We start from the raw sequence: 72,089 nt of genomic DNA on the forward strand, positions 1-72,089 counted from the left end.
CAGTCCTTTATTAGATACGTTTTTTCAAACATTTTCTTCAAGTCTGTGTATTGTCCTTTCATTCTCTTGACAGTGTCTTTTGCAAAACAAAAAATGTCAATTTTAATGAAATCTTGCTGACCAATTCTTTCATTCATGGGTTGTGCCTTTGATGTCATGTCTATAAGTTACTGCCAAAATCAGGGTCATCCAGGTTTTGTCCAATGTTATCTCCTGGGATTTTTATAGTTTTGCATTTTACATTCAGGTCTGCAATCAATTTTGAGTTAACTTTCGTCAGGGGTTTAAGTTCTGTGTTTACATTTTTTTTTTTTTTGCTTATGGATATACTGTTTTTTTCCAGCACTATTTATTGAAAAGACTATGTTTGCTTCACTGCATCACGTTTGTTTCTTTGTCAAAGAACAGTTGACCATATACATGTAACCACTAGGCATGTTAGCTGTAAATTTCATGTAGATATCCTTTATCAAGTTGATGAGTTCTCTTTTATTTGCAATATACTGATTTTATCATAAATGAGTGTTAGATTTTGTCAAATGCTTTCTTGTGTCTATTGACATGATCATGTGATTTAGCTTCTTTAAGCTATTGATGTGAAAGGTTATATTAATTTTCTAATGTTAAACCAGCTTTGCACACCTGAGATAAATTTTACTCATAGTATATACTGCTTTTTTATACATTGTTGAATTCTGTTTGCTAATAATTTGTTGAGGATTTGGCATGTATATTCATTAGAGATAGTGGTCTGTAGTGTTATTTTATTGTAATACCTTTGTCTTTGTCTCTTTTGGTATCAGGGTGATGCTGGCCTAATATAATGAGTTAGGAAGTATTAACACTGCTTCTGTCTTCTCAGAGATTGTAGAGCACTGATAGATTTTCTTCGTGAAATGTTTGGTGGAATTCACCATTGAGCATGTGGGGTCCTGTTGCTTTCCATTTTGAAAGGTTATTAATTATTGATTCAATTTCTTTAATAGATGTAGGCCTATTCATATTGCCTATTTCCTTTTGTCTGAATTTTGGCACACTGTGTCATTCAAGAACTCTTTCCATTTTATCTAGGTTATCAAATTTCTGGGCACAGAGTAGCTCATAATATTCCTTTATTATCCATTTAACATCCATGGGATCCGTAGTAATGACCCATTTCACTTTTCATTTTTTATACTAGTAATGTGTGTCTTCTCTCTCCTTTTCCTAGTTAGCCTCATTAGAGTCTTATTGATTTTACTGACATTCAAATAATCAGCTTTGGTTTTATTTATTTTCTCTATTGATTTCCTGTTTTCAATTTGATTGATTTCTGATGTACTATTAATTATTTCTTTCCTTCTGCATACTTTGAATTTAATTTGTTCTTCTTTTTCTGGTTTCCTAACACGGAAGCTTAAATTATTTATTTTACATCTTTCTTCTTTTGTAATATAAGTGTTCGATGCTATAAACTTCCCTCTGATTGCTGCTTTTGCTACATTCCACAATTTTTGGTAAGTTATACTTTCACTTGTATTAGTTAAAAATATTTTTAACTAATAAAATATTTTAAAATTTCTCTTGATACAAACTTTGGTCCTGGTCCTTTTTGGAGTCACAGATTAGATTCTTGAGAATCTGACAAACCCAGAGAATTCAATAATCCTTAAAAAAGGCCACAGCAGCAACAAGACCACAGCAGCAAAACACACTTAATATAGTTTCAGGGGGTTCATCGGTTATAGCTTTAAACATCCTCCTCTAGAGTTTATTGACCATTAAACACTTCCATATATGTCTGAGATAACATACTTTTACCAGAGTATATTATGGACAAAAATATGGATTATCTGGGTATTTAGAAACTTTCTTCACACCCTTTTATTGTGGTTATTACATTGCTCTCCCTTCTTTAATTCTTAGATCTTGTAGAGTTTTTTTTTTCTTCTTCTTTTTAGATGGAGTCTTGCTCCACGCCATTCTCCTGCCTTAGCCTCCAGAGTAGCTGGGACTACAGGCGCCCACCACCACATCCAGCTAATTTTTTTGTATTTTTAGTAGAAACGGGGTTTCCCTGGTTTGGCCAGGATGGTCTTGATCTCCTGACCTCGTGATCCTCCTGTCTCGGCCTCCCAAAGTGCTGGGATTACAGGCATGAGCCACCGCACCCGGCCTAGAGGTCCTTTTAAGTTGAGCCTAGTAACTTATATTTTCCTCAACAAAAATCAAAGGCCACATTTGTTGGAATCACTGCTATCTGTAGAAATATGCTCCACAGGAAGTGGAACCCAAAGGGAAAAGAAAAAGAGACATTTTGTTGTTTTAATTTTGTTGATTGATTGATTGATTGGAGACAGAGTCTCATTCTCTCACCCAGGCTGGAGTGTAGCGGCATGACCACAGCTTACTGCAACCTCCGCCTCTCGGGTTCAAGCAATTCTTGTGCCTCAGCCTCCTGAGTAGCTGGGATTACAAGCATGCGCCACCATGCCCAGCTAATTTTTGTATTTTTAGTAGGAATTGGATTTTACCATGTTGGTCAGGTTGGTCTTGAACTCTTGACCTCTAATGATCCACCCGCCTCGGCTTCCCAAAGTGCTGGGATTACAGGCGTGAGACACCGTGCCTGGCCCGAAGAGACATTTTAAAACTCCAACATATACTAGCTAACAAAATCTACTTCAACACCATAACATTGGAGCACAGATAAGGTTGAAAAACCACTAGTTTCTAAGTCTTCCTTATTTTGAGACCTACCTTATTCTTTGCTTATAATAACAGACGGCCTGTTTACTTACAACAACAAGAATAATAAAACAAATTCATAATGTTGATCTGAAGAGCACCCTGTCTGAAAGGTGATTCCTACCGGAGCTCCACATTTTTGTTGTTTAAATTTTACACTGCATCCATTCCATATGGAGGAAAATACACTGGAATTCTCTTATTTATCTTTGCTTTGTAAGCTGAAGATAACAGAAGCCTAAAGACACTTATCAACCAGGTAACTTTTTAAAAGTCCTAATGCTAAGGATGAAGTTTTGAGTTGTTTTATTCAATGACTATATATAATATATAGTCAGGTCTTGTTTCACTTGGAGAAAGTTTGTAATATTGAAAAGAATATCTAAGGACACAGATATACCTATGTAAAACTTCTCAGTTCAATTGCCCCATGTGCTTAAAAAATAGGAGATTAAGTTGCTAGGTTTTTATTGAATAAAAAATGCATTTTTCCTTCTTCATCTTCTTCCACTAAAAACAGGATTTCTCTAAGCAATGGTTATCATAATATGGGTGAACACATCTGTGCTTCATAGCTTATGACACCCCAGAGTGTGTTTATCTCCACTCTGCTTTTATGGCTCATAGCACTCCAGGGTGCAGCAAGCTCTTAATGGCTCCAGAAAGCACCGACAGTAATTTTTTGCCACTTAAGACAGTTACTATAACAGGTGGTGATTACAAGTTGGATAGCATTTTGTTCTTTCTCTACATTGCTTACCCCAGATCATTTAATAATTGTATGTAGTATCTCAGTCTTAGGAGATGTACTTTCTGACCAGAATGATGATTATTTTTATAAAAGTGAATATACCTAAATGTTCATAATTCACATTCAAATGTCATCATTCACTAAATGCAGGTCAGATACCAAGAGCTAATGACAAAGTCATGAAAAGCAATACTTCTTTCAAGATCTCAGTGGAAATGATAAAGGTGAATAATATGTAAAAGAACCAAAAAGCATTCTTAAAATAAAAACACCCACTCAAATTAGTATTTGAGATTGACAGCAAGACAGATTATTTCTTTCATGTTTTAATTTTATTGTACAACTCTGTAAGACAACTTTAACGGACCACCTTGTGAGAATCTGTTATATAAAATTATATTTTACTATGTTATAGACTTAAGCAGGTATAATTATTATCTAAGCAGCAGTTCTAATACAACAGTAATGGAGCAGTAGTCTAATATAATAGCATCTTATATAATAGAAAGAATAATTATATATGGTATTGATTTAGGTTGGATTGTCAAATTCTTTCTGTGAAAATGTGGGTGTTTCTAAGGCACTGGAGATAACCAACTTGAAATCTTGAAACCTTAGTAATTCAATCTTCAAGTTATTTTTTAAAAAATGTTTTTCTAACTTCTAACTTAAAAGATATCCAACTTTTCCAGAATCTCTGTTTCTTCTTTTATAGTAATTAAACTAAGTTTTTAAAACTTTACATTACTTAAGCTAAAAAACATTTATTTCAACAAATGTGCAGCCTGCATGTTTGCTATCATTTATAAGCACATATTGATGAATAATAAACATAAATTCGATTATAATGGGAATATTTTGAACATATTAAAACCTTGAAACTTAAACAGCGATTGAGCCCAAATGCTCAGTTTTTCAGTCACTTTCTTATTTCTCATAGTGCATACTTTAAGAATGTGAACAGCTCTAATAGTGGTGAATTTCCAATATGATAGGCAGGATTTGCAGAGTCAGCTCATTGGCCAGGTAAGAGCTGATTACGGTAAAGAGTCATCAAAAACCAGGGTACTGTTATACTTTTCTAATTCACTATAGCACCAAGTATAGTACTGGACATGTATTCATAGTAAATATGTAATTATTAGTCTGATTGGTGTAGGGATTAGTTGAATGATGGAAACTGGTTGAGAAGATGTTGCAAATAAATGCATATCTACAAATGAAGAGTAAATTTTACCATTTTAAATCATCATATTCAGATGCCTGGGAGGAAAAAATTGTCCTTGGAATTTATGCCATCTCTAGAGGTTTAAATGACAAAGAAGTAAAAGTAGCAAAATAGGGAAACAGTGAGCAGTCAGAGAGCAGAGTGTGATTAACTCATATTTAGAAACAATTTTATGGAAGGATCCCAGAATAATAATACATTTTTTTATATTGACCAACCTATGTTCTTTATCTAATTCAGAGGTTAAGCAAGAATTAAGAATGTGAACATCTTTACAAAAAGAAACAAAAAGAGCATTGTTGCCAATCAACTAAAGTAGGAATTTCTTGGCAGCTTTAGAGTACTTTAGAATTGAAACAATGTTGAGGCGGCCTATGCAAATCCTTTGCATAGGTAACTATTTCTCATATTTAATTTTTATGTAGTTTAGCCTAGTGTGGTGGTACACACCTGTAGTCTCAGCTTCTCAGGAGGCTGAGACAGGGGTATTGCTTGAGACTAGGAGTTTGAGGTTGCAGTGACCTATGATTGCACCACCGCACTTCAGCCTGAGCGACAGAGCAAGACCCCATCTCTCTCTCAAAATAAATAATAAATAAATAAATAAATAAATAACATAGTTATCTTTCTCCATGAGCTTTAACTCTTCCCACCCCAATCTTTTTCATCTTTCCTGGACGTGGATGCAAATGCTCCCTTATTTGATATGTATTACATTTCAAAAGTAAGTCAGCAGCAAAGGAAGAAACAAGTGAACTGAACAAATGCGCAATGCTTGGACCCACAGACTACTCCTATAAGGAGAAAAGTAGAAAGTTGGTGTTAGAAAGAAAGGGAAAAATGCAAACTGATTCAGAAGGCTGAAAGGAATGATAGGTTTTCCACTTTGCTGACCTAGAATCTGAGTGGTGGTTAGAGTGATCACTGACCTGTGACTCTGACCCAGCAGGTACACAACCTGGATGTGAGCGGGGGCTTGTGGCCAGGATTTCATGCAGGCTTACAATAGCATAGGCATTCCGAGACCTCAGGCACAATCTTTTCCTTTCCCCAAGAATTTAATATCTGAGCACACTGTCAAGTGGTTATCTGCAAGTGATATAAGAATGGAATAAAGTTCTCATTACGAATTTGTCTGAACTGATTTTTCCCGAAAAATGCACCAGAGAGTTTCTCAATAGTACCAAGTCATATACATGCTATGTATAAATACAGCGCGAGTCGCTTAGTGGCACTTTTGCTACAGCATTTCCCCTTTATGATCAATAAATTTCATAGAACTGGGTATTTATACTTAAGGGACTTTTTCCAGTGAGAAAAAATCTATTCTTATCAGCCTCTTTATGTATGTACATAAAGAGAGATGTTTGTGAGTCTATAAAAAGTACCCTTGATCTTGTTTGATAGACTGCGCCTTCCTCATTGTGAATAGGCTTTCGAGTGGGTGACTTTGTATTTGCAAATGAATGGCAATATGTGCCAAATCCCCTCCCCAGCTACAAATGTAACACGATGAGAATTTCATTTCTGGAAGATTTCAAAACAGGTCAGTTCTAATTTACTCCTCAGCAGGTGCTGCTGAAAAACTAGAAAAAAAAGGAAGACGTGGCCATTAAACACAGGAGACAAAACAATATGTACATCAATCAATGCTTAGAAATAGGCTTTGAATGTTATTTATTACCCGTTTTCATCAAATATGCATCACTGTAATGATCGGCATATTATGAAGACAGGCATTTTAGAGACAAATTATATGATGAACTAAAAAAGACTGCCATTTTCTTGGCAAGGAAGGGTAGTTTAATTTTTAAAAATCATATAATTGTTATGGAAAGAATCAGTATAAATCAAACAGAGAGACAAGATTTTTATCAGTCATGGCAACCTTCTCCAACTTGCCACACAAAACCATATAAAGACACATAATAAAGTTAAATTTTAGACGATTACAGTCAAAAGCATGCTTTATGACTGAAGCTTTGCTCTATTTACTTGGTTGATATTGGTGTGAATGGATGAAAAACACCCATAGGGAAGAAGCTCTCTACCATGTTTTCTGATGTTTTTATAGGATGGCACCTGGAGGGCTGCAGTATTTCTTGAAAAGTCAATACAGAAACCTAGTGCAGGTTTGTCTCTTCCTTTATTAGATAAATTGACAGGTGAGAGGAACCCTCTGGTTGTCTGACACCAGTACAAGTCATTTTAACAAAGAATTCTCACTAGAGGCAGCCACAGGCAGCATCGCCTGAAATTCTCAGTGCCACTTACCAGTGATGCTACGCCTCTGTCCATTTAAGTTTTTAAATGAAAACCTCACAATTTGTTCAGTATCTTGTGTTCTCCAGGCATCCTTTTCTGAGCTCAATGTTTTATATGGCAAATTACATCCCTCTGCATGGGCCAAGTGTGTGATCCTGTTCAGAGTACTGTTATTGATGTGCAGTTTGTTCTATTAGCTAACGGCTAGAACTGATTGTTAAGAATTAATGGATTCTGTGCTCTGGATTTGGGACTTTATACTTTTGCTCAATAATGGGGTGTCTGACCTTTGAGTGTGCAGACAGTATTCAGACGGAAGACAGGAAGTCGCCTGCATCTGGAATACACTGGAACAGCTATCACAAGTTCAAATGGGTCGCTTTTGGGGGAGGAGGGGAACAAATGGAAGAAATTACAGGACTGACCTATAACCAAAAAAAGCCAAATAGAAAATCAGCACTGGAACATCGAGTGCTACAAAGGAAGTGTTACAAAGGGACCAGAGAATAGGAGAGAAATAAGAACCAAGGACTCATTCAGGAGATGTCAGGCTTTTAAAAATGTCATAGTGTACATATGTGAAATAAGCATAGGACTCTAGGCAAATACAAAGTAAGTTGTCCTTTTTGGTTATTTTTATTTAGTAGACATACTTTTTTATTATTTTGTAATTCTAGATATTTTGATTCCTTAAGTGTCTTATGCTTCTAGTAAGGATTATTTGTCAATGAATGACCCATGGACTCCTCCAGGACCTATTTGCTCATCCTGTGATGCCCTCACTGTCTATTCTCATCAAAACTTTCTTGTTACTTAATTCAGCCTTCTATGAAGCCCAAAGTCAACTGGAAAGATTGCTCAAATGGGGCCATTTAGGTAACTTCCATGTAGAGGCAGTCTGCCAGAATATGAGAGAATAAGCCAAAATACAAGACCTTAAAAAAGGAGAAGAAACATGATTCTTGGTTTTGGGGGAAAGGAGAGTCTCTTCTCCTTAAAGAAAAAAAGAGAGAAAGATGGTGAAAGTGAGAGAAAGGAAAAGACACTGAACTGCTCAGAAGGTTGAAGGGAGATCAATATAAAATGAACAGACCCTATTCATAAATTGGCCATAGGGCTCAGAGGGTTTGTAGCAATTCTCTTAATACGCATACATTTCAAGTACTCCTGAGACATGGATTATTGAGCACGCATCTAAGAAATGACATGGGTAAGTATATATTGTGAATTACAGGTACAGGGAAGTCACTGCGGAGTTATATATGAGGCAACTAGAATAGTCAGGACCCCTAATTTACTCTCTACCCCAAAAAAGTCAAATGCAGAGTACACACAGCCCGCCTTTTCTTCCCAGGTAAAACTCTAAAGGCTATTTTCTAAAGGAATTATAATCAAGGCCGGGCGCAGTGGCTCATGCCTGTAATCCCAGCTCTCAGGGAGGCAGAGGCGGGAGGATAGCTTGAGCCCAGGAGTTCGAGACCTGCTCTGGGTAATATAGCGAGACCCCGTTCTCCACAAAAAGGAAAAAAAAAAAAAAAAAAAAAGACAGGAATTATAATCAATGTTGGGGGCAAAGGATTCCTGTGGCAAGTGTCCTCTCCGCTTCATCTCCCCTCTCCTGCTAAAAACCAAAATGCTATTGATGCTGGCATTGAGTTGGGGAATGGGGTCTGCAGCCACCCGCTGGATCCTGTAACTCTACCTGGCAAAGCGGCCATACACAGAGCTCCTTAGAGAAAATGTCTAGGAAAGTGTTTTACAGCAGCATAGAAAAGCCACATCTTTCTTAAGTATGAATAAAGAAATAGAAAATGCCAGGTAGGTGAAAAGAACCAACAGCATATAAAAGAAAGCAAAATAGACAAACATTTAAATGGCCTTAGGAAAAGTTCAGAAAACAGACAGGAACTTTGAAAACTACAAGTGTGTTTGGAATGATCAGAAAACAAAAACAAAGTTATGAACAAGAAACACTGAAGGAGGGAATAAAAAGTCTGAGAGGCTACAGATGTCACTGTATAATTAAAGAGAGACTGAAAAATAAGGTTGAGGACAATCAAGGGTGGATACTACAATCATAACAGAAAAGAATTGCCCAGAGCTGAAGGACTCATGTTCTGACTGAATGTCACTCAAAACAGAGCCAGTGAAGTCCAAGGAGTCAACCCATACATTTTGCAGTAGAAGGATATAAAAATCCATGGCTGGAAGTCTCCATGAACAAAAAAAGGAACTCAATAGAAGATGTGAGAGAGAGAGAGCAGAAGGAGGGTATTTGAAAGATAAATAATACAGAGTAGGGGAACCTTCAATGAAAACTTAAATGTTGGAGCTGGGAACGGTGGCTCACACCTGTAATCTCAGCACTTTGGGAGGCCGAGGTGGGCGGTCACCTGAGGTCAGGAGTTCGAGACCAGCCTGTCCAACATGGTGAAACCCCTTCTCTACTAAAAATATGAACAAATTAGCCAGGCATGGTGGCACTCGGCTACTCGGGAGGCTAAGGCAGGAGAATCACTTGAACCTGGGAGGTGGAGGTTGCAGTAAGCCAAGATCGTGCCACTGCACCACAGCCTGGATGACAAGAGTGAAAGTTCACCTCAAAAAAAAAAAAAAAAAAATGTTGAGCAAATATCCAGAGAGGGTCTGTTCTCTGTATGAATTTGGTGACAGCTAATTGTTTAATATTCTCATTTATTCTCTAAAAATCTTTTAAGGTACTTAAAAAACAGTGGATTTCCAGACAGGAAAGATGCAAACCTGGGAAGAAACATGCTTCAAGGTCTAGTTTGTCCAGGACAATGTTAGTGGGGCTGGCAGAAAGTGGCAGAGGGCAACAAAAAGAAAGTGGCAGGGGCTCAGAAGATGTAGTGCTCTGAAATCATCTGCAAAATATAATTTCTAAAAGACAAAAGAAAGACACCTGAGAAGCCCAGGCCTCAACTATGGGAGGGTCTGACAGTGGAGAAAGAGTGGCTGTGCAGAGTTTCCGTATTTGATTTTTTCACTGTAGCAGTGAGGAGGAGCCTTTGAGCTGTGAGGATAAAAAGCCACCCTGTCCAATGTCCACTCTTCTCCCACAGTTCAATAAAATCTAGGATACAATTAATAGAACAGAATATATTTTGTCTCCATACAAAAAATGTAAAAAAGTGGAGACAGTATGATGGAAGGATAATAAAAACATGCCTGAAAAAAGGTTGCCACAACATAGATAAAAATTACAACTTAATATCTTTAAGGAACTAAAGTGAATATAATACAATAGCAATATGAAGGAAGAAACACAAAGAGAAACTAAAGAATTATGAGAAGAGCTGATCGGACAATAGAGGAATTGAGAAACTTAGGGAAAGAAATAAAAAATACAAAAAGAGAAAAATATTTTAGGAATAAGAACCAAATTTTGAAAGAATAGAAACACAGAAACTGTGGAAGTGGAATACGGCATATAAGGAAGGAAATGAGAAACTCAAATAAAGTAAGGTATGAAAAGGGACAAAAGGGATAACAAAGAGATACAAAAGATACGTGTGTGTGTGTGTGTGTGTGTGTGTGTGTCTATATATATATAGACAGAGAGAGAGAGAGAAACAGAGAGAGAGAGAGAGACAGAGAGAGAGAGAGAGGATTCCCCAGAGAATAAAAAAACATTTAAAGTAATAATTAATAAAACTCTTACTGAAGTTAAAAGAAGATTTGAATCCACATAATGAAAGGGTTTCCTCTGGGAAAATTTATTCAGACTAGTTACCACCAAGAAGGATTCTAAAATAATTTTTTTCATTTTTTTAGATTTTTAAAAAATTTCAATAGCAGAATGTTTTTTGTTTACACAGATGAATTGTTTTGTGGTGAAGTCTGGGATTTTAGTGTAACCATCACCCAAATAGTGTACATTGTACCCAATAGGTCATTTTTCATCCCTCAGTCCCCTCTGCCCCTCCCTGCTTCTGAGTCCCCAGTGTCTACTATACCACTCTGTTTGCCTTTGCATACTCATTGCTTAGCTCCCGTAAGTGAGAACATGTGGTATTTGGTTTTCTGATCCTGAGTTACTTCACTTAGGCCAATGGCTTCCAGTTCTACCCAAGTTGCTGCCAATGATATGATTTCATTCTTTTTATAGCTGAGTAATATTCCATGGTGTATATCTACCACATTTTCTTTATCCACTCATCAGTTGATGGGCACTTAGGTTGATTCCCTATCTTTCAATTATAAATTGTGCTGTAGTAAACTTACATATGCAGGTGTCTTTGTTATAACATAATTATTTTCCTTTGGGTAGATACACAATGCTGAATTGAATGGTAGATCTACTTTTAGTTCTTGAGAACTCTCCATACAGTTTTCCATAGAGGTTGTACTAATTAACATTCCCCCCAGCACTATATAAATGTTCCCTTTTCACCACACTTGTACCAACATCTTTTTAAAAATTTTTTAATAATGGCCATACTGACTGGGGTAAGGAGATACCACACTGTGGTTTTAATTTGCATTTTCCTGATGATTAGAGATGTTGAGCACTTTGTCATATGTTTGTGGGCCATTTCTATGCCTTCTTTTGAGAAAAATACATATCCTAGAAAATTATTGGACTTTTGAATGAAGAAGCTTTGGTTCTCTGGGCAAATAAAAAACAAAATGCCCCAGTTAACCTGGCGTTATCTTGGTTTAGACTTCTTCCTCAAGCTAATTACTAATATTATTCCTTTTCATACGCAAAAGTATCAGTTAGATTGACTGCCAACCTGCTTCTAAGAGAAAGAGCATTAAGTTGGTCTCAAACACCTTGACAAAAACAGAAGACAGAATCCAGTTCAGGAACATTTACAGTATATTCTGAGGAGAAAATGAGCCAAAGATTTTCTATCCAGACAAGATGCCCTTCAACTATAAAGGTTACAGTACTTTGTTTTAAATATGAAGCAGTTCAGGTAGCAATTTTTTCATGTGGACTTTTCTTTAGAGAACTAATAAAGAATTAGTTTTAGCCAATGCATAAATAATTAGAGAATATCTAGCAAAAGGATCAGCTCTAGGCACTGAATATGTTTACTTGTACATCTGAGACAAAAATATATTTAGCAACAGATCTAAGACACAAATAAAGGTGAGGATAAAGAAGACAGAATAGGAGCTAAATGTTCTGTGCTGTGACAGTGAAAAGTAATACAACCACGAGACATTGGAGGAAAGGAGGGACATAATATAGAAGGTGGAGTAAAGTTAGAGGTTGTGTCATATGCAACACCAGGGATATAAAGGAAACAAATAAGGATGATGAGGCAAGGTCTAGAAGCATAAGCATATGGAAAAGTCAAGAAAGATAGTGCTATCTATGTATGTATGTATTCAGCCATAAAAAGAATGAAATAATGTCTTTGGCAGCAACTTGGGTAGGACTGGAAGCCAATGGCCTAAATGAAGTAACTCAGGATCAGAAAACCAAATACCACATGTTCTCACTTATGGGAGCTAAGCAATGAGTATGCAAAGGCAAACAGAGTGGTATAGTAGACACTGGGGACTCAGAAGCAGGGAGGGGCAGAGGGGGCTGAGGGATGAAAAATGACCTATTGGGTACAATGTACACTATTTGGGTGATTATTACACTAAAATCCCAGACTTCACCACAAAATAATCAATGTAAACAAAAAACATAAACATAAAGCTGAGTCATTAGGAAATGGAAGGGAAAGGAGAAGAAATAGGATGTAAGCTGTGATGGTTAATATTAAGTGTCAGCTTGACTGGATTGAAGGATGCAAAGTATTGTTTCTGGCTGTGTCTATGAGTGTGTTGCCAGAGGAGATTAACATTTGAGTCAGTGGACTGTGAGAGGCAGAGTCACCTTCAATCTGGGTGGGCACCATCCAACTGGCTGCCAGAGTGGCTAGAAAAATCAGGTAGAAGGTGGAATTAGCTGACTTTCTAAGTCCTACAGCCTTAATCTTTCTCCCATGGTGGATTTTCCTGCCCCCAAATACCAGACTCCAGGCTCTCTGGCTTTTGGAGTCTTGGACTTACACCAGTGATTTGCCAGGGATTCCTGGGCCTTTGGCCACAGACTGAAGACTTCACTGTTGGCATCCCTATTTTTGAGGTTTTGGGACGCTGAGCCACTACTGGCTTCCTTGCTCCTCAGCTTGCAGATGGCCTGTCAAGGGACTTCTCCTTGTGACTGCATGAGTCAATTCCCCTTAATAACCTCCCTTTCATACATACATATATATATCGTATTAGTTCTGTCCCTCTAGAGAACCCTAATACATAAGCTAATTTTATTATTGCTCATAAGAGAAAAGGATAAGATACTGGTGCTGGTGATGATGATGATGATGATGATGATGATGATGATGATAAAGAGGTGATACATGGACAGATAGACAGACAGACATAAAAGGTATCAAAAAAGGATTTCAATATAAAGGGTATTATAAAGGTAGTAATGAAAACAAGTATAACTTTTCCATATATCAAAAAGGCTAACTTTTCAAGAAAGAAGAGATAAAATAGTACAAATGTTTAAATATATCTACAGTTGTACATAAACACGTGTACAGGCATATCTAGGGAATACTACAGGTTCCATTCCAGACTACAGCAATAAAGTGAATATCACAATAAAGTGAGTTACACAGATTTTTTTGGTTTCACAGTATATTTCAAAGTTGTGATTATACTATCTTGTTACCTATTAATTGTGCAATAGCATCATGTCTAAACAATGTACATGCCTTAATTTAAAAATACTTTCTTGCCCAAAAAAATTCTTAGAATCATCTGAGCCCTTCAGCAATTATAATCTTTTTGGGGTAGAGAGTCTTGCCTCTGTGTTCATGGCTGCTGACTGATCAGGGTGGTGGTAATTTTTAAAAATAAGACCACCGTGAAGTTTGCTGCATCAATTGCCTCTTCCTTTCACAAAAGATTTCTCTGTAGCATATAGTGCTGTTTAAGAGCAGTTTATCCACAGTAGAACTTCATTCGGAACTGGAGTCAATCCTCTCAAAACTTGTTACTGCTTTATCAACTAAGTTTATATAATAGTCTAAATCTTTTGCCGTCATTTCGACAATGTTCACAACACCTTCACCAGGAGTAGATTCCATCTCAAGAAACCACTTTCTTTGCTCATTCATAAGAAGCAATTCCTTATCCATTCAAGGTTTATTATGAGATTATAGTAATTAATTCACATCTTCAGAGTCCATTTCTAATTCTAGTTCTCTTGCTATTTTCACCACATCTGCAGTTACTTTCTTCACTGAGCTCCTGGATTCTTCAAAGTCATCTATGAAGGTTGGAATCAACTACAAATGTGGATATTTTGACCTCCTCCCATGAATCATGAATGTTCTTGACAGTATCTAGAATGGTGAATCCTTTCGGGAAGGTTTTCAATGTATTTTGCCCAGATCCACTAGAGAAACTACTATTTATGGCAGCTTTGGCCTTCTAAAATGAATGTTTTAAATAATAAGACTTGAAAATCAAAATTACTACTCAATCTATGAACTAAAAAATGGATGTTGTGTTAGCAGATACGAAAACAACATTAATCTCCTTGTGTATCTCCATCAGAGCTCTTGGGCGACCAGGTGTTTTGTCATTGAACAGTAATATTTTGAAAGGATTTTTTTTCTTAGCAATAGGTCTCATCAATGTTTACTGAAATAGTTTACTCAAAATATTCAGTAAACTATGCTATAAACAGATGTGCTATCATCTAGGCTTTGTTGTTCCATTCATAGAACACAGGTAGAGTAGATTTAGCATCATTCTCAAGGGCCCTAAGATTTTCAAAAAGGTAAATGAACACTGCGTTAACTTAAAGTCATCAGCCACATTAGTGTCTGTTTAAAAGCCATCCTGTCCTTTGAAGCTCTGAAGCCAGGCATTAACTTATTCTTTCTGCCTATGACAGCCTAGATGACATTTTCTTCCAATATAAGGCATTTTGTCTACATCGAAAACCTGCTGTTCACCTCCATCAATGATCTTAGCTAGACCCTCTGAATAATTTGTTGCAGCTTCTCCATGAGCACTTGCTGCTCTACCTTGTACTTTCATGTTATGGAGATGGCTTCTTTTTTCAAAATGCATGAACCAACCTCTGGAAGCTTCAAACTCTTCCTCTACAGTCTCCTCATCTCTCTGGCCTTCACAGAATTGAAGAGAGTTGGGGTCTTGCTCTGGATTAGGCTGTGGCTTAAGGGAATGTTGTGGCTGGTTTTATCTTCTATCCAGATAACTAAAATTTTATTCATATCAGCAATCAGGCTGTTTAGCTTTCTTATCATTTGTATTTTTACTGGAGTAACACTTTTAATTTCCTTCAGGAACTTTTCTTTTGCAGTCACAACTTGGCTAAGTGGCGCAAGAGACCTAGCTTTCCGCCCATTTCAGCTTTCGACATGCTTTCTTCACGAAGCTTGTTTATTCCCAGCTTTTGATTTAAAATGAGAGACATGTGACTCTTCTTTCCACTTGAACACCTAGAGGCCAGTGTAGGTTTATCAACTGGCCTAATTTCAACATTGTTGTGTCTCCGGGAATTGTGAGGTTTGAGGAGAGAGAGACAGGAACAGCTGGTCAATGGAGCAATCAGAACATAAACATTTATTGATGAAGCTTGCCATCTTATATGGGCACAGTTCACGGCCCTCTGAACAAATACATTAGTAACATCAAAGATCACTGATCACAGATCACCATAACAGATCTAGTAAGAATAAAAAAGTTTGAAATATTGTGAGAATTACCAGAATGTGATACAGAGACACAAAGTGGGCACACATTATTGGAAAATGTTGCCAACAGACTTGCTTCATGCAGGATTGCTGCAGACCTTCAACTTGTAAAGCATGCAATATCTGTGAAGTGAAATCAAATGAGGTGTGCCTATATGTTAAACAGAAAACATAACAAAACATTATAACAGAAATAAAATATGAATATCATCTTGACCAATATAAGGGAGCTTACCTCACAGATAAATATTAAAAATCTTTCTCTTTATCACAAAGCTGAAGACAAGTCTATGCTTATTACAGGAAACATGTGTAAAACAAAATTATTTAGAAAGTTTAAAAATGCAAATATGGGCAAAAGTAGACCAGAACATACAACCAAAAAGAAAGCAGAGACTGCAAACTTAGTATCAGACGAAGCAGTATTCAGGGTTCAAAAGCATTAATGGAGACAAATAAGGGCACTTCAAAATGCCAAGGGAGGCAAATAATAATGAAATCATAAAAATTTTATTATCAAACACCAAATATCAGTAGCAAATTTCATCAAAGAGCAGTTAGTTGATACTGTGAGAATTAGAAATACCTTTTTAAAAGAACACTTTACTTCTCTAATCAAGACAGATCAAGAAGACAAAAATATATATATACACACACATATAAAAGATTTAAACAACATATGTTATAATCAAGCAGATGATTTTTATATACCAAACTTTATGCTTTCAAATCGTAGAAAACACTTCTTTTCAAGTGTCCATAGAAAAGAAGAAAATTGACAATACATTAAGCCAGAAAAGGAAAAGGAAACCACAAACAAACAAAAACTAACAACTATATATATATTTTAAAAAGCAAACCTTTTAAAAGTCAGGAGAAAAATACCAACTGAAGTTACAGAAACAACTGCAATAAAAGCAGTATATATCAGAACTTATAAAATATAACTAAAGCAAGTCCTACAGGAAACATTTTTAAACAAGAAATGAAAATAAATGCAGTAAGCATCTGGCTCAGAGTCAGAAAATTAAAAAAATAATAATACAAACATGCCAAAAAAAAAAAAAAAGACAAATGAAGAAATTAGGATACATTCATAAATTGATGACATAGCAAAAATGAATGACTGAATGAATGGTGTTTTTGAAAATGATCCATAGATTTGTCACTAGCTAATTTATTCAAGAGAAAAAATAAAAGAGCAAGAGAAAGTTATCGTAAGAACAGAAACATTTAAAATTACAAGACCACTTCAGATGACTCTAGGCAACTTACTGTAAAGACCTATATAAAATGAATAGTTTTCTAGGAAAACACGATTCAGTGAAACTTAGTATGCTATACTTTCGTTAGCACAGAAGAAATTAAGAGCTAACAGTAACAAAGCACCAAGCTGGGAGATCTCACTGGGTAGTTTCAATAGAAATTAGACAGTAAATAATTCCAGTGCTATATAACTGGGTTCAGGACTCAGAAAGAAAGAAAACATCCCAATTGTTTTATAAAATGAATATAATATTGATAATAAAAGCCAACAAATATTTCATTTAAAAAGACAACTATAGATTAACCTCACTTACAAATATTAACATTAAAAAAAATCCTGATTATATCAAGCCAAAGTCAACATCAACTTAAAAGGTAACAACTGACTGGAGTTTATTCTAAAAATATATGAATAAACTTGGTATCAGGCATCTAAAGTTAATTATATTAATAGATCAGAGAAATGTTCCTGAGGGGAAAATTCTCATGATCATCTCTCTCTAGATACAAAAAAAAAAAAAAAAAAAAGACATTTAACAAAATTCAGTGGATAATTTACTAAATACACATATCACTCTTTCATCACAACTATTTAACATTCCACTGGAGATTTTGCCAATGCTTTTAACAAGAAAATTAATTTTACTCAAGAATTTTTCTCCTTCCCCAACCCTTCCAATACACAATCAATCCTATCATCTTTGTAGAAAGATGAAATCCCACACAGTGAGTAAAAGTAGTAAGATAGATAATAAAGTACAAAATTAATTTAAAGAACTAAATAAGATATAATTAAAAAGGAAGATAAAATAGAAGATAGCATTACAATAAAAATTTTAACTCCAGTAAATATACTTAAGGAAGATTCAAGACGATAGTTTTGAAAATAGCTCAAATTCTCATGATGGATATGGAAGTGAAATTAAACAACAAGAAGTAAAATTACTATTTATTTAAGACTCAGTATCTTAAATAAGTCAATTGAAGTTCAACGTGAACCCAGTGAAAATACCAAAAGGTTTCTTTCCACTTGTGACCACATAATACAACTCAAAGTTTATATGGACCACCTAAAAAGCAAGAATAGCCAGAAAATCTTTTTAAAAAAATAAGAGATATAAGAGTCACTGGCATTGCCAGATGTTAAAATACACATTTTGATAGTAAAAACTATCTTACTGTTACATGAATGGACAGACCAATGGAAAAGAATGAAAAGTCAAGAAATAAACCGAAATATATTTATATAACTTAATTATCAAATCAGTACATAAGAATATATATGTTTAAAAATTATGTTGACAAAACTGGGTGGCCATCTGGAAACACACAAACTTGAAACCACACTTCATACCACAATAAACCAAGATCAAAGATTTCAGTGTTAATGTAATACTACAGAAGTATTAGAAAAAAAATCTAGAGTCATTATTTCATGATCTTGAAGAAAGAAGACCACCTAACTGTTATTTAAAATGTAGAGCTATGAAGGAAAAGATAGAAAATTTTAGATATATGGAAATCAAAAAGTTCTGTGGTTAAAAAAAATTTAAGGAGTAAATTAAAAAGCAAATGTCAAACATTGAAAGATGATTAACAAGCTGGGAAAATATTTGCAACTCCTATCAGATATGAGATTAGAATTTTTTAATAACTACAAACCTCATAAAAAATTAACAAGAAAAAAATCCAGAAACCTAATAGAAAAAGTATTCAAGGATATGAATAGAGCTCACCCACCAAACAGAAGTTAAAATGGTCTGTAAAGTATGAAAGGATACTCAACATCACTCACAGTAATAGAAATGTAAATCATAACTAATAGTAGATCCTATTTTTTCATCTTTCAAATTGGCAAAACTCCAAAGTTGAACAAGCAAATATTAGCAAATCTAAGAAAAAACGGATTCCTTCATCAACTGCTCATAATAACACAAATATACCAGGTTTATGTAGAAAATTTTGGCAATATTTATCAAAATTAAATATCTGGAAATATAAAAACAGCAATTTTATATTAGGTTGTTATATATATTACCAATATTCCATCACTTTTATCCAAAACTGATAATATTTCAACCTTATAAGAGCAAAAGACTGTAAACAATGTAAATGTTTATGTATAGGGCATTCGTTATAATATATCCTTTCAATAGAATACTTTACAGTTGTAATTAAGAATCAGAAAGCTATTTAGTGTATATTTTTTTTCCACAAAAAGCAAAGAAAACATGGCACAATTTTAAACATTTGAGTGTAGAGAAGGTATAATTCATTTTATGTTGGTATGAGATATAAATGAAGAAAGAAGAAAGAGTAATTCCTCCAATTGCAAAATAGGAAGATATTTCTAAAATTTCATGTAACAAAAAATAGGTTTTAGTCTCTTATTTTAAGTTACAAAAGTAACTAAGAGAAAGACTAAAAATTGTATAAATCTGTAACAGTGATAAGGGGTAAAGAAAGCATTAGTACAATTGATCTACATCTGAACTTTTCATTTTAGAGGTGTTTAGATCTTATCTAGTGTTTCTAAGTCTTAAAAAAGAGAAGAATAAGAATGACTTCTTCAACCATGGGAATAAGCACCAAAAGAATGTGCCCCTGAGCAAGGAGTGCTGAGGAAAACAGTACTTCCATATTACTTGATTTACAGGCTATTTTGATAAAAAATATTTTTAACAAAAGTTAATGAGTACAGGCAAAAGATTAAAAGATTATAAGATTCAGAAGGCAGAAGCTATATGTGATTTTGTTTACCACAGTTTCTATCATCCAATGTCTGCTATGTAGTACGTGTCAGTAAATAAGACATAAAGAGTTCTTAGAAGTCACTAAGGAGGGGTCTCAACTAGAAAAGTTGGTAAAGCACATAAATAGTTCAGAAAATAATTATGGGTGGTCAATAAATATATTTAGTGTTCAACCTCACTGGTAATGCAGGTTAAACCTGCAGTGAGCTATCCCTTTCCCCAAATGAAATTGGAAGTATTTTACAATAGCACATGTACATATAGAAGCTGTGGTGAGGCATAACTCATACACAAGCAATTTAAGTGTAAACTGGTTAACAAAAACAACAACAAAAAAAAGAAAAAAGAGAAAGCTTTCTGATAAACAATCAGAATTAGCAGGAATCTTTACATCTTAATGCTTTGATGTAATGCCCTTATTTATGGAAATCAATCCTAATGAAATAATCTGACATACAACAAAAGATTAATATATAGGGAGTGTTTCACAGCCTTATTTAACACAATGAAAACTGGCATCAATCTAAGTAGTTAACAATAATATTTAGATAAATTATGTATATCCAAATGAGAGCATATTATTTCATTTTCAAAACTTTTGTTCCAAAATATACCCAATTAAATTGAGATGTTTATGATATGACAAATGAAAAAAACTGAAATACAAAACAATATATATATACCAACTTTGTGTATATCAGCATACAGGTATTACAAGATGGGAGAAAAAAACATTGTAATAATGTATAATGTATTTCAAGATGTTAATAATGGCTATTTCTGGGTCATTGGATTACAAATTCTTTTCCTTTTTTTTTCTAAATTGTCCAACTTTTCTACAAGGAAACTCTATTTCTAGAATTAATAACAAGTTTTATTTCCTTAAAAGTGAAGTTCTTCTAGTAATGGCAGAGCAGCTTGTAATGGACTAACACAACATACTACAGATAAAATTACAAACTCTGAACAAAACAGAGAAATAAGTAGTCAGAGCAGAAAGAACCTGGAAGAGAGTCAACTCTAACTCTGTGGGTTAGAATTTATGCAACTTTTCACCTGGGAAGGGTCCACCTCCACACAAGGTGGGATGTCTGGACCTTCAGCAGAAATCTGTCTTCCAGGCATGGATTCAGGAATGTCAGAGTATCCAGAAGATGTGGAAAAAACCCCAGGAGAAAACAGCACAGTGTGGGGAAGTTCAAAAATCCGCATTTAAAATCTGTCCAAACTCTTAACTGATCCCTGATCTAGAAATACTTAAGCCTTCCAGGTGTTCAGCAGAAAGTAAAAGTTTGAATGCAACTCTTTTTAAGCTTAAAAAAGTCTTAAAGACAGATTTGAGCTACTACCAACTGTAAGGGAGATGGTATCGAGAGTTTGAGTTGAGCCAGATTACTCGTGATAGAACAATTATAAACATTCTTTAGAGAAAGACAGCAGAACTTTGTCTCCAGAATGTTTTATAAACAATATTTTATTTATAAACAAAATTCTTAAACAAGCGAAACAGAAAAAAATATGATCCACAGTCAAGTGAGATGTCAATCATCAGGAACCAATTGAAAAATACAAATACATCAAGATATAGATCAGCTATTTTATTATAATTATGTTCAGAAACAAAATAAAATATAGAATGAAAAGATGGGGAATTTCAACAGAAAAATAAAAACTATAAAAATGGAGATTTTAGACATCAATGGTACGATATATGAAAATTTAAACTTCAGTGGATGGGATTAGAAGAGGATTGGAGATGGAAGACACAGATCAGTAAAAACTATCTAATCTGAAGAACAGAGAAAAAGAATGGAGCCTCAGTGACATGTGGGACAATAGAGCAGCCTAACAAAGAACAGTCGAAGTCACAGAAGGAGAAGAGAGAGAATGAGGTAGAAAAAATATTTGAGGAAATAAGGCTGGAAAATGTTTCAAATATATAATAAGAGTGGAAAATGCTTCAAATGTATTGAAAACTAAAACTTAAATTTGAAGATCAATGAAGAAAAACATACTCAAGCATATCACAGTCAAACTGCAAGCAGCCAGAAAAAACAAAGACACATTACATACAGAGGAATGACATGAATGGCAGCTGACCTATCTTCAGAAAAAGAGGAATCCAGAAGACAATGAATATCCTTACAGTGCTAAAAGAAATACATAAATTGCCACCTAAAATTCTATGTCCAGCAAAGATCTTCTTCAAAAATGAGAGTGAAATCATGACATTCCAGAAATATAAAAGCAAAAAGAATTTCTTACTTGCAAAGATGCAAAGAGAAAAATAAATTATTCAGGCTAAAGAGGAGTACCACTAGATGAAAAGAATAAAAAATATGCAGTAAATATAAAACATTATATTTTTCTTACCTTAATTTAAATATATATTATATATTCACCCACATAGTTACAACACTCTATGTTGATAAATATAACCATAGCATTACACATTTCTTAAAGCTTACAGCTTACATGAAGAAGTACAATCTTAACTCTAGGTATACTGTGATAAATTTAGGATATATATTATAATCCCTAGAGCAAACAACTACAAAATAATGTCAAATTTTATAATCAAAAAGTGTAGTAGAATAATTGAAATGGACCACTAAAAATACATTCAAATAACAACTACTCCCTAATAAAAAACCACACAGAAAAAGAGAAGACAAAAAAAAAAAAAAAAATAAGAAAACATGGTAAACATCAATCCAACAATAGCAATAACATTAAATATTAATTCCATTCAAAAATAGGTTAAAACCTACAGATTGCCAGGCTGGATTTAAAGCATGGCTTCACTATAAAGATAGAAGAAGATGTACTACAAAAATAGTAAGCCTAAGAAAGCTGGAACAGCTGTATTAATATAAAACAAGTAAGATTCAATTATTTTTTTAAAAAGGACACGGACATTTCAAAATAATAAAAGGATAAATTAAAAACAGACATAGCAATCCTAAATATTTATGCACCAAATAACAGATCCTATAATATAAGAATCAAAACATTGTTTAAAGTTAGGAGAAATAGATACATCCACAATTAAAGACTAACTTCTCACTCAATAACTGATCAAAATAAATGGTTAAAAAATAAATAAGGCTCCTGGTTTCCAACAAGCGATGTAAAAACCTAGAGAGACCCTCTTCACACTAAATTCCTTCATTACCACACTTACACCAGGAAATAAGACATACCTACTAACAGTTTATAACTTCTCTTGAACCCATCAAAGAGCTGAGGTCACCAAGCAAGCTACTAACCCCAAATCTCAGGATGTGGAGGAGTCTGCTGGGAAAGAAGTACATTAACATTGACCCGAAGCAATGCTACCAAACATCAATGAAGGAATTCAGCTGTGACAGCTGATGAATTGGTAAAGACAGACATAGTACAGACATTGTGAAGCACCTGAAGGCTAGAGGTATAAGGAAGGTTATAGCCTCCTTCAGACTTTTATCTTATAGCAGGCAATTTTATAGATTCCAATATGAGTATTGAAAAGAAAATGAACTTGAATAGCCAAAACAATTTTGAAAAAAGCAAACAAAGTCCGAGCATTAATACTACCTAATTTCAAGAATTTCCATAAAGCTACATTAATTGAAACAGCATGGTATCAGTTAAAGGACAGATGCGTAGATCAACAGAACAGTCTGGAAGCAGACACACAGAAATAAAGCCAACTAATTGTTGGCAAAGAGTTCCTTCGAATATGCATAGTATATAAGGCTATAAATTATCCAACACTACCTCACCAATATAACAAGTATGGAGATTATTTTAATCTTCTGCTAACGCCTCTGGTAATTATAAATTATTGACAAGCTAATTCAGATGGCAATTTATATGAATACAATCTGAAAATCAAATTTTAAACATGTTATTATATATATATATCCATTATATATAGACACACACACAGATACACACATATATGTATTTTGTTTACTTTTATCTCCAGTAGAATAACAAATTATATTATTCTTCAAAGGAGGTACACTGTCTACTATTTGCAATATAATTGTAGTACATATTAAAATGCAAAAGAATTAGTAAAGAAGTAGAAGAGATGAATCACATTATTGGGACAACACAAAAGATTTGAATTGTCAAATCAGATTCACATGAATCGGAGATCTTATCTGATATGAAGCTTTACAAAAAATGTCAAGAATACAAATGGTTTCCAGGCATAGGTAAAGCAGGAAAAGGTACATAAAAGTCAATACATCACGCAAATCCTTTATCATACATTGGATATGCTTCAGCACAGGATAACATTAGAAGTCTGTAATACATTACTTACTCAGAAAAGAGTTAACACAACACTGAAATGAACCCAGTTTCTACCAAAATAGTTACATAGCTAATGCAACATTTTTTCAGGCAGCCATGACCTATAAATACAGAGTCTAGGCTACTTTATCATAAAAAATACTAGACCAGAAATATTCTGTTAAAGGCTCTTCATAGACAGATACTATCTCACTTTAAATATCATTAATCTGCTAGCCAGAGGATCTATCATTAACACCAAGACACCTGACATTGTTTTTTCAAGGATGGATCCTTCAGTAATAAGAATGAATGAATGCATGATCTACTGCTTAACCATTTTCCTCCTATAAACCATGAAGACATTATACCAACATATTCTACCGCTTGATCGAGCAATGCCATTACTGGGTATCTACCCAGAGGAAAAGAATTTATTATACGAAAAAGATACTTGCACATGCATGTTTATAGCAGCACAATTTGCAATTGCAAAAATATGGAACCAGCCCAAATGGCCATCAATCAACGAGTGGATAAAGTAAATGTGGTGTATATATATACACACACACATATATATATACACACACACATACATATATTTCAAATGTTTAAGATTATATTATACATACACATATGCATATACATATATGTATACACATGCATATGTACATACATATATATGTGTATATATGTGTATGTGTATACATGCACATATATTTTTTAGTCAGATGTTTGAAATTATATAAATTATATTCACATGTGTGGGCTTGCGCATCTGTATGTGACTTTAAAAATCTAAGGACAGATTTTTCATCCTAAAAATGTGAGCCTTAATGTTAAAATTATATGTATTTATATACATATATGTATGTGTACACATATATGTATGTGTATATATGTGTACATATATATATGCATGTGTGTGTGTATATATATAATGTAGTATGGCTTTGTAGTATTCCATGCTATATATATGGTATATATGGCTGAGTAGTATTCCATGGTGTGTATGTGTATACATATATATATATAAATGTGGTATGAATATAAATACATGGAATACTACTCAGCCATTAAAGGGAATGAAATAATGGTATTCACAGCAACCTAGATGAAATTGGAGATTATTCTAAGTGAAGTAACTGAGGAGTGGAAAACCAAACATCCATATGTTCTCACTCATATGTGGGAGTTAAGCTATGAGGATGCAAAGGCATAAGAATGATACACTGGACTTTGGGGACTCAGGGAAAAGGGTTAGGGGTGGCAAGGGATAAAAGACTACACATTGGGTACAGTGTACACCAGTCAGAAATCACCGCTAAAGAACTTACTCATGTAGCCAAACACTACCTGTTCCCCCAAAATCTATTGACATAAAAAAAGTAAAAATTGGAGTAAATAGGTACAATGTCTCCAATTTACCCTCAAATGGTTCAGAAAAAGATATGAATGCATAAATATATGAGCTAAATGCATATCCAGCTAGTCCTCATTATTCAAGGATTCCATATTTTTGAATTTGCCTATTCACTAAAATTTATTTGTAGCTCAAAATCAATGCTCCCAGAGCTTCAGTGATCATTTGTGGACTGAGGCAGAGCAGTCAGAAATTTGAGTCAACTGCCTTGCTCGTTTTCAGCTGGGGTCCAACAAGAATATGCTCTGCCTTCTTGTTTCAGCTCTTATAATATAAGGAAGTGTCCTTTTGGGGGTCTGTTTAGTAACACATTATTCACATTTTTGTGATTTTTCTTGGTGATTTTGCTGTTTAAAATGACCTCCAATTGCAGTGCTCTCCAGTGTTAGAAGTGCTATCCAGTGTTAGAAGTGCAAGGAGGCTGTGATGTACCCTAAGAAGAAAATGCATCTGTTAAACAAGCTTCTTTCAGACATGAGGGATAGTGCTGTTGATCACAGTTCAGTTTTAATGAACCATCATTATATATTAAATTAGGAGTCTTACAAACACATAGAAAACAAGGTTCAGTCCTGATCAGTTGATAAAAACAAGGTTGTGATCAGAGACTCATGTAAACTAGTATTCACTTATTCAAAGTCCATGGCAACTTTATAGAACAAAACTACCATGAATAAAGAATGAGAATCGATTGTGTGGTGTGCTTACACACATACATGGCAAATGGAACAAAAATTAACAATTGTTGCTGGATCTGGGCAGAGGGTGTTTGAAAATTCCTTTTACTACTTTTAAAACTTTTCTGCAAGTTAGAAATATTATCAAGATAAAAATTCAACAAAATAGATCATAGATAAATTATTACAAAATAACTTTGCTAACAAGAGTCACAAATTGTTTTCTTATCCTCTGGAAATCTGATATATATGGGAATCTAGTTATTTGTCTGGTATTCCGAGAGAGAGAGAGAGAGAGAGAGAGAGAGAGAGAGAGAGAGAGAGACTAGCTTGTAAAATTCAGGCTCTAGAAGAAATAGGCTGATCATGCAGTAAAGATAAAGTAACCAAAAGAGCAACAATAATTTTTTTTTGGAAGCTACTGGGGCTCAGGGAATATGCAGCCGGAACAGCAGACAGTAAGTAGCAGCATAGAACATATTTCTGTTGGAGATATTCTTACTAGAGACAGGAGTGAAAGATGTGAAGAGTGTTAGGTACCTGAAGATAGTCATTGGAAAAATGCGTAGGTCCTTGGGTGATGAAGACAACCAGCCTGGGATTCTCTTTACAGTACACATAAAGATAGCTTAGCCCTGTTAAAGAAAGCAGGTTTAGATTGGAGAAGTCCTATTTTGTTGAAAGAGGTTTTCGCTCATTCCCCCTATTGTTCCTGGGTGGCAACCATTAAAGAGTTGAATGCATGAAGGCTGTGGACTTTACTATTAATTAGAATATATTCTTATATTATGGAGCCATTAGTTCCTGACATTAGATTCTACCAGTCATTTCTAGTATTAATGAATCTGGGCTTGCAGACAGTTTTAGTTATAATTTTAACATTAAGACTCACATTTTCAAGATGAAAAATCTGTCCTTAGAAAGACTTATTTTTAAAGTCATGTACAGATGTGCAAGCCCACACACATGTGAATATAATTTATATAATTTCAAACATCTGACATTTCAAAAAGAATACGAATACTGCTGTTTTCAAATGTTTTCATTTTTTAAATATTTTAGTAAATATGGCTCAGATATTTTCACACATAGTGATTTTTTTCATCCAATTCTTGTAGAAAAAAATGATAAAAATAAACTAATAAAGTAAGTCATTTAACTTATCTATTTAAATGCAAAGATGATCATTTTCTTGAGACCATGGTGTTAACACTGCTGTTAAATAAAAGACATAGGACTTGGGATTTGATTGAATTCAACAACTGTTTATTAATATTTAATATGTGCTAAACAGTCCCTATCTTCAAGGAGCACACACAATATACACAAAAATACACACAATCACACACACACTATTGTGATCAATGATATCATAGCTGTCAGAGGTTGCAGTGGAGATGGAGAAAAATAACTGACATTTATTGATACCTGTAATATGCTTACCAGTGCATTAACTCATTTCAGCTTTACAAAAACCTCATGATGTTATATTTTACGTTTATGTTTTGAGGCTCATAGAAGTGAAATAACATGCCCATGGTTACACAGTCAGTGGCAGAGCTGAGATTCAAACACCTATGTCCAATACTTACTTATATGTTTGTTTTACTAAAAATTTGCCATAAAAGTACAAATGAAGGAGTTGATGATTCTACTTAAGTGACTTGAGGAAGGCTTTCAGAAGGAAGTGGCACAGGGGATTGCCTTTAAACAAAAACATTGTGATTTCAGCAGACAGTGAAAGAGGAGGACAGCATCCCAGTCCTGGCAGCAGTGTGTACACAGTCGCTGGGATGCGTAGGAGCACTGAGGGTTCAGAGACTACTGAGCACTGAGTCCTGTGGTGGGTGGGTGAAGATAGGTGTGGTGGGAGGGGAATGGGTAGCAAGAATAATAATAATAGTAAAGGGACATAAATCTGTAATGGTTAGTGTGGATGATATTGCTTCTACTGGGAATTTGGCCAAGCATCTTCTCAGTTTAAAGGAGCCACCAATACTTTAAAAAATGAGGCAGTTTATGATTTGCCAGTTCTGTCTTCCATGGATAGTTGAGCAGACAAAGGATCAATGAGGCAACAGCCCAGGCAAGTAATAATTAGGCTCTTGGTAAGACAATGGCTTTGGAGACACTGGATATGTATACTTGAGGTAGAATCAATGTGCCAGTGTGGATTTGGTGGACAACAGATAATTCCAAGTTGATTCTGAGGTTTCTGGTTTCAGTGATATCATTCATTAAAGTAGGAAGCACAAAATGGAAAACAAGTTTGTGGAACAAGATGAAGCACTGAAATGACAAATTTACCTCCAATTATTATATCAAGACATCATCTTTACCGGATTTTAATGGTAAAAAGAGAAGATAATTGGACACAAGAGAAAGATAAGAAAATTGTGCTTTTGAAGGCTTTGATATGTGTACACTCTTGAAAATCTTTGAAAACTCTATAATGAAATGCCTTACACGTAAAGGTGAAGACAACACAATTATTCATCCAAAATGGTTATAGTTTTTGTTTGTTCCTTTTTCTCACTGCATGCTGGCGAAACTGTTAGCAATTAATTAATGTCTCTTGAAATCAGAGTCTCTCTGAACTCCAAGAAAACACTGCAAGAAATATGTTAAGCCAATACATTAATGCGCCATGGGTTTGAATCATTTAATGATTCTTTTAAGATGCCTTAAGTTGTCACACTTGGGGGTTTAAACTTTTGAAGATTCTCCCCAAACCATGCCTTCTGACCCTGAATAGACTGTTGATCTTTTAGGTTGGTTCTTGCCAGAGAGTGTGTGGCAGGGAACAGAGGCTCGCAGTCAGGGTTGATAGAACAGAATCTCCTAGGCAGTGACCCTCCATACTTACAGGTGTTCTTGTGATAACCCCCCTTTGGAATAGCATTTAACCAAGGGAGAAAAAGTCTTAAAAAATGAATTTAATAAGGCAAAAATAATATAAAATTACCATTCTGAGTTAGTTTCATATTTTATTCAAAGTGCCATTCGTTAACCGAGAGAGGTACCAACAATCGTTAGAGGGTTATATGATTGCCCTGCCCCCAAAAGAACAAGCTTCTGAAGTCAGATTAGGGTTGGATCCTAAACATTTCTATTCTGTCTTCCTGACGTCTCAAGAAGCCTCTAGAGCTTTTTAAACAAATATTTTGTAATTGGCAAAGGAAAACTGTATGTATGTATCATGAACAACATGACATTTTGAAATGAGTATACATTGTGAAGTTCCATTGAGCTCATTAACATATTTGCTCCTCGCATATTTATTTTCTCATGAGAACGCTTAAAATCTACTCTCTCAGCAATTTTCAAAATACAATAGATTATTATGAACCACAGTCACTATGTTGTACAATAGCTCTCTTGAATTTATCCCTCCTAAGTAAAATTTTGAATCCTTTGACCAACATCTTTCCAATTACCTGCACCCTTCACCCCTGGTAACCACCTTGCTACTCTCTACTTCTATGACATCAATTGTTTTGGATTCCACAAATAAGCGAGATCATGTGATATTTGTCCCTCTGTGCCTAGTTTATCTCACTTAACATGTCCTCCAGCTCCATCAGGTTGTCACAAATGACTGGGTTTCCTTCTTTCTTAAAGCTGAATTATACTTCATTGTATACACAATAGATGCCATATTTTCTTCATCCATTCATCTGTGGGTGGACACAGGTTGATTCCATACCTTGACTATTCGAGAAACCTCTGTAGCTTTTTGAGGCAATAAATTCTGTGGCATTTCTACCCACAGTGTAAAGCAGTACTTTCTTGTCATTCTCTAAAATTCACATTTCTAGGACACAAGAGATACCTGATAGATTAAATATCCAGAAACTATCAAAACCTGCATTCACCTGAAACATGAACTTCATGAATTTTCAACCAACATCTATTCAGGGTTCACTCCTAATTATTGTGCTTTCAGGAGAGGCTCTGCCATTTACCAGTCCTGTGACCTGGGGTTGCTGCAATAGTTTCTCTGTGTCTCAGTTCTTTCTTCTTTAAGTACGTTTTAATAGTATCTATCTCAGAAGGATATTACAAAAATTAAATTATGTAATAATCAGAAAGACTTTAGAATAGTGTCTATATAGTAAGTGTTCGATAATTCTTAAGTATTATTCTCATCATAGACATAGACAATGTCTAGATTTTAACTTACTGAACAGTTAATGGTGCCCACGTCCGGTGCAAAAAAAAAAGTAGAAAAATTGGGAGAGGATCTGAAAAGAGTAAACTTGATATGCTATCTGGCCAATAATAATAATGCCATCCTATATTTAAATAGCATTTACCACTTATTGGGTACTGTTTAAACTTTTACATATATTAAATCATTTAGTTTTATAATTCTACAGAGTATACACTTCTATTTCTGTCACATTTTACAGATGAGGAAACTGAGGAAGAGGTAACTTAAATAACCTGTCCAATGTCACACAGCTAATAAGAGGCAGAGTGTGATTAACCCAGAAGGTCCAAAGATGCATTCTGTGCCCTTTACCGTTACATAGTTTTCTCTCTTGTGGTAGTTACTGAATAAATGTTAGCTGTTATTTTGTCAACTAGAAATGTTGCTGCTTCTGTTAATGACCCTCATCCTTTTAGAAAAATCCAGCTCAGGAGAAAAATAGTGAAAGCTTGAAGCAGAGTAAAGCCACATCCACACCCATTGCACCTTTCAATAGCATGGCAGGTGTTAGAGTGAAAGAGGCCTTGGAAGCAGGTCTTCTTCCTCAACAGCATCGCTGAAATCAGGAATCAACTTGGACAAGAAATCAAGCTAAGTTTAGCACTGACTTTGAGTGTGTATTCACAGGCTCAGTGGCAAGACGGTTTTTGACAATCCTTCTAATTTTAACTTTTGAATAAACTGCTCTGAACCCTCAACTAAAACTGTGGATAAAGATGTGCCTGGGAGAAAATGCAAAGAAAATACAGACCTGGATGGGAGACATCAACGGAAAAAAAAATGACACTTTTGTGAACCCAAAAAAAGATCTAAACTTTTTTTCAGGTAGTGCACAAAATGAAAAGTACTATTTAGGTTGGATAAGGAGGTGGTGTACTGCAGGGGTTGGCAAACTATGGTCCAATTGATGCTTATTTTTGTATGGCCTATGGAGCTAAGAATGATCTTTGCTTTTCTGAATGGTTGAAAATAAAACCAAAGAATAGTATAAGAATATATTAAATTACACAGGAAAATTATATAAAATTCAAATTTGAGTTTCCATAAATAACATTTATCAGAACACAGGCATGCCCATTTTTAAATACATTGCCTATGTTTACTTTTTCACTACAACAGCAGAGTTGAGTGGTCCCAACAGAGGCCATATGGCTCACAGAGCCTAAGATGTCCTATCTGGCCATTTACAGAAAAAGTTCATTGACCCCTAGTATAGTAAGTACAATGGAAAAGAGCTTGGGTTCTGCAAACTTTTTTAAATTGGTGTGACTTAGAAAAAAAATGCTACATTTCTCTTGCCTTGGTTTTCATCTGTAAAATGAGAGAGCTGGCTTTGGTCACAGTGGTTTTCTAACTCCTCAGTGACTCGGAGGCTGGCTGGGAGCAGAGGAGGGGCAGAAGAAAGAAGTGAGCAGAGAAGATCTGTGCCCTTCTGACAATCTGCCTTCCTCAACGAGAACCATGGCTGTTATAACTGACTCTAAAGAACATTTCGAAGAATAGACTGTAGTATCCAAAATAAAAACAGGATTTGAACACCACTGGAAGAGCCTCTATAAATCTGGGTAGGCCCAGGTCTACCCTCCAGCTTCTCTACCTTGTCCTCATTTCTATGCTGGGTGCAGTTCTCTGGGTTTTCACTGGTCAAGGCCTTTCCTAGATCAAAGAAGGCAGGTTCACTTTCTCTATCATAAAGTCTATTTTCATATATTTATGAGTGGAAATGTTTAAGCCTTTTTATTCAAAGCATTGGGTCCATACACTAATAGTAGAACTTCTTTTCTTTGAAAATAGTAGTAATGGCCGGGCGCGGTGGCTCAAGCCTGTAATCCCAGCACTTTGGGAGGCCGAGACGGGCGGATCACGAGGTCAGGAGATCGAGACCATCCTGGCTAACACGGTGAAACCCTGTCTCTACTAAAAAATACAAAAAACTAGCCGGGCGAGGTGGCGGGCGCCTGTAGTCCCAGCTACTCGGGAGGCTGAGGCAGGAGAATGGCGTAAACCTGGGAGGCAGAGCTTGCAGTGAGCTGAGATCCGGCCACTGCACTCCAGCCTGGGCGACAGAGCGAGACTCCTTCTCAAAAAAAAAAAAAAAAGAAAAGAAAATAGTAGTAATAGCCCTTGTCTAAGTTACCTTGGGCTTTAAAATTTCTAAATGCATTAGCAAGAAACAGTGGATAATTTGTTGCATAAAAGAGGATAGGAGACTAAAAAATTGAGTTAGCCTCTGCATTTCAATTCCTTCATGCAAGAAAGACAGGGTACTGACTAAGCTACCTCAATAGTGGAAGATTTCATCTACAAAGTTGGTTTGGGGAGAGGAATATATGCATGATCATGAATAACCATTTAAGCTGTTTTTTGTTCGTTTGTTTCTTAACATCACACTGACCTTTTGATTGAGCCATCAGGTGACTGGTTTTTGCTTTAATGCTATGAGAGCCTTACACAAATTCTATTTGTTTCTGAAGGATATTAAAAAATGAAACATAATTCATCCTTTGGCTTTTTGTAGATGGATAGCCTCTTAATTATAGAAGATTTTGAGATAGTTTTTTTTTTCCTGTTAGTGAATTCGCATTTAGGAACTCTACTCTTGTTATTTTTTGTCTGATTTTCACTTAGAGATGGCAAAAATACAACTTTATGGTTCAAAGAGAAACACTTAACATGGCTTATGAAAAATGTATAGAACTTCTCCAACATCAAATAACTCTTAGAATACTGCAGCTTGGTAGGCTAAGTGTAAATGAAATGGAAGCACACTCGAAACATATCTGAATTTAAAAATTAAAAGAGGAAAAGACTCCAGGCAAAAATGCATCATGATCCTGCAAAGCCCAACTTCTTGAGAAAGTTATTAGAAGCATTTTGTTAAACACACCACTACTAAGTTTGGCAAGGGAAGAGAGTTTAAATGTGATGATAACACACAATATTCTTGATGCCATGGTTTCAAAGTACAATGGCTTGCTATGCTTCCTTTCTGATGTGCCCATGTGCTCTTGCTCTGAGCTACTCAACACTAGCCATGACAGAAGCAGCTGCATTGCACTGGGGTGTGAAATTATCCTTATGCATATTTGGTGGGAGAGTTAAGTTTATTCATTGTCATCACAAAAGTAATTGCAAGGACAGCGCAGCACTGAACAGACCCGGTCTCATTTGGACAAAATAAAAAGTCTTTGTTTCTCTCTTTGTAAATACACATTCTGCAATAGTATTTAAAATGAAGTTTTTTAATTAACATTTTTATCAAAGACTTACAGCGTTAAGAGAGGTTAGGCTACATTTTCAATTTAACCTCCTGTCTTACTCCATTTTCCATCTTTCATCTCTGAAATTTGATTAAGATGCTCCCATCTCACATGGCCATCAGGAGAAGTCTCTTTAAGGATTCTTCAAAAAAATGCCATTATAGTTATTAGAATTGTCGCATAATTTAAAAGCAAATGGAAGTGAGCTGTGCTGATTTTAATAAATGGCTATGAAACTACTATCATCATAATTCCAACAAGAAGCAGAGTTCACTGATTCACAAAGCATACAACTTTGGGGTTGACCTAAAGTTCAATAGGGAAATTATAACAATGGATTTGGCTTCTTGAATGAAAATTCTCCTTATCTACAAAGCAAGAATACAGAGAAGTGAACTGATGCCTCTTGGAGAGCTGGGAAAGACTTTTTCCCCCCTCAGTGAGTTTCCTATTTAATAGCATACTCAAAAAGCACAAGTAGAAGGAAACCAAGACTGAGAGAAAGGCACCTTCTTTCTGACCCATTCTCAAGTTCCTGGTTTTCTTTTCCCACCTATGATCATTATAACTACCCTAGTCTTCTTGAATCATGAAGTGTTTAACCTGCTTTCATTTTATGTTACATTTTCCTCTTGACACCTTTATTTAAATGCATGCAAATATATGTAAATTGACTACCCCAATGCTCAGTGCCATGACTCTCTGTGTCCGACTCCCCACCCCACAAGAGCCTGAGTTAGAGGCATTATTAGTCCCACTTTGGAGGAAACAGGCCCTACAAGATTAAGCAACTTACATAAGTGGCCCAACCAATGTTGAAACCATAGCTGACTGCAAAGCCTGCCCACAGTCTTATAAAATGAAGTCTGCTATGCAAGATCCCGAGGAAATATGGAGGGGCTTCACAGTTTTGTATAATTTTTTAAATTATTAAAGAAAAGTAGTGGAGCACTTATATTCTCCCTATCTCCCTGATAAACTTACGTATCTTTGAATTTTGAGTATTATCTTAAAAGCAATAGCATATTGCCTGCTGCACGTCACCGGGATGATCATGTTAAAATAAAGAATTGCATCTGGGCCGGGCACGGTGGCTCACGCCTGTAATCCCAGCACTTTGGGAGGCCGAGGTGGGCTGATCACGAGGTGAGGAGATCGGGACCATCTTGGCTAACATGTTGAAACCCCGTCTCTACTAAAAATACAAAACATTAGCCAGATGCGGTGGCGGCTGCCTGTAGTCCCAGCTACTCAGGAGGCTGAGACAGGAGAATGGCGTGAACCCAGGAGGCAGAGCTTGCAGTGAGCGGAGATCGGGCCACTGCAGTCCAGCCTGGGTGACAGAGCGAGACTCCGTCTCAAAAAAAAAAAAAAAAAAAAAAAAGAATTGCTTCTGTTTCAGGGTCTGTGTCTACATTCCAGTCTTCCCCTTTACAAGTCATTCTTTGCATAATAGCCAGCTTTCTTTTTAATAATGTAAATCCCCTAAACAAAATCTTCCAGTGACTCCCCACTACCATTCAAAGGAAATCCAAATGCCACACAGGGGTTTGTGAGCCCCCATGTAGCCCAGCCCAGGCTACTTCTCCAACCTACGTTTTTACTTCGTCACCTTCTCCCTGCAACCTTATCCCACTCAGTGAGCTCCATGAGGGCAGAGTCCTGGTCTGGATTATTTTTCTACCATACCTATAACAGTGCCTCAAGAAATGGAGCAGGCAATCAAAAAGCACTTCTAAATGAACGGGTGCTTAACATTGGCACTAGATAATGCTATCTTAAGTTTTGAGACCTTAGGGAAAGAAAACAACAATAATAAAACAGGCAGACTGAACAGATGATTATAATACAAGGAAAGGCCAAATCATGGCACATTACCCTGACTGAAGAATATTTCTCAGGAGTTCAGACAGAAAAGAGTGAAAAATTTCTCCTTCACACAACCCCACAGTGGTGTGACACACTGAAGAAAGATCCTGCCACAGCCACAATGGAAACATCGGCTTAATTTCCTCAAAATAGCACATTAGTCACATTGAGTTAAAGTTGCTAATTTGAGTTTGTTTTTATACTTTGATTCAAATACAATTTTTATGAAATTATTTTATATTTTATATAATTGTATGCTTATATACAATTTATTGTGAATTTCTACACTTATTTATATATTTTAATATTATATAAAATTGCAACATATTTCTCAATTATAGATTTATGTTACATAAGCATAATGAGTTTCTTACAACATAAACTGGCATTACTACACTAATAAGCAGATCCACATCTTATACAAATCTGAGAAACACTTTCCATGCTGTCTCCCGCTGACTATGTCTAAAATTTCCTTTGAAATCAATTAGTTTAAATTAAATGTAAAATATGAATTGTGGTTAAAATATACAGTATATAAATTGTTTGACAGAAAAGTTTTTTTGCATCTCAAATGGTTAAATGTAAGCCAAGTGCAGTGGCTCACACCTGTAATCCCAGCACTTTGGGAGGCTGAGGCAGGCAGATTGCCTGAGCTCAGGAGTTTAAGACCACCCTACATAACATGGTGAAATGCCATCTCTACTAAGAATATAAAAAATCAGCTAGACGTGGTGTCACACACCTGTAGTCACAGCTACTTGGGAGGCTGAGGCACAAGAACTGCTTGAGCACTGGGGGCAGACATTGCAGTGAGCTGAGATCATGCCACTGCACTCCAGCTTGGGCTACAGAGTGAGACTCCATCCCAAAAACAAAACAAAACAACAACAACAACAAAAAAGGCCAAGCCGGGCAGCGGGAACCTGTAGTTCCAGCCACTCAGGAGGCAGAGGCAGAGGGATCACGTCACATGAGCCCAGGAGTTTGAGGCTGTCCTGAGATATGATTGTGCAACTGCACTCCAGCCTGGATGACAGAGCAATACCCTGTCAGGAAAAAAAAAAAAAAAGAGTTAAATGTATCATCCTGTAAGTAATTTATAAAAAAAATCCCAGGAAAAAGTTTACACAATGGGTTAAATGGGTGGTTCTCAAAATGTGGTACCAGATCTAGCATCATCAGCATCTCCTGGGAACCTGTCAGAAATGTACACTCTTGAGCTCCATCCCAGACCTCTGCACCAGGAACTCTAAGGGTGGGGCCAAGCAAGCTGCATCATAACAGGCTTCCCATCCCCAAGTGATTCGGATGCCCCTCACCTTGAAATCGCTGGGTTATATAATGTAATAACTCACAATATTAAGAATTTGGCCATAAGATAGAGAAATAGCTTTCCCTCCAAGAGGCTTACTTTACAATGAGTTTTTGATTTTTAATTTATACAATTGTGTTGTTCTTTGATATGTGTCTGTGTTAATCAGGGTTCTCTAGAGGTACAGAACTAATAGAATAGAGGTATATATAAAAGGGAGTTTAGTAAGGAGAATTGACTCTTAACGATCACAAGTTCCCATGATAGGCTGTCTGCAAGCTGAGAACCAAGGAAGCCAGGGGTGGATCAGTCTGAGTCCCAAAACCTCAAAAGTAGGGAAGCCTAAAGTGCAGCCTTCAGTCTGTGGCCAAAGGTCCGAAAGCCCCTGGCCTTTCTTCTTTAGGCCTTTAAGATCAATGCCAGTAGTCAAATAACTTTGGGATAAACAGGCTGTGTTTACAAGATTCCAAATCAGGGAGTAAATTTGATTAACTAATTCAATCAGACATACAGACAAAAAATGAAGTCTCTCATTCCACCTTTCTGCCTCTGCCCAAACCCTAAGGAGAGATTAAGCCTCACACATAATTACAAATGATCTTCAAAATGAAGTCTGGGAAGGGTCCCAGAAGCTGTCATGTGGTTTAGCAATCTGCATTTGTGTCTCATACTCTGGCCACCACACTGCCATTACTTTTCCTGATAACGTCCCCTAGAACTCGGAAGTCTGTGATTCTCATACAATAGACATCTTTAAAGCCAGGGAGCTTCCAAAGGGAATGAGTGCCCTGAGCTTACAAATTCATTTGTCTTGAATTAGTCTATGGGAGAAAGGGAAATGCAGTTTCCTCAAGAAAGATCAGAAAAAAGGTCAATAATCTCTCTAGAAATACCATTTAAAATAATAAATTGTTTCCACACCAACAAATTTTCCCATTGGCCCCTGAGTGTGTTTTTGTATTGTTTAAAACAACAGAGAGTCTCTTCGCTAAAGAAAGATGCCACGTGACCCAGTAAGCACTCCAGGAGAACAAAATAGCGGGTCGTTCATTTCAGAGGCTGGGTCCTTCATTAGCAGGGGGCTTGGCACCAAGTACCGTTCTTCACACCAGGTTTCCCTGCAAAATTATCAGCTGGGACAGAAAAATGGCCCCTGTTGCGCCCAGAGCTGCAGCACAGCTGAGAATCTGAAGCAGCTCTCCAAGGAGACTGCATTTGTTGGGAACTCATAGCAGAAGGGAGGAAGGAGATGACAGGAAAGGAAAATTGGATCTGAAAGAAAATGCATCCTCTCTGAAAGACACACTCATATTGTGTGATATGTGACTCTCTGCTTGGCTGTAACCTGTTTAACTATAAAAGAGGCCCTTTGTCCTCTAATTCTAAAGAGACTTTATGAATATGAATGTTAGAAAGCAGCCCTCTGGGTAATCACTTCTGAGCTGGCAGCAGTTGGAAGAATCAGTGTTTACTTATTTATTGAAACTGTGGTTAATGTGTTTATCTGTGCTAGAATCATATTTTCCCCTCTCCATCTTGAGGATCAGTTACCAAGAACCACACATTTATTTTAGTATTCATGAATTCAAAACCTCTTGTAAGTTCAAAAGGTTTTCTTTAAGCCAAAATCTATAGGAGGTTCAATAATGGTAGAAAACCTCTATTCTTTTCTAAGGAAAAAAAGTTATAATAAACAAGATTAATTGCCGGCTGGGTTTGTAGTAGATAAGATACAGTTCAAAACTAACAAATGAGAAATAAAAACAAAACAGCCAACCATGTCTTCAAGGTTCAAAATGTTCAACATACATTTTCAAGGAGAAAAAATATCTAAAATTTCTGTCTTTTTATGGTTTATATGTAAACTCAGGGAAGACTGTTTTCCAAGAACCCTAAAATTTGAAAATCAGTTTTTGGTGGTTATTTAAGTGACCAGCTCTGAGCCATCCTCCAAAGTGGCTTGGAAATATGCTCTAATAAAAGCACCATTATTCACAGGCTGGAAAGGGCATAGGTTTGGGAACGAGGCAGTTCTGAATTCACATCCAAGGTCTAATGATTTCTTGTTGTCTATGTTTGCGTAAGCAACAGCCTCTCTCAAGCTATAGCTGATTAATTCAATTGATACTTATTTCTAAGTATCAAATAATGCTTACTTTGTGACATTTCCAGGTTCTTGGCCAAAAGAAAGGAATAGTGAGGAGGCTAACACAGGTGGAGATGAATGAATGAGGGAAGAGGAGGTCCGAGACCTAAAGCAGGGTCAGGTCATGCCCATGTTGTGCCCTTAGGCCGTAGTAACCTTCACCTAGTATCCTGTGTAAGACAAGAGTCCTGGGGGGAATTCCATCAGGGGAGGCACATGTTCTGCTTTATGTTTCAGCAGAACCACTCTGCCTGCCCTGCAGAGGGGCAGCGAAACCAGTCAGGAGGCCGTTGCAACCACCCAGGTGGGTGAGTGTTTTCATAACTTAGAGAGGTAACTCTGGGCTGGGGATAAGTGGTCACTGGATATGCTTTAAGACACAGCTACTAGAATTTGCTTGTAGATTCAATAATGGGAGTGAGAGAAAACCAGAAGGCAAAAATCACATCAATATTTTTGGCCTAAGCAAGTGGAAAAACGAAGAAGTCATTAACTGAGACTACAGAAAGAGAAGATTAAGGTCAGGAGAAGGTAAAATATTAAGCGCTCCATTTTAGATAGATTAAGTTTCAGATGCCTCTTATGTGCAAGTGGATAGAATACTTAAAATTTTCAGTTTCTTGTGAGTAAAGATAGGAAAGAGAAGATGTCCAAGGACTAAGTCTGGAGGGATGCCATCATTAAGGACCAGAAAGATAAGGAGAAAATATTTAAAAAATAAAAATGACAGAGAAAGCACCACTGAAGAGTATGAGAAAATCCAGGAGACTGGTTTCTTGGAAGCCAGGTAAAGGAAATGTTTCAAGAGGAGAGTAATGCACTGTGTTCAATGCTTCTGAGAGGTCAAGTCAGACAGAGGCTGAGATTCAACCACCGGATTCAGCAAAGTGATTATTCAGCAATGATCTTTAAGGGTAAACCCTTGATAACAGTGGCTTAAATGAGGTATAGAATGATGGCCTGTAGAGTATATATACATCATTATAGGGCAAAAATGGAAGGAAAGGGAGGAAGAGATGACACAATTGTATAGCAGAATGAGTAAACAAAGTCAGAAAATCGCATGATTGCCTGGAAACATTCAGAGCCCACTGAGGTTGCTGGTTATGAACGTGGTGTGTGATTTCCTTCAGCAATCCTTGACTGCCTCTGTGCAGGGACAGAATAGGGGAAGAGCCAGGGTTATCCAAGGTAGTTGGATAAACAGGTATATGGTGAGGGTAGTGCAAGAGAGATGAGAGTGTATGCATGGGAGTGATTATAATAATTGAACATATAATTTAATCTGGATAAAGAAGGAAGTGAACACGTGAACTGGGTGAAGGATTGTGAAATGGACATACGACCAATAAACTGAAGATGGGAATAGGTACATAAAAGAGGGGTACTATAGGATAATCAAACCTGGACATTTCTAGAGAGAACACACAGTCTGGGAACATGAATGGGAATCAAAGAGGACACCTACCTCACCTTCACAGATAGTGGCATGTGATATTTGGGAAAGAAAACAGCTCCCCTTGAGAGAGTTTCATGGCAAAGCATCGGGGAAGAACCAAGTTTCCATTAAAACAAGAAGGGAAGGGAAGGAATACCAGCAAAGGTTGAGGATACTGGGGATTTTCAGAAGACGATAGTGAATGGGGTTTAGAAGGTAGAGAATGATGCAAGATGGGGTCAGAGAAGTGGGTACACAGAGTCCTGTAGGTATCAGAGGAGACTGGGAATGACCTCAGAGGACTAGAATGCACTGAGCATGAAGTGGCCATGAGATGCAGTCACATGGCACCCAGGAAAACACTGATGTCATGAGAATGGGAGAGGGGGAGTAATATGACCAGGGGCAGGACAAATTATGGGGCTTGATTTCAGAATGATAGTTTCACCCCAAATGGACATTAGATATGCTAATCACAAACCCACTTCCAGTTACTCTCTGCCCTTGAAAGCAATAAAACATCATTCACTAACACTTATTCTAAAAACCATAGTTGCTCATCAGGGATATTGGTCTAAAATTCTCTTTTCTATTGTGTCTCTGCCAGGCTTTGGTATCAGGATGATGTTGGCCTCATAAAATGACTTAGGGAGGATTCCTTCTTTTTCTATTGATTGGAATAGTTTCAGAAGGAATATTACCAGCTCCTCCTTGAACCTCTGATAGAAGTTGGCTGTGAATCCATCTGGTCCTGGACTTTGTTTTCGTTGGTAGGCTATTAATTATTGCCTCAATTTCAGAGCCTGTTATTGGTCTATTCAGGGATTCAACTTCTTCCTGGTTTAGTCTTAGGAGGGTTATGTGTCCAGAAATTTATCCATTTCTTCTAGATTTTCTAGTTTATTTGCCTAGAGGTGTTTATAGTATTCTCTGATGGTAGTTTGTATTTCTATGGGATCAGTAGTGATACCCTACCCCCTTTATCATTTTTTATTGCATCTAATTGATTCTTCTCTCTTTTCTTCTTTATTAGTCTTGCTAGTGGTCTACCAATTTTGTTGTTCTTTTCAAAAAACCAGCTCCTGGATTCATTGATGTTTTGGAGGGTTTTTTGTGTCTCTATCTCCTTCAGTTCTGCTCTGATCTTAGTTATTTCTTGCCTTCTGATAGCTTTTGAATGTGTTTGCTCTGGCTTCTCTAGTTCTTTTAATTGTGATGTTAGGGTGTCAATTTTAGATCTTTCCTGCTTTCTCTTGTGGGCATTTAGTGCTATAAATTTTCCTCTACACACTGCTTTAAATGTGTCCCAGAGATTCTGGTATGTTGTGTCTTTGTTCTCACTGGTTTCAAAGAACATCTTTATTTCTGCCTTCATTTTGTTATGTACCAAGTAGTCATTCAGGAGTAGGTTGTTCAGTTCCATGTCGTTGAGCAGTTTTGAGTGAGTTTCTTAATCCAGCGTTCTAGTTTGATTGCACTGTGGTCTGAGAGACAGTTTGTTATAGTTTCTGTTCTCTTACATTTGCTGAGGAGTACTTTACTTCCAACTATGTGGTCAATTTTGGAATAAGTGTGATGTGGTGCTGAGTAGAATGTATATTCTGTTGATTTCGGGTGGAGAGTTCTGTAGATGTCTATTAGGTCTGCTTGGTGCAGAGTTGAGTTCAATTCCTGCATACCCTTGTTAACTTTCTGTCTCATTTATCTGTCTAATGTTGACAGTGGGGTGTTAAAGTCTCCCATTATTATTGTTTGGGAGTCTAAGTCTCTTTGTAGGTCTCTCAGGACTTGCTTTATGAATCTGCGTGCTCCTGTATTGGGTGCATATATATTTAGGATAGTTAGCTCTTCTCGTTGAATTGATCCCTTTCCGATTATGTAATGGCCTTTGTCTCTTTTGATCTTTGTTGGTTTAAAGTCTGTTTTATCAGAGACTAGAACTGCAACCCCTGCCTTTTTTTGTTTTCCATTTGCTTGGTAGATCTTCCTCCATCCCTTTATTTTGAGCCTATGTATGTCTCTGCATATGAGATGGGTTTCCTGAATACAGCACACTGATGGGTCTTGACTGTTTATCCAATTTGCCAGTCTTTTAATTGGAGCATTTAGTCCATTTACATTTAAGATTAATATTGTTATGTGTGAATTTGATCCTGCCATTATGATGTTAGCTGGTTATTTTGCTCATTAGTTGATGCAGTTTCTTCCTAGCATCGATGGTCTTTAGAATTTGGCATGTTTTTACAGTGGCTGGTACTGGTTGTTCCTTTCCATGTTTAGTGCTTCCTGCAGGAGCTCTTGTAAGGCAGGCCTGGCGGTGACAAAATCTCTCAGCATTTGCTTGTCTGTAAAGGATTTTATTTCTCCTTCACTTATGAAGCTTAATTTGGCTGGATATGAAATTCCGGGTTTAAAATTCTTTTCTTTAAGAATGTTGAATATTGGCCCCCACTCTCTTCTGGCTTGGAGAGTTTCTGCTGAGAGGTCCGCTCTTAGTCTGATGGGCTTCCCTTTGTGGGTAACCCGACCTTTCTCTCTGGCTGCCCTTAAGATTTTTTCCTTCATTTCAACTTTGGTGAATCTGACAATTATGTGTCTTGGAGTTGCTCTTCTTGAGGAGTATCTTTGTGGTGGTCTCTGTATTTCCTGTATTTGAATGTTGGCCTGCCTTACTAGGTTGGGGAAGTTCTCCTGGATGATATCCTGAAGAGTGTTTTCCAACTTGGTTCCATTCTCCCCGTCACTTTCAGGCACACTAATCAGACATAGATTTGGTCTTTTCACATAGTCCCATATTTCTTGGAGGCTTTGCTCATTTCTTTTTACTCTTTTTTCTCTAAACTTCTCTTCTCACTCCATTTCATTCATTTGATCTTCAACCGCTGATACCCTTTCTTCCAGTTGATCAAATCGGCTACTGAAGCTTGTGCATTCATCACGTAGTTCTCGTGCCATGGTTTTCAGCTCCATCAGGTCATTTAAGGACTTCTCTACACTAGTTATTCTAGGTAGCCATTCATGTAATCTTTTTTCAAGGTTTTTAGCTTCTTTACGATGGGTTCGAAGTTCCTCCTTTAACTTGGAGAAGTTTGATCATCTGAAGCCTTCTTCTCTCAACTCGTCCAAGTCATTCTCCATCCAGTTTTTTTCTGTTGCTGGCGAGAAGCTGCGTTCCTTTGGAGCAGGAGAGGCACTCTGATTTTTAGAATTTTCAGCCTTTCTGCTCTATTTTTCCCCATCTTTGTGGTTTTATCTACCTTTGGGGTTTGATGATGGTGATGTACAGATGGCATTTTGGTGTGGACGTCCTTTCTGTTTGTTAGTTTTCCTTCTAACAGTCAGGACTCTCAGCTGCAGGTCTGTTGGAGTTTGCTGGAGGTCCACTCCAGATCCTGTTTGCCTGGATATCAGCAGTGGAGGCTGCAGAACAGCGAATATTGCTGAACACCAATTACTGCTGCCTGATTGCTCCTCTGGAAGCTTCGACTCAGAGGGGTACCCGGCCGCATAAACATCTATGAAGAAATCCTCAATAAAATACTGGCAAACCGAATCCAGCAGCACATCAAAAAGCTTATCCACCATGATCAAGTTGGCTTCATCCCTGGGATACAAGGCTGGTTCCAACATACTTAAATCAATAAACATAATCCAGCATATAAACAGAACCAAACACAAAACCACATGAAGATTGTCTGTTAAGAGCCTTAGAAAAGGCCGACCAAATTCAACAGCCCTTCATGCACAAAACTCTCAATAAATTAGGTATTGATGGAATGTATCTCCAATATAATAAAGAGCTATTTATGACAAACCCACAGCCAATATCATACTGAATGGGCAAAAACTGGAAACATTCCCTTTAAAAACTGGCACAAGACAGGGATGCCCTCTCTCACCACTCCTATTCAACATAGTGTTGGAAGTTCTTACCAGGGCAATCAGGCAGGAGAAAGAAATAAATGGAATTCAATTAGGAAAAGAGGAAGTCAAATTGTCCCTGTTTGCAGATGACATGACTGTATATTTAGAAAACCCCATCGTCTCAGCCCAAAATCTCCTTAAGCTGATATGCAACTTCAGCAAAGTCTCAGGATACAAAATCCATGGCAAAAATCACAAGCATTCTTATATACCGATAACAGACAAACAGAGAGCCAAATCATGAGTGAACTCCCACTTACAATTGCTTCAAGGAGAATAAAATACCTAGGAATCCAACTTACAGAGGATGTGAAGGACCTCTTCAAGGAGAACTACAAATCACTGCTCAACAAAATAAAAGAGGATACAAACAAATGGAAGAACATTCCATGCTCTTGAATAGGAAGAATCAATATCATAGAAAAATGGCCATACTGTCAAGGTATTTATAAGATTCAATGTCATCCCATCAAACTGCCAATGACTTTCTTCACAGATTGGAAAAAACTGCTTTAAAGTTCATATGGAACCAAAGAGCCCGCGTGCCAAGACAATCCTAAGCCAAAAGAACAAAGCTGGAGGCATCCATGGCCTGACTTTAAACTATGCCACAAGGCTATAGTAACCAAAACAGCATGGTACTGGTACCAAAACAGAGATATAGACCAATGGAACAGAACAGAGTCCTCAGAAATAATACCACATATCTACAACCATCTGATCTTTGACAAACCTGACAAAAACAAGAAACGGGTAAGGATTTCCTATTTAATAAATGGTTCTGCGAAATGTAGAAAGCTGAAACTGGATTCCGTCCTTATACCTTATACAAAAATTACTTCAAGATAGATTAAAGACTTAGATGTTAGACCTAAAACCATAAAAACCCTAGAAGAAAACCTAGGCAATACCATTCAGGACATAGGCATGGGCAAGGACTTCATGCCTTGTTGCAAGGGCAACAAAAGCCAAAATTGACAAATGGGATCTAATTAAACTAAAGAGCTTCTGCACAGCAAAAGAAACTACCATCAGAGTGAACATGCAACTTACAGAATGGGAGAAAATTTTTGCAATCTACTCATCTGACAAAGGGCTAATATCCAGAATCTACAAAGAACTCAAACAAATTTGCAAGAAAAAAACAAACAACCCCATCAAAAAGTGGGCAAAGGATATGAACAGACAGTTCTCAAAAGAAGACATTCATACAGCCAACAGACACATGAAAAAATGCTCATCATCACGTGCCATCAGAGAAATGCAAATCAAAACCAGAATGAGATACCATCTCATACCAGTTAGAATGGCAATCATTAAAAAGTCAGGAAACAACAGGTGCTGGAGAGGATGTGGAGAAATAGGAACACTTTTACACTGTTGGTGGGACTATAAATACTAGTTCAACCTTGTGGAAGACAGTGTCGTGATTCCTCAAAGATCTAGAACTTGAAATACCACTTGACCCAGCCATCCCATTACTGGGTATATACCCAAAGGATTATAAATCATGCTGCTATAAAGACATATGCACACATATGTTTATTGCAGCATTACTCACAATAGCAAAGACTTGGAACCAACCCAAATGTCCATCAATGATAGACTGGATTAAGAAAATGTGGCACATATACACCATGGAATACTATGCAGCCATTAAAAAGGATGAGTTCATGTCCTTTGTAGGGACATGGATGATGCTGGAAACCATCATTCTGAGCAAACCATCACAAGGACAAAAACCCAAACATTGCATGTTCTCACTCACAGGTGGGAATTGAACAATGAGAACACTTGGACACAGGGTGTGGAACAGCACACACTGGGGCCCACCGTGGGGTGGGGGTAGGGGGAGCGATAGCATTAGGAGAAATACCTAATGTAAATGACGAGTTAATGGGTGCAGCACACCAACATGGCACATGTACACATATGTAACAAACCTACACGTTGTGCACATGTACCGTAGAACTTAAAGTATATATAACAAAACAAAACAAAACAAAAAACAAAGTTGCCTGGGCCATGTAAACTATCATTCACTCAAACTAATTTTGCCTCCAATTAGTTTAGATGTACCTCTCTAATAAAAATGATGCACTGCTTACTAAATACTCTGTTGCCCCATCCTTTGCGTTTTATGAATTTATTCTCTTTATAGAGATGTCAGCTTTTTCTAGTTGATTGAGAATTAGCAATATCCTAAAGTGAAGACAAGTGGCAGTCAAGCAAAGCATTCATGCCACCTTTGCTGAAAGAACACAGTTTTCCTCGAGGTCCTCACCTCATTTTTGATGCTTCTTTCTTACTCCCTGCCTTTCTGGTGTCCTCTGTGCACTTCCTGTCTGCCCTGGGACGTGTATTCCTGCAGTTTCCTAATTCCCAAACTCAGCACTCCCTTCTGTCCGCTCAGTCCCCAAACTCTCGCTCTGCAGCGGAGCGATCTCGGTCAGGTATGAGGAGAAAATGAATCACATTAGAGAAATTTGCTCTAAGCAATGATCGATTTGAAGGTGAAAATGGGTACTTTCATGAAAAGAGAGAAAGAGAACTTGTTAACTCAAATATACTTCCACTAAATAAAAAATATGTACGTTTGTTAAATGGAGAGGCTGTGAGTGAGAGCCTCGTGTACTCTCAAGTAGAAGCATCTCTATTTTCATTACCCGTTCCCATGTGTCCATCACAACACACACACTCCACATCAGGAGTTAGGATATATCATCATTCTGTTTCTAAAATACTGTTTTCTTGGTAGAACGACCGTCTGCTGCTAGCTTTTCTTTTTCACAGCTGCATTTTATTAGTGGGAAGAACACCCGCCCTCCCCCCTTTTTTTTAAGAAAGTACTATCAAACATTTGGCCATGTTAATCTTCCATCTGTAAGACACACTTTACTTGGATTATCAGCAGGGTATGTGTCCTCTCTGAATTTGTTTTCCAGGGAATGGGAATTTATTCAAGTAAATTAATTTGCAAACAGATACAGCCATTGCTGGATGAATGGATTTTCGCTTGGCACTTTGACGTGGAGCTCTGCGGGTATCTGGGCTATTGGCACTCACTGATGTCCTTAAGATTGTCTGCCAGACCCATTCCTATAATGCTGTAAGAAAATGTATGTGACAATTTTACAGTTCAGAACACAGCTCAGCCATCTAGCTTCCAGCTCTACTGTTTATTTGAATGAATCCTGTAAGCTCTTTTTAGAAGATATTCATACATGTGGCCATTTAGTTGCTTTTTCTTTTTTGACTTGTTAATATATTACTTTCACCACATCCATTCCTTGCTTTAAGTATTTTGAGCGTTCTTCCACATTTAAAACAAACCCTCTTGAAGTTTAACAATACACAAAAATTCACTTACAGTTGGCCATTTCTGGAAATTCTTCAAACTTGAAAAATTCAGAAAATACTCTATAATACCCCGTTACTCCAAATGTAATAGTGTCTGTCAACAGGCTTGCTGCAGGCAAGTGATGTGTTTAAATAAATGGAAAGATACATTGGTCGGTCACTGAAAAGAACAAATGAATATAAGGCTTAGTGGCAGTGATTTGCTTTGTTTGTTTGTAATTGTATCTTTAGTAAATTTCACCAAAGGGACAGGAGGCAATATTAACAAATGCATTTTTCATCCATCTGTATAGAGAATTTTGAGAGATAATGAGAAGTCTCAGCCTTCCACTGTGAAGGTGTAAATTGTTCTCTTTCACAAAATTTTCCATCCAGTCAACAGTATTGTTGATTTCTTGAGTATTGACTGTCCTCACACACTCAGATGTGGGATAACACTGATCATGATTAGTTCACGTAGAGATGCAATGATAAATCCTCAGCCTAAACAGTCCTCAGTGCACATAATGAAGGCTGAAAATAAGGGATGTGGTTACCGTCTCATGAAACCGATTTTACAAGCATCGGTTTACATGTTTGGCCTCAGGTACTTAACTGTTCTGGGTCTCAGTTTCACCATCTACAAAAGGTCAAAAACAAATAAACTTGAGGTTTTAATTTTGTGGTGCAGAGCTTCTCTGTAATCATTGATTTTTATTTCAGCCTCTCGTGAGGTGTTCTCTTAAAAATTCTAAATTAAAATTTAAGTTTGATAATTAATTCACCAATTGTTTTATTTTCCCAGAGTAAATGTACGTGCGTCTCTCTCATATACCAAAGGTCTACAGGAGGCAGATTTCAGCAAAACAATGTTCTTCCACTAGGCCTTGCATAGTCTGGGAAGAGACCATCTTTATGCAAAGACCCAGAGAAGTTCCTGGAGGGAAAGAAGAGAGGCAGACATTCCTGAGTAATCAGAATAAGTGGAAAAATCATGAGAGCCAAGCTGAACACCGAAAGGCCCACTCACAGCAGAAGGCAAATGTGCTTCCCTACGAGCTACAAAGCCTGTTAGAGATTTTTCAGGCAGGAGGAAAACAAATTGTAAGGACAGGAAATGGTTTATTCTGGTTTTCCATCTGCCGGACTCCTGAACACGGGGAAGAAAAATCATTCAGAGGAAAATGTTAGGTTCTAAGTAGAAATAGCGTTGATTCTGCTCTGCCTTTTTGCCTACGTGTAATTTTCCTGCATTCTGTAAGAATATGTGTATTCTCGCCTCTTGTTATAGCTTATATAAAAACACCAGGGAGCTTAGAATTTGAACAGAGTTGCTAGTTTGCGACTTACAAGGCTGACTAGGTCTCAGCTGCCTATAAAAGAGCTGAGTGGCCTCAGTGACCACTCGCCACCCTCTTCTTACTGGTTGGTTCTCACATAATATATTCCAAATGGCCCCTCATGGGGGAAAAGATAAAGGAGGGTATAAATCAATATGACCAGCAACTCTTTTGAATAGTCACAGCTTCTGCAATACTTAATGTCCCCATCCTCATGGGACAGCAGCTATTTAGATTCCTTTTAAAGGAAAAGCTATATACCTCGCCACAAAATGGATTGGATAGTCAATAACCAGATGATTTGTCTTTGTTTACCTTAGTCATGTTATATTCCTTTCCCAATTGAGAATTATCCTTAGTATTCTAAATAGTTATTCTTTGGTTATTAAATTTTAAAAATATAAGGATAAGTTTTTTGTTACTCTATAAACAATGTGTGTAGGGGGTGTTAATCTACTGACTTCTATTTTATTTTTTTAAAATCTTCATTTGTGCTTTCTTAGTTTTAACACCATTTGAAAAATGGCTGTTAACATTGACCTTGGAAAATGTGTAGATACCCAGAAAGAAATAAGCCCCAAATTTTCCCACATTGGGCACAGAATTAGAACTCCAGTGAGCAGGTAAGCTCTACAATTATGCTGTCCAACTCACTAACTACTCACCACATGATACTATTTAGATTTAACTCATAAAAATTAAATAAAATAAAAAATTAATTCCTCAGCTGCCCTAGCTACATTGCAATTGTTTAGTAGCCATATGTGTGGTTAGCGGCTACTGCACTGCACCAACAGACAGAGAACATTTTCCTCACTGCAGAAATGTCTATGCAGCTCGAGTTTCTATGTGTAACAATGCCTAGAGAGGTTTTTAAACCAAGTCTAGCAGAGGGTGATAAAATATTCTGAAGAAAACTGCTGACACCACTCTGTGCAATATAATCAATGTATTACTTATTTTGCAGGTATTCCTTGTTTTTGAGCAAAACCACCTTATACAGTGATATCATCTCATTACTTTTCATGGGTTGAATTATTTTTATATGTCTGTAGGTTAGTAAGTTTTTATGTAGCTTTTCCTGCCAGCCAACAATTTATTTGTATGAGGTTGCCCTCTGTATCTATAGTGGTTTAAGAAATTATTGAAGTCTTCTACTAATTTTTACTCCAATTTTTTATTTCAAATAGTGGAAAAATGAAAATGGCAATACTCATCCAAAGATGTGCAGGTCTCGTAATTGTAATTCGACTAGGACAAGAGGGATGTTAGATGTACCCAAAGTGGTAAACCTTTAGCTCAAACTGAATTTTATTCAGGACAGAATGATATAATTAAATGTGCTTAAAGTAGCAAGGATTGGCCAGGCGTGGTGGCTCATGCTTGTAATCCTAGCACTTTGGGAGGCCGAGGCAGACAGATTGTCTGAGTTCAGGAGTTCGAGACCAGCCTGGGCAACACAGTGAAACCCCATCTCTATTAGAATACAAAAAATTAGCCAGGCATGGCGGCCTGTGCCTGTAGTCCCAGCTACTCTGGAGGCTGAGGCAGGAGAATTGCTTGAATCTAGGAGATGGAGGTTGCAGTGAGCTAAGATCACGCCACTGCACTCCAGCCTGACAGAGCGAGACTCCATCTCCAAAAAAAAAAAAAAAAAAAAAGGAGCAAGCATTTAGCTTCAATTGAATGGTAAGTCAAGACAGGACAAGCTCAGTGGCATAACAGTAAAATCCGAGATCCTAGCAATGACTCTGAGACCCAGTTTCGCCTACCTGTGTCACCGCACCTGTCAATGCGTGACCATCACTGCCTGGATAAGGAAGCTAGAGGACCTCTTGGCTTCCATCTCTTTGAAGCACATCTCATTATTCGTAACTCAGCCACATGTCCACCAAACTATGAGCAAGGAAACCTGAAAGTCTAGTTTTTCTTACCAGTTGTGAAGAGGAAATGTGTATGACGATGTATCTTATTGTTTCTGCCACAGTGTGCCCATACAGAAATCCCACTGTATTTGATTTCCCACATATAGAACACCCTCAACCCCTCCCTAAGGGAGACAACTCAGCTAGTCACTGCATCCAGCTGAGAGTCTGGGATGTCAGAATAGTGTATATAAACCGCCACCTGATCTATAAATAGCTCTTGTTTACATGGCAATCTTTGGGTTAAAAATGGAAGAGTTTGGTTCCCTACACATTCTCCCAGTGTAAAATATTGGAGCAAGGACAGAATGCATCCAAAGGAGAATAATGTGGGCACAAAGCAGTCACTGCTTCATGGCAATGTTTAGTCCCTCTGGAAGAATCTGTGAAGTCTCCACTCCCCCATGCAGGGGAGAGGGGAGGTTCCTTACCTCAGCCCTGCCTCTGCTGTCAGGAGGAACATCCTCGTTCATCGTGCTTAGTGGCTCTTGGGTCATATTCTGGGGAGCTCTTCCCTATTCATTATCCTCCTTGGCAATATCTGTAGTCCAGGGGTCAGAAACATGCTCTAATTGAAGGCATTTCACAGCCCTAGAAGTCTGTCTTGTATTCAGGGAGGGTTGGAGGCCCATTGGTTGTTTTAAGTGTTGGACAAAGGTCTTATTGATATAGGCTCATGAGTTATTTCTCAATATAATTTTCTCAATAACTTCATGGGTTACTAATCCATTTGACTTCAGCCAACTCCATGTACTAATATCTACCATCAAAAAACTTTTTCAGCATAATTCCCAATGTATGATGACTACCTTCATGCTTCATAAAACAATGAGAGGGACAATCGCATCCTTATTCTGAGCTCCCTGAGTCACTTGATCCAGCTGAGAAGCGCTATTCAATCTTTGTTATGCAAAATCCTTTTTAAAATCTCTAGAAGCAGTTTATTTTTTCAAGTTTTCAAGGCCCTGAATCTTAGGATGCTACCCATCTTTTCATGTCTGCTTGCAAACTAGATAATTCTTTCCTGGGCTCATCTTTTTCTTAAAATACATTGCCAATTCGACTAACACTTGCAAGTATATACTACTACAGTTCTGTTTTCCAGCCTCTTCCCCTAGAGCTACAAGCTGAGAACGTGCAAAGTCTATCTTTCAAGATGTAGCAGATGATAGTATTTTTAAAATATTTTGCATAACATGGGCCACTATTTTTTCAGCCTCTGAAATCAGTTTCTTTACTGCTTGTAAGCAAGTGAAAAATATTTCAGGTCACTGCTATAGCAGTACCTCACTTTCAGTACCAAAGACTCAGTCAGGTTTTGATCAAGTTCACAGAAACCTTTCTAGAAATTACAGGTAGGAACAGTTCTAATACAACATTGGAAAGCTAGAGAAATAAATATTAGTAGGACACTTGCAGCAAATCCTTATGTCACTTAGAAAGTTGCCACCAACTGTGAATTCATTCTTGACAGATCTGAGGTGGAACCTATACCCAAGACCTGCCTTGGCTCATGACACCTGTTCTCTGCTGGGACATCCCTCCTCCCTTCAATGCCCTTATTGCAGATTACAGATGGATCGCAATCCATTCGTTTTCATTAGTTCTGGCAAGGCTGCTTGATGCGGCAGTTCTGTTTTTGTTTTCATTTTACTTTATTAATTTCATGTTTGACTATAGGTACAATGTTACCTCGCAAATCTTTAGAACTTATTTATCATTTAAATAAAAAGCTATGCTCGTTGATTAGTAACCCCCCATTTCCCTCTCCCCCAGCCCCTGGCAATTACCATTTCATGATTTGATATTATAAATTTGACTATTTTAGACACTTCATGTAAGAGGAATTATGCAGTATTTGTCATTCTGTTAGGGGTTTATTTCACTTAGCATGATATCCTCAAAGTTCATCCATGTTGTGGCAAATGGCAGAATGTCCTTTATGGAGGCAGAATAATAATTCACTATCTATAAATACATATACCACATTTTCTTTATCCATGCATCTGTTGATGGACGCTTAATTTGCTTCCACATTTGGCCACTGTGAATAGTGCTGCAATGATCATGCCATGCTAATACCTCTTTGAGATCCTGATTTCCATTTTTTTGGATAACTACCCAGAAATCGGATTGGTTAGCACTCGGATAGGAATGCATCTCTGTCTTTTAACCAGACCTCTCTCTCTCTCTCTCTCTCTTTCTCTCATCATCATCTTCTGTCAGTTGTATTTATTCTGCAATGTCAACATTCTTCTGAACTGGTAACTGCTCCTTGTCCTGAGAAGGGACCCTCCCATTTAATCAACACAATGGCATGTCCTCCAGGCAATAGTAGAGGGTATATTGCTCATGGTCAATATTATACAAGTTACAATTTCAGAAATAGGTAGATGAGAAAGAATAAGTCCACTAACTTGATGACACCAAGAAATTGCAAATTCAACAAAATGAATTATTTTATTCATAGTCAATGTGACTTCTGCTGGATAGTGCTGTTTGAAGTTCACAGTTGTATTATCTCTAGAAAGACTAGCACTATCTAGGGATGAAGGACTCAATGATAGAATAGAGAGAGAGAGAGCTTATGACCTAGTCCTTCCTCTATTCCAACCCTTCAATGCCTTTCATAGACAATTCAGCCAGAGTAAAATATAACAGGGATCTTCTCATAAAAAGTATTTTAAGATGGCAGACAGTAGTATTCTACCAAGTAACTACACACGATCTTTGCCTCCCATAGCCTGGAAAAGTAACAAAATACCCAGTCTTTATTCCTACTGGCTTCACCACAGTGGAGGTTTTAGACGGTGTGGCTATTTAAAATTCAATTGTATTTCAATAACAGGTCTTTGTCATTTCATACTATACAAAGCTATAGATCTTTCTACCTGTTAAGAGAAAAACAGGAAGCATCATAGTCATTTTATAGGCAACCAAAATTTTACTAGAGAAATAAAAGATAAGGAATGCACAATGAAGCATCACTGAGAGACCCCCTAGTGATATTTGACAACCTTCCAGAAGACAGAAGGGACCTTATCCAAGACAGAACTGAAAACTAGTGAACAGGCATGCTGCTCTGCCACAATAACTGTTCGAGCCTCCCAGAAATAAATCTGAATTTACACATAATTGTTGTTTTCTGGCTAGCTTTTTCTTTTTTCTAGAAATAAATATGTGAAAGGGCTTTAGTTATTACATGTCTACTTTCGAAAAACACACTAATAATCCGCCCTTTCAAAATGCAAATCGACAAATTTTTAAGCATGAAAATGAGAAAAGGAAGAGAACTATATAAGGGATTCCAAAGAACGAAGGACACGGTGAAAATGAATGAGCTTTCCCTTTTATCCTATTCTACAATATGAGAGCAGAGAGACACTCAATGAAATTAGTAGGCAGTAAATTTAGACCTAATAATAGGTAATACTTCATTAACTGGGTATATGGACTTCTCTGCAGTAAGAGGTCATGAAATGAGAACAGTAGCTGGATTTTTTTAAAAGACTGGATCATTTTGCATCTATTAATAACTTTCTGAGTTTGGCAAGCCAAGATAATGAGAAAGGTAATCTTATCACTTGCATGAGGATACATATCAGTTGCTTCAGTCAGCATTAGAAGAAACCACTTCTCTCTTTATGAAACACCTGCAATTGACTTTATATATATATATAAAATATATATTATATATTATGGGTGTAAAAATATACACACACACATATATATTACAGGTGTATAAATACACACACACATATATATATTACAGGTGTATAAATATACACACACATATACATTACAGGTGTATAAATACACACACATATATATATTACAGGTGTATAAATATACATACATATACATTACAGGTGTATAAATACACACACACACACCCCTATATATTTTCCTCTGAACTCCTTAATTTTAAGTCATTACTGAAGAGAATATTCTGGATCCAATGAATCTATACTCAAATGTTTAAAGCACATTATAGGAGTCCACAAACTTGAGACTTAATTGTAAATGATGTAAAATATACTTTTATTAAATTGTCTAAAATATCAATGGGATATTTTTTCATTCATCGTCTGTCTTCCACAATAGTGAATAGAGCAGTGGGGTAACAGCTGGGAAATTTGAACAAGTCATTCAGCTAAAATCCCAGAGATACAGTGAGGCTCCTCCACATGCATCAGCATGTCTGTGAACAAGTAGGGGGACAATAATTGCTCTTTAGAAATATTTTATACAAATGCCAATCAGACAGGCAGTCGAAAATATTTTCTGAACATCCACTTACTCCCTGAACACTGTCCATGGGTGGAAGAGTTGCCTTGATAAACCAAGTAGCACAAGTCCTATCCTCAGGAAGCATTCAACATAAGGAGGAAGACAGATACTTTTTAAACACCCAAAACACAGTGTTTGTGTTATTCCACTCTTAGAAAAGTGATTGAATAATTCAGACATTGTTGTTAACTCAGTCCTCTCTGCAACTGTGAGAGGGAAAATTATTGTGATCACTCTGTCTCCACCAGAACCTGAGTTCATCACATTAAATATCAGGAAAAATACTATCCTTAGGTTGTTTCTGTATCTTGGCTATCGTGAATAATGCTGCAATGAACATGGCAGTGCATGTAGCTCGCTTAGATACTGATTTTATTTCCTTCCAATATATACCCAGAAGTAGTATTGCTGGATCATGTGAACACATAAAGAAAATGTGGTATATCTATAAAATGGAATGTGATTCAGCCACCAAAAAGGAGGAATTCCTGCCATTTGAGACAACGTGCATGAACCTAGAGATTATGTTAATTGAAATAAGCCACACACAGAAAGACAAACACTGTATGCTTTTATATGTGGAATCTAAAGAAGTTGAACTCACAGAAGCAAAGAGTAGAATGGTGAATGACAGGGAATGTGGGGTGGGAGAAATGAGGAAACTGTCAATGAATACAAACTTTTGGTTATAAGAGGAATAAGTTATGGGGATCTAATGCATAGCTTGGCGGCTATAGTAAATAATGCTGTACTGTATAATTGAAATGTGCTAAGACAGTAGATCTGTCCAATACACACACACACACACACACACACACACACACACGTCACATCAGTGAAGTGATGGATGTGTGGATGTGTTAGTTTGTGAGGATCATTTTATAAGGTACCTATATATCAAATTATCACATTGCACACCTTGTATGTATACAATGTCCATTTCTCAACTATGCCTCAATAAAGTTGGGGGAAAAATACTGGATATAAAGAAAATATTTTCACCTAGAAAGTTACATACTTCAAAATATTTCCAGAAGTAGGCATATACCTGTGTTGATAATTGCGTAGTGTCCTGTCCTGCTGCATAGGGAGAAAGCAGTGAAATGGTTTGTGTGACTACATCCTAAATCCATTATTTTTATTTGGTCGTTAAACAGGTAAACAATTATATTGAAGCTTAATAAGGACCAAGGTAGGGGATGAAGCTAGGTTGCAAAAATAGAGTGGTGATACATACATTGTTGAAAGGTTTATACACCAATCTGCAGGGTTTGGAATTTATCCTACAGGTAACAAGTACTATGGAAGGATTACAGCTGGGCAATGGTATTATTAAATACACATTCTGAAAGTATCACAGTGGTGGTAGTGTAGATCTATTCAAGAGGGGAGATGGAAAGATTTGTTTAAAACCTATTTCAGTATCTAGAAAAAAAATGAAAAGGATATAAAATATAGTACTTTCAATGAAAGAATAAAAAGAAAGGCAATGTCTTCAAGAGACACCTGAGAAATGGCATCTGCAAAATGTTGTAACTAAATGACTATGGGGAGGGGGTTATAAATAAGTTTTAGAGCAACTCCAAGAGATCAGATAATGCCATGATTTGAAACATGAAAAGGGTTCTCTAACATGTCTGTATGTCAAAAGTCACCAGTAAAGTTGCCCTGACCCACTCCTAGATGTCATGAAATAGCAGGACTTGGGTGAAAGCCAGGTATTTGACTTTTTTCCACGCCTCAAAGGGGAAACTGCTGGGGATCCGGGGCTGAGAAGCAATGAGATAGGGAATAGAGGAGAACCTGCTGATATGGCTGGCGAAGGAGAAAGATAATCTTTTTGAACAGAATGCAATTTAGTTACTTGTGGAAATGAAAGCCCAAGAGAAACTGGGTCTCTTCTATGTTATGTGTCTAGCCTAGAGACTGCCACACAAGGGGATCCCATAACAGTTTGTTTTATTAAATAGGTGAATTGATCATCAGTAGACCAAAAAAAAAAAAAAAAAAAACCACAACACAGGAATCGATTTTAAAGTAGAGAATACGCTGAGACATAACATGTTGTATTAGTTCATTCTCATGCTGCTAATAAAGACATACCTGAGACTCAGTAATTTATAAACGAAAGAGGTTTAATAGACTCACAGTTCCACATGGCTGGGGAGGCCTCACAGTCATGGGGGAAGACAAAGGAGGAGCAAAGGGACGTCTTACATGGTGGCAGGCAAGAGAGCATGTGCAGGGGAACCCTTTATAAAACCACCAGATCTTGTGAGACTTATTCACTAACAAGAGAACAGCATGGAAAAAACCAACCCCCATGATTCAGTAACTTCCCACCGGGTCCCTCCAACAACACGTGGGGATTATTATAATTCAAGGTGAGATTTGGGTGGGGACACAGAGCCAAACCATATTGCATGTCATGGTAGAAAGAGGATGGGCCTTGCAAACAGAAGGGGTTGGCACACAGCCAGTGAGTGGCAAATTCTACTTTTGCCACTCACTGACTGTGTGGCTTGGAACAAGTTACAGCCTCTTTAATATTCAGTTTTCTCAACTTTCAAATATAGAGAATATTGTTGCATTTTCAATGCTCCAAAAGAAGTAAAGTAATACATGTGTAAATGTAATAATAAATATATAAATTACCTAGAATTGAGTATGGACTCAATAAATGATAATTATTGATGCATTATGTCACTTAGTTGTTAAACTATTGATACAATATTTATAAATATCAATATGCTAGTCATTATTCTTATGGAGTTTAAAGTGGTTGAGATCTAGGAAAGATTTGTAAGTCAAAGAAGAATTGAGTATGGACTCAAAAACTGATAATTATTGATGTCTTATGTCACTTAGTTGTTAAATTATTGATACAATATTTATAAATATCAATATACTAGTCATCATTCTTATGGACTTTAAAGTGGTTGAGATCTTATAGGAAAGATTTGTAAGTCAAAGAAGAACAAGAACAGAAGCCTGAGGTACATGAACAATTAAAGGGCAGATAGGAAAAGCAAATAAAAAACAATTGGTGATAAGAGAGGAGATGAGAGGGGAACCAAGATAGGTTTTAGAAAGCAAAGATGAACCAATAATGTCAAATAGAAGGGAGGAGCCAAGTGGGCAGTAGCTGAAAAATGACCACTGTAATTGGCATAGAATTGGTCACTCATCACTTTAGCAACAAGTTACATTGTAGTGATCAGCTGAATTTAGAAGTACATACTAGTTGAAGAAGTACAGATGTGGGTATAGGCTACTCTTTAAAAAACTTTAGTGTTCAATGTACATATATATGTGTGTGTGTATACATATAGTATATATATGTGTGTGTATGTCTGTGTGTGTGTGTATATATGTGTGTGTGTATATATGTATACTCTCTCTCTCTCTAAATATATATATATTTATATATATATCTCTCTAAATAAATATATATATATATATATATATAGAGAGAGAGAGAGAGAGAGAGTAGTTGCTAGGGAGAGTCAGAGCCAAGGACACACTGCTAGGTCTTGTGGACAAAAAAATATTGTTGGGTTTTCCAAGGCTGAGCCACAAATTTCCATTCCAGCACCTGAACACTGACTGCCACATATTATTTCTAGTAGATAGTGTTATTGAGTGGGTGAATGAGTATGATATTCTGGTTAGAGAAAGAGGGTAAATAGAAAAGCATTATAGTATTAGGAAGAATCTTTGCAACAAAGTGTAGTCCAAGATCTTGGACAGAAGAAGAGGGAATATAAAGGTGGAAGCAGTTCCAGTTTCATCTCTTACTACCACTCTTGCTTGGTTTTGGGCTACTAGCGAGTTTGCTTGCCAGGGACCTTGGCACTAAAGTAAACCCGTATTACCATGATAGACTATGGAAAAACAAAAAGACAAAATAAATTCTTTTATACTGACTCATATTGGAATCTGATTGTTGATCTTTCGACTCTTCCACCTTGTTACTTCCTGCATGCTCACTGACAGATTAATTTCCAGATTTTGGGTCTACAGCTCCCGAAGGAAGGTTGTGAGCTTTCAGTCTTCCTGTGTTCATAGTTATTAATTCTAAAGCCTAGATACTATAAAACCAAAACAATAAATGCCACATTCCCAGTACTCTCAATTCAGAAAAAAAAGCCATCAAGACCACAGGTAATGTCAACAAATGCAGAGCGTCTAGCTGGTATCTTGTCACATTTCTAAACCTGGGAGATTTAGCTGTCCTCTGGCTACACACGAACACAGTAAGCCTATCTACAGATGGATAAAACAGCCTCCTGAAGACATTTTTGTAATGTAAACCAAAAGTTAAAAAGTTAGATTTAACATACATACAAACTTGCTCCACACTCTTCAAACCACTGACCCCTTTGCTGCAACTGAGGGCTTCTGCCGCAGAGCTTCCCCTGTCCCTGCCTTCCCAGATGCTCACCTCATCTAGAACCATCTGCTCCATTACAATTGGTCTTTTTGATTTTTCCATGGACTCAGGGTCTTTATGCAGTGTATATAGATGATAGATGAATGAATGTATATTTGATAATGATGGCTATCAAATTCAGTGGTTGGTTCTTCCAAGGAACATATTTAACGTAAATGAGATAACCAGTCACAGAAAGATTTGGGAGAATGCTATCATAGGAACTTCAAGAAATTTACTGTAAGTGGTAAGGAGATGCCTGGGGCAGGAAGATGGCACATTGCACAGGCATAGACTGGTGGAGTTTCCTGTTACTCTTCAGCGATAAGAACATGAATATTAAGAATACTTCGTTAGGCAGGGAGTGGTGGCTCACACCCATAATCTCAGCACTTTGGTAGGGCCTAGCGGGGCAGATCGCTTGAGCTTAGGAGTTTAGACCAGTCTGGGCAACATGGTGAAATCCTGTTTCTACAAAAAAACACAAAAGTTAGCCAGGCATGGTGGGGCACCCCTGTAGTCCCAGCTCCTCGGGAAGCTGAGGTGGAAGGATCACTCGAGCCCAGGAGGTCAAGGCTGCAGTGAACTGTGAGCATGCCACGGCACTCCAGCCTGAGTGACAGTGTAAGACCCTGGTTCAAAAGAAAAACACATAAAAAAGAATACTTCGTTTTGTTAGATCATTATAAGTATCCTTCCATGAATTTAAGAAATACAAGATAAAATACAACTTGACCAGTTCTTACTAATCTGCGAAATCTTTTTCCCTGAGAGAAACCAAAGAAAGGATTACTGTAATGAGGTCTTAACTCCCACATGTTTTCTATTTGTTCTAATCGCTGGTGAGGGAGGGAAGAAAAGGCAAATATTTGAAACCAGTGGAATGCTAGATATAATTTTGTAAAATATCAAGATATTTCTTTAGCATTTTTAATTTTCTCAAGCTTCTCTGGAAACTTTGTGTTACTAGTTGAAATATTATTAAAGGAAAATATATGCAGAATTATGTAGGAACCAGAGATGAAAAGGTCTCATCAAAACGAAGTGTTTAAATAAAAAAGAGAAATGAAAACAATAGAAGGCTTTGAAAGGATCACACAACCTGGGTCAAGCATGCTCACAAAATAGCCAGGGCATTGCTAAACTAACTGCGAGATGACGTTCTGCTTGGTGTTTAATGAAGTAGCCCTATAATATTAGAACATAAAAATGAACATTTGAAGTAATACAATCAATGATTTATTTGTATAGGGCCTTCTCTGCCACTTGAGAGTGTTAAAAGTCTAGATGGCACATCCCAGAGCCAGCTAGCCAGAAAGGTCACCTCCTGCTTCCCAGCTCTCTCTAACATTCACTGCTCTAGCTTTTCATTTTGTTTAGGAACTTGTATTTGGCCGGAATTTCTGTGCTTTAGAAATTTTACCCTAATTACTCTCACAAATTCATTTTCCTGAGTTCTCAGGGTTTCTGCAAACAGACATATAGATAGCAATTTAATATCCCAGCAATGTGATAAAAAGTTAGAACTTTTCAGCACTTTGGGAGGTAGAGGCAGGTGGATCACCTGAGGTCAGGAGTTCAAGACCAGCCTGGCCAACATGGTGAAACCTGGTCTCTACTAAAAATACAAAAATTAGCTGGGCGTGATGGTGGGCACCTGTAATCCCAACTACTCGGGAGGCTGAGGCAGGATAATCTCTTGAACCCGAGAGGGAGAGGTTGCAGTGAGCCAAAATCATGCTACTACACTCCAGCCTGGGAGACAGAGCGAGACTCGGTCTCAAAAAAAAAAAAAAAGGAAGAAAAAAAGGAAGAACATTTCCTCCATTTTCTACGTAACACAAAACAGGCAACGTTACTCTTGAAGAAAACTGGAAACAATGTCTGCATTAGATAGATGCTCCAAAGGCAGGGGAACATACACCTTCTTCTCCCCTGCCTTCCTCATACAAGGCACAGTGCGCAGGCTGACAGAGAGAGTAAAGCTGATCAGTGCTGCTATTTTGTTTCAGTTGAGGCTAAAATATATCCTTACATGTCATCCTAATAATTAACAATTCACTAAAACATGAAGCTATTTTAAAATCAAAAAGAGTTTGGAATTGAATATATCTGATATGGTTTGACTCTGTGTCCCCACCCAAATCTCACCTTGAATTATACTAATTCCCATGTGTCATGGGAGGGACCCACTGAATTGAATCATGGAGGTGGGTTTTTCCTGTGCTGTTCTCATGATAGTGAATAAGTCTCATGAGATCTGATGGTTTTATAAAGGGCTGTTCCCCTGCACACGCTGTCTCTTGACTGACACTATGCAAGACGAGACTTTGCTCTTCCTTTGCCTTCAGCCATGTTTGTGAGGACTCCCCAGCCATGTGGAATTGTGAGTCATTTAAACCTCTTTCCATTATAAATTACCCAGTCTCACGTATGTCTTTATTAGCAGCATGAGAACTAATACAATATCTAATACTCTGAAAATTAGAAAGCTTGCAACGATGAATTCTTGAAGGGCAAGTCCATGTTTTCAAGAAAAGCAGAATAGATATTGAAGAACAGGTCACTGCATTTACACTATCACACATACAGACACAAGCACATACACGTGTGTGTCCATATATAAATGTGTGTGTTGTTTTTCCAAATACAGAGATCAAATATGCATGTTTTAGGCTTCTCTTACTTTTTTTCCACTTCAACAATGCTTAAGGTTGTCAGTGCAAACCTAAGTCCAAGTCTAAGAGATATATTCAGGTCATTCTCCACCAAAATAGTTAACATAATTAGAAAAAGTAAAAGTGAGTCACCTAAGGGTACATTATAGTAAGTACTCAGGGTCATTCACTTTTGTGGCTAAGTATAAAACAAAATGTACCAACTTCCATAGGAAATAAGCATCTGAGCCCAGTCTGAGCTCCCTTAGCCACAGAGAGTCAAAACTATCCTGAGCTGGATGTAGTCCCAGCTACTCAAGAGCCTGAGGTGCAAGGATTGCTTGCACTCAGGAGTTCAAGGCCAGCCTGCACAACATAGTGGGACCCTGTCTCAATAAATAAATAAATAAATAAAATGATTCTTAGCCTTCAATTTCAGTTCAATTTGAGGTCATCAAAATAATTGCTCTTGGCTTGCTGCTCTCATTTCTGGGTAATTTGCCAGTGTTTAAGACCATGGCTTCCTTATTTTTTTCTTCCAGATTAGTCCAAAAGAGTGCTCTAATTAAGCTACCCTGCATGTTTTTTCCAACAGGAGGACTCTAGTGGAGGGGCACAGGGCCACAGCGGGGCATTCACATGGGCTTTGGAGTTTGACAGACATGTCTCATATCTAAAATCTACTGAAGACTCACTCTGTGGCCTTAGGCAAGCTGCTTGACTTATGACCCTTATCTCATCTTTGAAGTGGGAATGATAACAATTGCACAGTTTTTTAAAGAATTAATTTACATAATCGACACATATGGATAGATAAAAACTATTATGAAAAAAGGCAGCCATCCTGATAGGTGTTTACATATCAGAAAGATTAATTTTAAAAACAAAGCTAAATCAATGCCCCCATAGTAAAAAATATCGTAGTGACATACAGATCTCTAAAGCAATTGTCCCAAACATTCTTATTCCTTTTTAAATTGCAAAGAGACATATAGATAGCACTTTAATATCCCAGTAATGTGTTAAAAAGTTAGAACTTTCCAGCACCTTGGGAGGCAAATTAGTTTGCAAGGGTTTGCAAACTAAAACTTGTGGGCCAAATCTAGACTGCGCTTGTTTTGTAAATAAAGTTTTATCTGAACAATCACATCAATCATTCATGTTTTTTTCTGTGGCTGCTTTGGTGCTAGAATGGCAGTGCTGAGTATTTGCAATAGAGACCACATAGCCTACAAAGCCTTAATTATTTTCTATTTGGCCCACTGCAGAAAAAGCTTATCAACCCCTGGTTTGCAACATTAAAATAAAAGTTTTATTATCAGAGAAAAAAAAGCTCCTGTTACCTTTAGCCACATTTACAATTGTAACTTTATCCCAAGCAGCAATAGTGCAGTGACTTTTTGGGTTTGATCTGTGGTGGGCTGGAAAGTGACAGTCTCCTGAAGGGTCCGGAGACACCAAAAAATCTGGCAGCAAAATGATAATGTATGAGGAAGGGAGAGAAAAAGATTGTTACTATAAATAATAGAAACTAAGCTTTCTTCCCCTGGAAAAGTTAACTGCTCCAAACAGAGCCAGGACTAGGATGAGGAGACCAAAGAGACTCACCTTACACAAAAATTTAAGGGAACACCAAAAACTGGAATCAAGATAAATAATATTTAAAGTAATATTTTTAAATAAAAATGAATGTGAATAAATTCATGATGATAAAATATCAGAATATTAAACAAGGACAAGATCACTGTTACTGACTTTCTTTTGTCTTAGGTTCTAACATGGTGCCATGTGGATTAGCCCAGCTTAGTCCACTGGTAACTGAGCCAGCCAATGTCTTCTGTAGCAGGATCCTGAAAGGACGAACAGTAAAACAACCAGAGCAATTGTGACACAGGTCTTTAGATACTGTAATCAGCACAGCTACTGATGCATCAAAACATGACCTTAGACCAGACGCAGTGACTCATGCCTGTAATCCCAGCACCTTCAGAGTCTGAGGCAGGAGGATCATTTGAGGCCAGGAGTTTGAGATCAGCCTAGGCAATATAATGAGACCCCATTTCCACAAAAAAATTTAAAAATTAGCCAGGTTTGGTGGTGCATGCCTGTGGTCCCAGCTACACGGGACGCTGAGGCAGAAGGATTGCTTAAACTCAGGAGGCTGACACTACCATGAGCCATGTTCACACCTCTGTACTCCAGCCTGAGTGACTGAGCAAGACCCTGCCTCAACACACAAAACAAAACAAAAAACAACAACAAAAAAACACACGACTTGAGTTTTCTCTCTCATCATCCCTATAAACTTTAGTCAAGGTGGGCAACCTCAGCTGACTCAGAAGGCAAGTCCCGGCAGGCTCCTTACCTTCTGCTCCATCTTAGGTAATCAATGTCCCTAAGGCCCATTGCAAACACAATCTCATTCAGAAATTAGAATAAGCAGTCTTGTTTCCAAAAATTAAAATATAAAAAAACTAATTTAAGGGCAACAACTCTCACTTGGCAATTTGCCCCTGCCTCAAGTTGAAAGCCTGAGATTATAAAGGAGAAGAGAACTTGATTTCCCTGCCTTGCAATGCTGTAATCATCCTGCCCCACCCAAACTCCTTGGTTTCTTATCCCTAGGAGCAGGTGCAGAAAGGAGTGAGAGGGCTGGAAAGACCTTCTTGATACCGTTAAACACAGGTTCTGTGCAACATTGGCCTTGCATCTTCAGTGGGGATACTCTTGCAGCCCCTATTCAGGCTCTTTGGACATACTCTGCCCAGTGTCTCTGACAAAGTCCCTTGACACAGGTGTATGCTGGTAGCCAACTTGTGACTCCTTCCTCAACCTCAAAGCAGCCAGCATTTATTTCCTGATTTTTGTTGTTGGAGGCCTACCATCTCTTCAACTCATACTATTTCATAGGACTCAAGGCAAACCCACCCATCTCTCTCTCCTCTTCACCCACATTTGGTCCATGAGAAACATCTGTTCACTCCTTGCCTTGACAGACTCCAGGATGGCATGGCACCCAGTGCAGCCACTTCTTTTTCTGCCGTCGTCTTTTGCAGGAGTTAATACTCGGCTCTGCAAGTCTCCAAACTGCAGTTAGAGAGCTATCAGATGCTCCTGTGGAAGCTTCCGCATTAGATTTGCGGGGTGGTGACTAGACTAGCATCAGAGCACTGACTCTGTACAAAGAAATCTCTTCCCAAATCCTTTCCTCTTTCCACTCTGACCTACTTTTACATCCTGTCTGGCTGAGTGATCCAAGAATCATAGAACAATTTCTCTAGAAGTTCATTTGTAAATTCTCCCTTTGAAGGGCGGGTCTGATAGCCACTTTGGTATTGTATTGGCACCACAGTAAAAACCAAGACAGAAATAGTTCCTCTTTAACATCTTTTACCATGTCACAAAGAAATCTCAGCCAAGCCCATTACCTAGGTGTGATAACCACAAGGTCATAAGTTTGAAGTCATAACCACAAAATAAAAAATCTGACCGGGTGTAGTGGCTCACACCCGTAATACCCCAGCACTTTGGGAGGCTGAGGGCAGATGGATCACTTGAGGCCTGGAGTTTGAGACCAGTCTGGCCAACATGGTGAAATCCCATCTCTACTAAAAGATACAAAAATCAGTCAGGTGTGGTGGTGCATGCCTGTAATGCCAGCTACTAGGGAGAGTGAGGCGTGAGAATCACTTGAACCCAGGGGGCAGAGGTTGCAGTGAACCGAGATGATGCCACTGCACTCTGGCCTAGGCAACAAGGCAAGACTCTGTCTCAAAAAAAAAAAAGACAAAAAATCTGAAGTCATAAGGGAAGGAAATGATGTTTTTATAAACAGCGCAAAGAAATTAAACACCTTGAAAAAAGATTTGATGAATGGCTAACTAGAATAACCAATGTAGAGAAGTCCTTAAAAGAACTGATAGACATGAAAACCATAACACAAGAACTATGTGACAAATGCACAAGCTTCAGTAACTGACTCGATCAACTGGAAGAAAGATCAAATGAATGAAATGAAGCAAGAAGAGAAGTGTAGAGAAAAGAGAGGAAAAAGAACAAAGTCTCCAAGAAATATGAATTATGTGAAAACACCAAATCTACGTCTGATTGGGGTGCCTGAAAGTGACGGGGAAAATGGAACCAAGTTGGAAAACACTCTTCAGGATATCATCCAGGAGAACTTCCCCAACCTAGTAGGGCAGGCCAACATTCAAATTCAGGAAATACAGAGAACGCCACAAAGATACTCCTCGAGAAGAGCAACTCTAAGACACATAATTGCCAGATTCACCAAAGTTGAAATGAAGGAAAAAATCTTAAGGGCAGCCAGAGAGAAACGTCGGGTTACCCACAAAGGGAAGCCCATCAGACTAAGAGCGGACCTCTCAGCAGAAACTCTCCAAGCAAGAAGAGAGTGGGGGCCAGTATTCAACATTCTTAAAGGAAAGAACTTTCAACCCAGAATTCCATATCCAGCCAAATTAAGTTTCATAAATGAAGGAGAAACAAAATCCTTTACAGACAAGCAAATGCTTAGAGATTTTGTCACCACCAGGCCTGACCTACAAGAGATCCTGAAGGAAGCACTAAACATGGAAAGGAACAACCGGTACCAGCCATTGCAAAAACATGTCAAAATGTAAAGTCCATCGATGCTAGGAAGAAATCGCATCAACTAGTGAGCAAAATAACCAGCTAATATCATAATGAGAGGATCAAGTTCACACATACCAATATTAACCTTAAATGTAAATGCACTAAACGGTCCAATTAAAAGACACAGACTGGTAAACTGGATAAAGAGTCAAGACTCATCAGTTTGCTATATTCAGGAGACCCATCTCATGTGCAGAGACACACATAGGCTCAAAATAAAGAGATAGAGGAAGATCTACTAAGCAAACGGAAAACAAAAAAAGCAGGGGTTGCAATCGTAGTCTCTGATAAAACATACTTTAAACCATCAAAGATCAAAAGAGACAAAGAAGGCCATTACATAATGGTAAAGGGATCAATTCACTGTTGCAAGAGCTTAACTATCCTAAATATATATGCACCCACACAGGAGCACCCATCACAAAGCAAGTCCTTAGAGACTTACAAACAGACTTAGACTCCCATACAATGATAATGGGAGACTTTAACACTCCACTGTCAACATTAGACAGATCGAGACAGAAAGTTAACAAGGATATCCAGGAATTGAACTCGACTCTGCACCAAGGAGACCTAATAGACATCTACAAAACTTCCATCCAAATCAACAGAATATACATTCTTCATAACCACATTGCACTTACTCCAAAAACTGACCACATAGTTGGAAGTAAAGCACTCTTTCAGCAAATGTAAAGAATGAAAATTATAAATAAACTGTCTCTCAGACCACAGTGCAATCAAACTAGAACTCAGGACTAAGAAACTCAATCAAACCACTCAACTACATGGAAATCCAAACAATCTGCTACTGAATGACTACTGGGTACATAAATAAAAATGAAGGCAGAAATAAAGATGCTCTTTGAAACTAATGAGAACAAAGATACAACATACCAGAATCTCTGGGAAACATTTTAAAGCAGTGTGAGGGAAATTTATAAAAACTAAATGCCCACAAGAGAAAGCAGGAAAGATCTAAAATTGACACCCTAAAATCACAATTAAAAGAACTAGAGAGAAGCAAGAGCAAACACATTCAAAAGCTAGCAGAAGGCAAAAGAAATAATCCAAGATCAGAGCAGAACTGAAGGAGATAGAGACACAAAACCCTCCAAAAAATAATCAATCCAGGAGCTGGTTTTTGAAAAGATCAACAAATTGATAGACCGCTAGCAAGACTAATAAAGAAGAAAAGAGAAGAATCAAATAGATGCATTAAAAAAAAATGATAAAGAAGATATCACCAATCGCCCCACAGAAATACAAACTACCATCAGAGAATAATACTATAACACCTCTAATGCTAAATAAACTAGGAAAACCTAGAAGAAATGGATAATTTCCGAACACTTACACTCCCTCCCAAGACTAAAACCAGGAAGAAGTTGAACCCTGAATAGACCAATAGCAGGCTCTAAAATTGAGGCGATAATTAAAGCCTACCAACCAAAACAAGTCCAGGACCAGACGGATTCAAGTCAATTCTACCAGAAAGCACAAAGGAGTGAGTTGGTACCATTCCTTCTGAAACTATTTCAATCAATAGAAGAGGGAATCCTCCCTAACTCATTTTACAAGGACAACATCAACCCTCATACCAAAGCCCGACAGAGATACAACAAAAAAGAGAATTTTTAGGACCAATATTGCTGATGAACATCGATGCAAAAATCCCTGCAAAATACTGGCAAAACCGAATCCAGCAGCACATCAAAAACTCATTCACCACGATATGGGCTTCATCCCTGATGCAAGGCTGACCAACATATGCAAATCAATAAATGTAATCCAGCATATAAACAGAACCAAAAACAAACCACATGATTATCTCAATAGATGCAGAAAAGGCTTTTGACAAAAATTCAACAGCCCTTCATGCTAAAACTCTTTAACAATATGGTATTGATGGAACGTATCTCAAAAATCATCATAAGAGCTATTTACAACCCACAGCCAATATCATACTGAATGGGCAAAACTGGAAGCATTCCCTTTGAAAACTGGCACAAGACAGGGATGCCCTCTCTCACCACCCTATTCAAATATAGTAAGCAAAGTTCTGCTAGGCACCAGGCAAGAGAAAAGAAATCAAGGAAAAGGGACAAAGATAAGGAAAAGAAGAAGCCAAATTGTCCCTAGTTTCTGTAGATGACATGATTGTATATTTAGGAAAACCCCATAGCCTCAGCCCAAAATCTCCTTAAGCTGATAAGAAACTTCAGCAAAGTATCAGGATACAAAATCAATGCAAAAAAATCACAAGCATTCCCCTTATACACCAGTAAGAGACAAACAGCCACAACTATGAATGAACTCCCTATCTGGCCACATTAGCTTCCAGAATAAAATACCTGTAACCAACTTACAAGGGATGTAAAGGACCTCTTCAAGGAGAACTACAAACCACTGCTCAGTGAAAGGACAAAACAAATGGAAGAACATACCATGCTCATGGATAGGGAAGAATCAATATTGTGAAAAATGGTCATACTGCCAAAGGTAATTTATAGATTCAATGCCATCCCCATTAAGCTACCAATGACTTTCTTCACAGAATTGGAAAAAAACTGCTTTAAAGTTCTTATGGAACCAAAAGAGTGCCCGCGATTGCCAAGACAATCCTAAGTCAAAAGAACAAAGCTGAGGCATCACGCTACCCTGACTTCAAACTATACTACAAGGCTACAGTAACCATGTGTAAACAGCACGGTGGTACTGGTACCAAAACAGAGAGCAGACCATCGGAATAGAACATAGAGCCCTCAGAAATAATACCACACATCTGGCTGTTTCATCTTGATCTTTTGACAAACCTGAGAAAACAAGAAATGGGGAAAGGATTCCCTATTTTAATAAATGGTGCTGGAAAATTGGCTAGTCATAAGTAGAAAGCTTGAAAACTTCGATCCTTTCCTACTCCTTATACGAAAAATTTCAATTCAAGATGGATTAGAGACTTAAATGTTAGACCTAAAACCATAAAACCCTAGAAGAAAACCTAGTAATACCATTCAGACATGTAGTGCTGGCAGGGACTCTACGTCTCAAACACCAAAAAGCAAATGGCAAATGCAAAAAGCCAAAATTGACAAATGGGATCTCTCATTAAATCACAGCCGCACAGCAAAAGAAACTACCATCAGAGTGGCCAGGCAACCCACAGAATGGGAGAAAATGTTTGCAATCTACTCAATTCGACAAATGGCTAATATCCAGAACCTATAAAGAACTCAATCAAATTTACAAAAACAAATAACTTTATCAAAAAGTGGGCAAAGGATAGAACAGACAATTTCTCAAAAGAAGATATTCATACAGCCAACAGACAATACGAAAAATGCTTATCATCACTGGCCATCAGAGAAACGCAAATCAAAACTAATAAATGAGATACCATCTCACACCAGTTAGAATGGCAATCATTAAAAATCAGGAAACAACAGGTGCTGGAGAGGATGTGGAGAAATAGGAACACTTTACACTGTTGGTGGACTGTAAAACCACTTCAACCATTGTGGAAAACAGTGGCGACCTCAAGGACTAGAACCATAAATACCATCTTGACCTAGCCATCCCATCACTGGGGATATACACCCAAAGGATTATAAAGTCATGCTGGCTGTTATCACACGCACACATAAGCGTTTTACTGGCGGCATCATTCTGGCCAATAGCAAAGATCGGAATCAAACCCAAATGTCCATCAGTGACAGATTGGATTAAGAAAATGTGGCACATATACACCATGGAATACTGTGCAGCCATAAAACAGGCATGAGTTTGTGTCCTTGTGGACATGATGCAGCTGGAAACCAACCGCCTCAGCAACGCAAGAACAGAAAACCAAACACCGCATGTTCCACTCATAGTGGGAATTGGAACAATGAGATCACTTGGACAGGAAGGGTAACACCACAATCGGGTCCTATTGTGGGGATGGGAGGGGGTAGTTAGCATTTTAGGAGATATACCTAATACAAATGACGAGATAATGGCAGCACAAATCAACATGGCACATGCATTATTAAGTAACAAAACCCAAAAATATCATGCACATGTACCCTAGAATTTAAAGTATTAAAAAAAAAAAAGAATTGAAAGAAGGATATATTCTCCATATGATACAAAATGGAAAACGTAGACATTAAATTGACCTTATTTAACAGATCATTTATACCTTTATCATTTATCTAACTTAGCAGTGCTAATAAAGATATCTTATAATAGAAAAAATAGAAAAAAACCCGAATAAATGAATATTGTTTTTGATTAATCATGCTTATTATATTAATCAGGAGTAAAAAATAATAATTAATTAATTAAATAAAACCTACCTACCCTGAAGCATTTAAGGTATTCCTAAAGATTTAGGGAGAGGAAAATCTGCTCATTTGGTGATGCTCCATCAGAGTAATTACCTAGAGAACTGATGTAATAACGCGATGACAGCAGGCCATGCTCAATATGCTGCACTTTTAGTGCAGTTGGGGAAACTGCAGCTGTAGATTTTGCTCATCTTTCAGCTTAAGAAATGAAAAGTTTTCCTCAGTTGGTAACCTTAATGATCAGAATATTTTGCTACCGAATCTTGAAATTTAATCTACCCATATGGATCTTTTGGAGTTGCTTTTTTCAGTGTTTTGAATCTTAATTCCTGAATGCATCTTCAAACAACAGATGCTACAATATATACAGTACAAATAAAAGTTTTCACCTGCCTCCATGTTTTTAGCAGTTCGCTTGCATTTATTAATGCCATCTCTATGCTTTCTAGACTTGCATTCCCCGTATCCTTGCTTCTCACACCACTGGACTTGTGGTCGCCTATTCCGAACTGACTCAAACACAAATTTCAAGAAAACACTGTATGAAGGAATAGATAAATCTTACATTTTCTTCTAATTTGGTTTCCTAATGAAATGCTTTGGTGTGATTTGAGTTCCTTTTATGACAGAGTGGAGCTTTTGAGAAGTTTCTTATGTGAAGTTTTCAGGGTCCATATCATTCATTGCCTACTTTATTATTATTGTTATTATTATTATTATATTACTATTATTATAAAAGAAGAAATAGGCATTCTGTAGGATAAGGGAATAATCAGGGAGATAAAAGTGGTCGCAGTAGGATAAGAAATGCAGTATGGATT

This window comes from Papio anubis, chromosome 19 (assembly GCF_008728515.1).
Source record: "Papio anubis isolate 15944 chromosome 19, Panubis1.0, whole genome shotgun sequence".
NCBI lineage: Eukaryota > Metazoa > Chordata > Mammalia > Primates > Cercopithecidae > Papio > Papio anubis.